The sequence below is a fragment of the Gekko japonicus genome, unplaced genomic scaffold (genome assembly GCF_001447785.1).
Source record: "Gekko japonicus isolate JY-2015 unplaced genomic scaffold, Gekko_japonicus_V1.1 scaffold298, whole genome shotgun sequence".
Taxonomy (NCBI): domain Eukaryota; kingdom Metazoa; phylum Chordata; class Lepidosauria; order Squamata; family Gekkonidae; genus Gekko; species Gekko japonicus.
Genome location: NW_015163615.1, coordinates 1,140,229 through 1,198,325, shown reverse-complemented (window position 1 = coordinate 1,198,325; position 58,097 = coordinate 1,140,229). Strand labels below are relative to the sequence as shown.

Below are 58,097 nucleotides of genomic sequence, written 5' to 3'. Positions count from 1 at the left end.
GTAGAGACATCACCCTGCCAACAAAAGTCCGCATGGTCAAAGCAGTGGTATTCCCAGTAGTCATGTATGGCTGCGAGAGTTGGACTATAAGGAAGGCCGAGCGCCGAAGAATAGATTCTTTTGAACTATGGTGCTGGAGAAGACTCTTGAGAGTCCCTTGGACTGCAAGAAGATCAAATCAGTCAATCCTAAAAGAAATCAACCCTGACTGTTCCCTGGAAGGCCAGATAATGAAACTGAAGCTCCAATACTTTGGCCACCAAATAAGAAGGGAGCACTCACTGGAGAAGACCCTGATGCCGGGAAAGATTGAAGGTCAAAGAAGACGGGGACGGCAAAGGATGAGGTGGTTAGACAGTGTCATAGATGCAACGAACATGAAATTGAGCCAACTTCAGAGGACGGCGGAAGACCGGAAGGCCTGGCGGGAGCTGGTCCATGGGGTCGCGAAGAGTCGGACTCGACTGTGCGACTGAACAACAAAATAGATAGGCCTAGCTTCCATAAACTTATCACGTCCTCTTTTAAACCCATTGAAACCAATGGCCATCACCACACTTGAAGCAGTGAATTCCCTAGATCAATCCTTTGAGTTAAAGTATTTCCATTTGTTTGTCCTGTCAGTCAATTTATTTAGGTGAATACTAGTGTTATAAGAACATTGCTGTATGAACTCTTAATGCCACTTACATGGGTGGAAGGTACAGGAAGAGAACGTATTAGTTCTAAACTAAAAATCCCCAAATGTTTTAGCCTTTCTTTATGGGGAAGGTGCTGTAATGCTTGATTTTTACTTTTTGCCCTGTTTCGAGCTCTCATGCCAGTTTTGTAAATGAAGTGATTAGAACTCTACATAGCAATCCTAATGTGGCTACACTATAGAGTTATATAAAGGCATTACGATACTAGTTGTTTCCATCCCTTTCCTAATAATTCCTAGAATGAAATTTGTCTTGCTGCCAGTGCAATACGGAGTTTGCATTTTGATAAGGATATTTGCTGTGACCTCAATTTCTCACTGGAGCACTGGTTTTCTGTATTCTACTTGGCTCTATAGCCCCTAGTTTAACTTTTGTAACAATTTCATATCTGCATTAAACATGTATAATGGCATTCACTATTTATTTCTTATAATTCTGCATTTCATGGCCACGTTTGACAGGACCACTGTCCTTAAACTTCTCACATGTGACCTGGGTTCAAATTCCTGAGAAGGCTTGGGTTCAAATTTCCTTTGAGGCCATAAAACACATTGGGTGAGCCCTGGCCAGTCATTCTCTCTCAGGCTAACTTAGCCAGGTTTGTGAGGAGAAAAAGATGCGATCACCCCATGTGTGTACTTCGGTTCCCTGATAGGGAATGAATTAATGGCAAAAGGTTCTCTGCAAGACTGCAGGAACTCAGAATGTGGTGGGGGTGAATTATGAATAGGCCAGGGTTTTTTTCTAACAATCCAGTTCAGAGAATTATGAAACCAAGCATGTTCAAAGGGATACACGGTTGGGGAGGATGAGAAATTGTACGATATCCTTTTTGGATGAGGTTCTGGTGCCATCTAGTGGTCTATCTAGAAAATAGCTGAACAATATTATTTCAGGAAGATTCAGGTGGTCTGAAGCAGCAGAATAAAATTTGAGTCCAGTAGCACCTTTAAGGCCAACAAAGTTTTATTCAAAGTATAAGCTTTCGTGTGCAAGCACACATCATCATCTCAGTTTCATGAGAATCAGTATTCATTACATAAACACATGAAACTGCCTTGTACTGAATCAGACCCTTGGTCCATCAAAGTCAGTGTTGTCTACTCAGACTGGCAGTGGTTCTCCAAGGTCTCAGGTAGAGGTCTTTCACATCACCTGCTGCCAGATCTTTTTTATTGGCGATACTGAGGATTGAACCCGGGACTTTCTGTATGCCAAGCAGATGCTCTACCACTGAGCCACAGCCCCTCCCATCAGGGAAAAACCTTTTCATTCCTTTACATGGTTTGCACCATGGGAGACACAAAACAAAAAACTGTACCATGTGAAGCAGATAATGAAAACCCCGACCTGGGCACTTTTTGATATCATAAAGTGGGCCTCTGTGTCTACCTGCAATCAGACTGCATATGGAAAGGTGGTAGTTGTTCATCCTTACCGGACCTGGGATCTACATCTAATGCTCACATTATAGCATGGGACCCACTGAACTACAAGCACATGATAGGAAAGAAAGTGCAGGACAGGAAAGTGGGAGCAGAGTCATGACCTCACCAGTGCTGAAACCAGAATTGTGGGCAGGAGACCAACATAAGAACATAAGAGACGCCAATGTTGGACCATCCAGTCCAACACTCTGTATCACACAGTGGCCAGAAATACCAGTGCCCTCAGGAGGGCCACCAGGGGGGCCAGGACATTAGAAGCCCTCCCACTGTTGCCCCCCCCCCAAGCACCAAGAAGACAGAGCATCACTTGCCCCAGACTGAGAGTTCCTATCTATACCTTGTGGCTAATAGCCACTGATGGCTGAGACCAAGAGTCAGGGACAAAAATATAAGCCAAGCATTATCAGGTGTATTGTACTGAGAAGGAGGGTAAGGTTACAGGCATGAAGGAATCCTCTCCACTGCTGAGTGCTCTTGCCTTCCTGTACTCCTCCTCCTCCCAGGAGGTGTGAAGTCCTTAATGTCTGCATCGATGCACCAGCACCAAAAAGCAGCAAATAAATATGACAGCTGTATAGGGACTTGCAGCTCATCACATGGGGCTCACCACTCGAGGGTCTCAGCCTAGGGGTTAAAGTCCATTGTTTTAGAATATGCCTGATGATTGGTGACTTCTGCAGCCTGAAGTACTTTGAACAAAGATTTCAATTTCCCTGGTAGATGAGAGACCCATAATTGGACTTCCATCATCTTTTAATTTTATTTAGAAGTAGCTGAGGGGAGAAAACTGGATTGGGGTCATGGTGTCGGGGGCAGAAAGGTTTGATCCACCCTCAGCCAGCACCAAGGCTCCAATCCAATTCACGGGCACACACAATGGCTTTTGAACAAATTTAAAGATGTCCAATCACAAATCTCATCTAGTTGTCCATGCAAGTCTTTGTTTTTCTATATAATTTCTTCGGCACTGTACCGTGCAGTAGTAGCCAACAGTGTTTTCTTCCCATTTCCTTCCTGACTCCATTCCTAACAATCATTCATATTTTTGCAAGCTACAAAGCTAGACAACTGTCATCCAGACTTCCATTCCTTTAATAATTTTGATTTCTCCTTTTCCTACATTGCCACAACTGTTCAACAAAACATATACAGAGCTGCTGATTTCCTAAAAATACATGATCCTGGAAGCTAAGGTGGCCATTCAGGACCAAGAAACGCTGTTGCAGCTTGTACTGTTTCTCTTATAGCAAGGGGAACAGGGAACAGTTTCCCTGGCAGGCAGCAGCGGTGCTAGAGAATTTTGCTTGCCAGAATTGGAATAACTGTACCAGTCTGTACTTGTGCCACCACTGAACCCCTTACTTCAAAGCCGGGAGTTGCAGGTGAGAAAATATTTTTTCAGAAAGATTCAGGTGGGATAGCCGTGTTGGTCTGAAGCAGCAGAACGAAGTTTGAGTCCAGTGGCACCTTTAAGACCAACAAAGTTTAATTCAAGACTGAGGAAGTGTGCATGCACATGAAAGCTCATACTGGACTCAAACTTTGTTCTGCTTCAGATCAATATGGCTACCCACCTGGCTCTATCTTCATGGAAAGCAAACCCTGTAGCTCAGGAGCCAGACCAGATGTGATATCAGATAAAGTGGCTGGCAAAACGTATGTCCTTCTGAAAGGTATACATCTATGTATTATGTTTTAATGTTTTCACATTTGATGCTCTACTTAATCCAAATAGTCAGCTGAAGTATACTGCCAATTGTAGCTTATTCTTTTGCCTTTCTAAAGAGCCATAGCATGGAGAACTTCAGTTTGATATGCCCATAGTTAGACACATGAGAATGAATGCAACACTATGTGATTGGCACTCAGTGTAACTGGATAATAGTATTACTGCAAAGAAACGTGTTTTAGTTTGGTGAGTTCAGCAACTGTTCGAAATGCATATTTTTATAAATGTCACACTATCATTTCACAATTGCTAAGATTTAATATTTTACTAAAATACTTTTAATGATCAGTATCACTGTAATCATCTTCTGAATCCTCAGGTTCAACTTCACATCTGTTTTTTGTTGCCATTTTCTGGTTGCTATATATTTGTAGTTTACTCACGGCAATGCACCTATGTCCATAGGACAAGCAAAAGCAGGTTCAGCATTGTCAGGAACACACACACTTGCATGATAACACCTACAAAACTGCAACTGGTACAGGTATTTCATGCATCCTACCGATGACAAGATTGCCACTTCTGTCAGGTACATTTGGCTGGCCTTCTCAAACAACTCTGTAGTGATTTCCCATGTCTTTGTTGACTATACGTGTCCTGGTAGTTTTTTTCACTTTTCTCAGAAGTTTCAAGGGCATTAACTCAAAAGTACTCACAGTGACATAGCCAGTGAAGGCATGTAGTCCAACCAAGGCAACACACACATTCTGTCCAAAGAGAACTTCTGAGTTTGCTTAGGTCAATAAATCTAATGTTCACTTACAAATCCAAGGCACAACATAAGTATATATGCATCTTTTGGAACACCAGTAGATTTTGTCCCACCCTTTGCTGCATGTATTGCATGCAGCAGCATCTGAGTGTCATCTTCTTGTGTAGACTGCAGCTCACACTTCCTTCCAAAGGTCTTTGGTGATCTCGAAACAGGCCTTCTCACTTGGTTGCATAAAGAATAATCTGCAATTGTGAAATATACTTTAGGTGACTACCTGGATAAGAAGTATGACTTTGGAACTTATGTCGTTGGTCCGGATTCACCCTACCGGAACCCATCTTGGAACTGGGAACATCAGAGCACCAGCACTTTGTTGTACTATTGTTATGTTTTTATCTTGTTTTAATTGTTTTAATTATGGCTTTTTCCTCAATTGTTAGCCGCCCTGAGCCTTAGGGCAGGGCGGGATATAAATTGAATTATAAATAAAAAATAAAAAAATCATCTGCAGTAAATGTTATAAAAATTGGGGGGAAATTCCCTTTTCCTTTGATTTATGCTTATATTATGTAAATGGTAATGATACAAGCATTGTTAGTTATTTGTTCAGTAACTTTTTAGCCTCTAATGGTGCTTTAAATTTGGGAATTGGTCCCTTGGTTCACAGGTTATAGCTCAAATTATAAAAAGTAGGGGAAATTGGTTTTAGTCACTTTGATGACATTAAAAAACTTCATACATAGACATGTACACCTTTCAAAAAACCAAAATTCTGCCCCTATACCTGATACCAATATGTCATTTTTTGGCTCTTGGCCCATGGACTAATGGTCTGCAGATGGACAGGCCCCTTTCACCACCTATGTTGAGTAGGTATGAAAGGTATTTGTAAATTTTGAATTACCCCTCCCATCACAAGAAGTCTTGATGAGGGACTGAGCATGCTCATGGGCCTCAAAACATTAATAGTAGCTAAAAGTTAAAAGCTAAGGAAGGTGAGCTAACTGGCCAATTCAAGCCCCTGAAAGTGCCCTGGAAGGCAAGACTAGGTAAGATTGTTGACAATCGTTTATTTCTCTGCATTTCTTCACAGGTCCTGAAGTTGTGATGTGTTAATATACCATTTTCTGTCTTATTTTTATTACTATTCGAATTGTAAAAACTAAAAGTCAGGAATTCCAGATCAAACCCTGAGGGTGTTGCAGCCTCATCATTCTCTTTAAAAAAAAAAAAAACTCAAGATGATGAAAACCGTTTAGTTTTCTGGATCTCTGTGTGTTTAGGGTGTGAATCCAATATCATTGGAACTGACATTCTTTTAGAGCTGCTAAAATTAAAGACCTTATTTGCTCTAGGCTGGTCCTGCATTGAGCTGTGGGTTGGACTAGATGGCCTGTATGGCCCCTTCCAACTCTATGATTCTATTATTCTTCTTGGGGGACCACCCTCTCCTGTATACATGAACTTGCTTAGATCATCTTCAGAGATCTGTCTTCATATGTCAATGTTATATCAAATACAGTAAATGTGTAGGGCTGTGGAGCCCCCTTGTACCTCACTGTTGAGTTGCTGGCATCAGGAAAACTGTATGAAAAGCAGCTGCTTATTTTTTTGTTTAAATCTATATAAGCCTTTTAGATCAGCTGGCTGAATCAGTTTCTGGTTTTGTACTACTTTTGTGTTACAGAAGTGTAAAGTAGAATAAGTATAAGTTTTGACACAAAATTTCGCCCCCCTATACAATTCAAATTTACAGTTTTACTGGTATCAACTGTAGTTGTTTGGCGCATTATATACCCCAGTAATATTGATCAAAATTAACATGCAGCTGACAGAGAAGTATCAAACACTGTTTTCAAAAGCCTCCCTTCAGACAATTATGCCATCTCTCACACACCTTGTATTTTTATAGACAATGAAACTAGTTAGAGGATAAGATAACAAGCTGTGATCCCTGATTTAAATGTCACCTCTGCCATAAACTCACCAATGGCTTCAGGCCAGGAGTAGCCAAACTGTGGCTCGAGAGCCACATGCGGCTCTTTCACAAATATTGTGTGGCTCCCAGCAGGCCAGCTGGGGAAGAGAAGGGGAGGCATACTTTTTCCTCCCTCCCTCCCAATTTGTTTCTTTGTTTCTCTCTCTCTCCCTCCAACTCTTTCATGCTTTCTTTCCACCTCTCTTTTTCTCTCTTAGACAAATAAATATAATTAGCAAACAAATAAGTATCATTGGACAGATAAATATCAATATCTGTTTTTACCCCTTTTGTTTTTATTTTTGGCAGTCTTATTTAATGTTAATTAAAAAAACAAATTTGCATATTTTAAAATAAAAACGTGCATGTAATATTTGTTCATGTTTTGCAGCTCTCAAACATCTGACATTTATTCTATGTGGCTCTTATGCTGAGCAAGTTTGGCCACCCCTGGCTTCAGGCAAACCACTCTGCAATAGTACTCTATTGAGAAGTAAAGTAGCAGGCTCATGTGGATAAAAAAGGTGCATAACAAGCCCATCAGACAAAGTATATATTCTCTGTCTACTTCGGCAGCTCCCCAGCTATGCAGAAAAATAAGACTCTGTACATTAAGGGGGAGAACCCCTCTAATAACCATTCTCTGCATTGTGTATGGTATGTCATATCTTATCCTTTTTTGCATTGTTTTTTAAAATTTTGTAATCATAGTCCTATTGCATTTTTATATTTTGCAATCCACCTTGAGTCTCAGCAAGAAAGGTGGGCTGAAGTAAATTAATAAAATGCTCCAGAACAGAGGGAATGGTGAAAGCAGCTAAATGAGGAAATACAGGCAGGGGTGGTCAGCCTGCTCAAGCCCTGGAGAGTTCAGAAAATCCTTGAGAAGGAAATATTAAGTGCTAGAAGATTTTCACATTATTGCCCCCTCCAGTGATTCCTTGTAAGACCGCATGTAATGATTCCTTGTTTTATATGTGTGTGTGTGTCTTTAAAAGTTTGGTTGCATGGCTGAGATATATTACAGTGGTTGAAGAGACAAGAGTGGTGTGATTGGTGATTGATAGGGAGGGGGAGGGGTTTTGGAAGTGGTTCTGAGTGGATGAATATGTATGTCTGTCAAGAGTGACAGTTACAGGTTTGACAGTTGATAAAGACAGTTGAGAAGTTAGTTAGTTCTGAGGTCTGTGAGAGAAGCAGGGATTTAAGTTCTGTGTATGAGAAAAGTGAGAAGCATTTCGGTGTGAAAGCAGTTAAGCTGTCTGTTGATGTTGTTCAGAGTTATAAGAAAGTCTGAGTGACAGACTGGAGTGAAAAAGTCTACTTCTATGTCCTGGAGTTAAAGTGTTGCAAAGTTACCTGAAAAATCCCTGTCAGGAAGGGAGCAGATCTTGTGTGAGACACCAAGCAATTGTTAAAAAGATTCACCTTACTGGTTACATTGTTCTACCTTTTATTTATGAATTATTTCAATAAATCTTCTTTTATTCAAGTATGCCAACTCTGAAATAAAAACTTCCTCAGTACTACATAGTTCCCCATAAGCCTTACACTCGACCTACCTACCCAGTGATAACAAAAGTAAAAGTATAATGGTTTGGAAAGCCTTACATTTCCTGGTGGCAGCCGGATATACCCTAGTAGAACAAAATAATGAACACTTTTAAAGGGAAACCAGACCTCCCCAGATAAGGGGTCGTCACACCGCAGCTTTGGGGGATAACAACATTGGCCTACAACAGAAGGAAAACATGTGAAGCTCTTTGAATACCAAAAGCACTATATACCCCATTGGTCCACAGTAGTGGAAGAAAGAGTATCTAGTATTCCGAACACTTTTGAGGTTAGGGACCTTCTTTCTTCATACTGAAACATGAAAGGTTCTGATTGTCTCCCAGAGTTATTAGTTCAGCTTTTGAAGTCATTGAAACCTGCCTTTGTGGCACAGTCCTATAAAATTAAATATCACAAAAAGTATTGGTTCAATAAAAAAATGTAGTACATTTTAAAAGATACAGCAAAAATTGTTAAAGATTATAGAAAGGATCGTGATCCAAGATTTCTTATAGTTCTATTTCAACTTAAATCCAGATGTAAGTCTGTAGTTTGAAATAAAAAGTGTGAACCAGTAAGGAAAGCTTGGAGTTCGCTTATTATGGCCACTGAAAGTAATAATCCAAAGGAATTTTGGCAGTTGGCGTCATCAGCACTTAGTTCCAGGAAAGTATTACCTTTCTGTATCTCTGCTCAAGTTTGGAACAGTATTTTACTAGGTTTTTTTGCCCCATCAGTTCCAAATGAGGTGCCTTTGACTACTTGTGATAATTTTGCTCCCTGGCCATCAGTTTAAAGTGAAGTAGTTGAGAGTTTAATTAGAAAAATGAAATCAGGCAAAGCACTGGGATGAGATATCATCCCCTCTGAACTTTTCTGTCAGCTTGTGACACTTGTGTCAGCATTTTCTGTTATAAATCAGATGGGCAAAATTCCTGAGACCTGGAAAACGGCAGTAATTGTCCCCATATATAAGAAAGAGAATAGAATGGTTCTATCAAATTATGAACTTATTAGCCTTTTATCTATGTTGGAGAAATTATATGCATCCTGGCTTTTGCAGAGACTTAAAGAATGGGTTTATGGAAATACAATAACTGAACGAGAGCAAGGTGGGTTTATGAATGAAAGGTCTACAACAGACTATTGTGTAGTTCTTTATTATTTAGCAAAGAAATATATATCTGTTCCTGAAGATCACTTGTAGGCCCTGGTCACACTGGGGGGAAAGGTGCGGCTGAAGTGCGGCTTTTTTGAGCCGTATCAAAAGAGAAGCGGCGGGGGGGTCAGACATCCCCATCAGATGGGCAAAACTCCTGAGACCTGGAAAACGGCAGTAATTGTCCACAGATTGATGAGCAAAGCAAGCCCACTGTGCATGTGTGCACTTGCGCAGTTTTGGCTGGGGGCCTCGCATGCTGCCGAAGACGGGCGCGCCAGCAATCACACTGCCGCCCCTGCTGCGGATTTTCAGGTAAGTAGTAGTGTTTTGTAGGTTTTGTTTTGATCCGCATCTTCGGCTGGAAGAGACAGATCGGGGATGGGTGCATGCCGCTTCCCAGATGTTGCGATGTGATCGCGCCTGCTTGATGCGCCCCCGATCCGTCCCTCTCGCGGATCAAAGCCTCCCGTGTGACTGGGGCCGTACAATGCTTTTATGGATTTGCAGGCAGCTTTTGACTCAGTTCCTGTAGTCGCCTGTGGTGTTGATTAGATATGGACCCTAGGCTGCTCTGGTTGCATCACCAACTATATGAAATCACCACAGCACAAGTGCAATGTAGTTGTGAAGGAGAACCCCTCTATCAAGTCTAAGTTATCTAACTTTTATATAAGTGATATTATGGTCTCTATAAATAAGGTAAATTCCCATGCTCTGATCCTGCCTGAATAGGCAATACCAATATTACTTTGCGCTGATGATGCAGTATTGTGTGCCAGGATGCTGTTAGGTTTGCACTGATTGATAAAGGCCTTTGTTGAATGCTATGGACAAGAAGGCAATTCTAGTCACCACACCTCAGAAAGGATATTATAACATTGGAAAAGTGCAGAAAAGGGCAACTAGAATGATAAAAGTGTTGAAACACTCTCCCTGTGAAGAAAGGTTAAGGCGCTTGGGGCTCTTTAGCTTGGAGAAACAACTGAGGGGTGACATGATAGAGGTTTACAAGATTATGCATGGGATAGAGCAGGTAGAGAAAGAAGTACTTTTCTCCCTTTCTCACAATACAAGAACTCGTGGGCACTCAATAAAATTGCTGAGCAGTCAAGTTAGAATGGATAAAAGGAAGTACTTCTTCACCCAAAGAGTGATTAACACATGGAATTCACTGTCAAAGGAGGTGGTGGCAGCTACAAGCATGGGTGTCTTCAAGAGGAAATTGGATAAACATATGGAGCAAAGTTCCATCTGTGGCTATTACCCACAAGGTATAGATAGGAACTCTCGGTCTGGGGCAAGTGATGCTCTGTATTCTTGATTTTGGAGGGAGCAACAGTGGGAGGGCTTCTAGTGTCCTGGCCCCACTGCTGGACCTCCTGATGGTACCTGGTACTTTTGGCCACTGTGTGACAGAGTGTTGGACTGGATGAGCCATTGCCCTGATCCAACATTGGCTTCTCTCATGTTCTTAAGGTCAACTATGATAAATCTAAAGTAATGGTCTTTTCTAGGACACAATCTCAAAATTACATCTGGAGAATAAGCATGTTAACAAGTTAATCAGCTTTTTTACTTAGGGGTCTACTTCCAGACAAATTTGCGATAGAACATCCATCTTAGGAATGTTTGAAAAAGGCCCTGATAACTTCCAAAGATATTACTGTTTTTAAATACTGATGACAGGCAATATCCTGCTGCAGTGACAGCATTTAATTCCAAGGAGGAAGAGGAAGAAGTGGAGGAGGGGGGAGGAGGAGGAGGTTGGATTTATACCCCACCCTTCACTAGCTGAAGGAGTCTGAGTGGCTTACAATCCCTTTCCCTCCCAATAACAGACACCCTGTGAGGTTGGTGGGACAGAGAGCTCTCTCAAGAACTGTCCTTGAGAGAACAGCTCTGAAAGAACTTATGACTGACCCAAGGTCACACCAGCAACTGTATGTGAAGGAGTGTGGAATCAAACTTGGTTCTCCCAGATTAAAGACCACGCTCCTAACCACTACACCAAACTGGCTCTTAACAGACCTTGTTCAAGCTGTAGCTGTCCAACTATCCTATGAGCTTTAAATACTAATAAATACTAATTCTGCAACCTGTATTTATCCATTAGATAAATGGAATTTTACATTGAAAGGTGGGGAGAAGATTATACCGCTTTAGGGTAGTTCCGGAAGTTCATAAAATGGACTTTTAAGTAGAGAATTGAGCTCCTACATATTTAACTGGGTACAATAAAGCAATGCTGACAGTCCTAACAAAGAGACTAGATTGTTTTTCTTGTCAGAAGGCAAGCTAAGCTTCCTTTCCGGATACTCTCAGCCAATAGGATAAAGCCAAAACCATCACTGTTTGAGGTAATCACATAATCATCGCTGGTCAAACGTTTTATAGTGTTTCCACAACCGTTTCGACTAAATACGGCAGCGAAGGAAACGAGTACGACTCTCCGCCTTTAAGTATGCTAGAGGTTACCGTCAGTCTTCCTTCTCCTCCCACTGCAGCTGTTGGTTCTTTTGACATACACACCTCACGCGACAAGAAAAGACCACAGGAGTGGGCGGATTCTTTCCTCTAGGCATCCCGTGACAAGTGTCTCCGTGTACCAGCCCATTCCGCCTAATACCGTCTTTTCTGGACCACTTCCCGAGTAACATCTTCCCTCATTCAGCGCAAGGGAGAGGCAAAAACCCCCTTGCAAAACCCTGTCTCACCGCGCCTTCTCTCCCCAGAACACACACACGAATACGTACGACTGTCCGCACGCATCTCTCGCTCTACCTCCCCACCCAACCGCCACACTGCCGGGAAAAGTTGCAGCCTGTTCGTAAATAGATTGCAGGCTTTTATAGCGCCCTTTCCCGGCAGCCTCCGCACCCCGCGCGCGGATTGGCTGCTGAGACGCGAGGGGCGTGAACGCGCACGTCGCGTTTTGTATGAGAGCGTGAACGCGCTTCCCCTCCCGCTCCGCCTCAGCGGTTTCCGTTCTTAGCCGCTGCTGGAGTTTGGGCCTGTAGAAGAATAAGGAAGCAGCGCCAGGGAGACGCGCAAAGAGTCCCTTTCAGGTAGTGGCTAGGAGGCGCGGCGGAGCTCCTTCGGAGCCCTTTCTCTACCCCGCGTGTAATTGAGGGGAGGGGGGGACGGGAGAAGGGAAGGGGAGTTGAATCTGGCCCTGCGTGGCCGCTCCCTGTGCGGCCTGCCCCACCCGCCTGCCAGTGGCCGCTGAGGGGAGCGGGAATCTTCGCTGCCCTTCCTGGTGAGGCGGTGAGAAAGAATAGGAAGTTTTCCGCTGTTCTGGAACGGGGGAGCCGGGTGGGAGTCGAGCTTTTCCTTCTTTCCTCGGCTTTATTGGCACTGCGGTGAGTGACGGGGGCGGACGGGGGGTTTATTTTCCTGCTTCTCTAACGTGAAAATGCCTCGGCCGCCGCCTTCACCCTCTGGGTGGAGTTCAGGAGCTGCTTCTATAAGGGGGAGGAGAGAGAGGTGGGTCTCCAGGTGGGCCTGGGCTTCAACGACATCCTTTTCCATGCTTGTTGTTTTGTTTAAAATACGGTTTCTTGCTTTTATTCGGGCGAGTAACGAGAGGTGTTTCCCCCTGTCTTTGAGCTCGTTCTGTTTTTCTCCTTCCTCCATCCACTGCTCATGTTAGCTGTTACAAAAAGAGAGTAGGAAAAAGTAAAGATTCCTGTGGAGAGGAATGCAAAACTTACTGATTTCACAATTGTATTTGTGTATCTTTGGTTCTTTCCCTTTTTTAATGTTTCATATAATTTGAATATGGCCTTTGGGTTTCTGTTAAAATATTGTTAAATAATAGCTATTTGTCCCTTGTCTAATTTCTAAATCTGCTACAGATGTAAGTTTTATTTTCAATTCTATAACTTTCTCTTATTTTTTTTTGTTTGGTTTATTAATGTGGAGACTCGTGTATTTTAAGAGGAAACCTGACCTGGAATTAGCATTCTCACGATAAAAGCTTATAGATGAGCTAAGCACTATAGGACTGGTGAAAGTCAGTTTTTACTGAAAGCTTACTGTAAGGTAAATTGCTAAAAAAAAAAAAAAAACACCCTCTTTCTAATGGATTATTTCTCTTCTTAGTGGCATAAAAGAGGTGTTAATCACATTCATACAAAAGATGTTTTGAGGCACCTTTTTGTTAAAGTTGGAGTTGCGGTGGCTCAGGTGGTTAAGACGCTGAACTGCAGGCTGTGGAAGGTCAGTAGTTCAGCAGTTCGAGACCCGGGTGCCGCATGATGGAGTGAGCTCCCATCTCTAGTTCCAGCTCCTGCCAACCTAGCAGTTCGAAAGCAAGAAATTCCAAGTAGATAAATAGGTACCACTTTGGTGGGAAGGTAACAGCGTTCCATGCGCCTTGGTGTTTAGTCATGCCGGCCACATGACCACGGAAACGTCTTCGGACAGTGCTGGCTCTTCGGCTTAGAAACGGAGATGAGCACCGCAACCCTAGAGTCGGATTTGACTGGCTTTTGAGCAAGGGAACCTTTACCTTTACCTTTGTTAAAGTATTTCCTGATGGTGGTGATCTACATTTATGTAGCCCAGCGTAAGGATGTAAAGTCCTTCATGGACTCTGTTTTGTTTAAACGGCCTTTTAAAAGTATGTTAGTGTCCCCAAATTGGGGCTGGAGCACAGTGGATGACTTGAGGCCACCAAGAATGATCTTGACTTGAGTTGTGAGGTCTTTAGTTGAAATTTGCCTGAAACTCCGAAATAAACTGTTTTTATGGAGAGCTAGTGTGAGGTAATGGAGATAGTTTTGTACAAGCCCGAGTTCAGCTCTACAGCTATCTAGGAAGCCTACTGTTACTGACCAGTTACTGTATCCTGGGCCAGTTATCCAGCCTAATTCACAGGGTGTTTGGATAAAACTGGGAGACAATGTCACAGAGGAATACAAATCTTGTAAGAAAATGTTGTTGACTCTGTTCTGTGACAGCTTTTAAGTATTGTATGGTATGTCTGCTAACAAGAAATCAATAACGTTTATGTTTTTTTTAAGGGAAAGAAGTCTAGACCCATGCTAAACTGGCTTTCTAGTGTGTCTGCCTGATTTAGTAGCTGTAGTATGTACAGGAGGCATTTAGGTCATGCCTGGATCATACTTGGAATAATAGTCTGGAAGAATATGTCTGTTCTTAAAATAGGGCTTAGGCCCTAAACCAGTATGGTAATGCTGACATGGGTGAATAAGCAAACTAATAGCAGAGACCTGAAGTACTGCTAGGTCAAGTGTCCTGCAGGAAGTAACAGGCAAATACTGGTCAGCACCCCCTTCCCAAGTAGCTCATTCAGTATAATGTCTGCTGAAATCAACAAGCTCATCTTGCTATCTACCCATCAAAACTACTGAAGGACTCAAATCATACTGTTGTGACTGAAATTGCTATGGCATTGTTTTGTGTTTGCTGCTGCATAGCCCTACCCTCCCATCCCAATCACAGGCAGAAAGAGAACATTTATATAACATGTTTCAAAGATAGGAAAGATTGTGAAGTTGCAGTTTAAAATCCATAATTTCAAGTGTGTGTTGCGGTGGTCACTTTTCATAAACTGGAATTTATGACCATTTATTATATGCAGTGATTCAAGTGGTTAAGACGCTGAACTGCAGGCTGTGGAAGGTCGGTAGTTCAGCAGTTCGGGACCAGAGTGTGCCGCATGACGGAGTGAGCTCCCGTCTCTAGTTCCAGCTCCTGCCAACCTAGCAGTTCGAAAGCAAGAAATTCCAAGTAGATAAATAGGTACCACTTTGGTGGGAAGGTAACAGCGTTCCGTGCGCCTTGGTGTTTAGTCATGCCGGCCACATGACCACGGAAACGTCTTCAGACAGCGCTGGCTCTTTGGCTTTGAAATGGAGATGAGCACCACAACCCTAGAGTCGGACTCGACTGGCTTTCGAGCAAGGGAACCTTTACCTTTATGATAAGTCAAATGACTTAGATACTATGTGAAAATCATCACTGGGTGTTTTACATGTAGTGTGGTATGTGTTGATTTTGAGTTAATAAGAATGCCAGCTATAGTTAATAAAACTTTTTAGTTCCTACCTAGTAGCAGCCTTTCTCAAGCATTCACATACTTTGATGCTGTTCTGTTTCTGTTAACAAACCATGGTAAACTCCCTCTGCCTCATTTCCAGGCTTTGGCACACTCTTACATTGAGTACTGCGGGCTTATTACTTGCCCTTTCCTGTTTTTCTAAAAAGTAGCCAATAAACCTTTCTAATGGCTTTGACCTGAAACATTTCCATGTAAGTTTCCAATTCCGTTTAGTGTTCAGTCTTGTTTAGATAAACCTATTTTGTCTTGCACTGTGTCCCTGTGATGTGCTAACTGTACTGTATTAGCATACTGTATCTTCCATTCCCTGCCTAGCATAATGTGTTGGGGGCGTGGTTCTCCCCTGAGCTTATTCTTCTTGTTTCTTCTTCTCCTGTTTTGGTGAGGTTTTTATTCCAAATTCTCCTGGCATTTAAATCAAAAGTGCTAGTTCAATAAAATATGTCACATGTAAACACTTCGAGATACATAGGTAAATTTTCAAACAGGGTTGAAAGTGAACTGGTATGTGCCAGTATGGTGTGCTGGTAAGAAAGTGACTGAAATGCTAGGTCCCATCTTCTGCTTGGAGCTCTCTCATCCCCCCCCCCCCATAGTGCCAGTAAAAAAATTGTGTTAGATTAGTTCTTAAATGGTGATTGATGTGTAAATCAGCATTTTATGTTTGTTTGTTTTTTCATCCCTGAGATCCATCTTTGAAACCAGTTGTATTTAGACAGTGCCTCATTGCAGAAAAGGTTTTCATCCCAGAGCTGAATGGAGAAAGTTGAACAGTTGCCATTTAAAGCATTTATTACACTTATTATTAGTGCAGCTTCTCTGTAAAGGAAAAAAAGTTACTTGATGGAATAGTGCTGAAAATGTAGAATGTGGAAGTAATGCAACCTGTGTTTTGCTATTTCCCAGTCTATTCACATAGGACTTGTTGCAGGTGATATTTCATGCACAGCTAGAGGAAAGGATGGCTCCAGCATTCTATCGGAGTGGGAAACTTCTTCATTGTTTGACAAACTACTTCTTGGTTTTATTGTTTGCAGAATAGATTCAGGTGGGTAGCCGTGTTGGTCTGAAGCAATAGAACAAAGTTTGAGTTCAGTGGCCCCTTTAAGACCAACAAAGTTAAATTCTGGGTATAAGCTTTCGTGTGTATGCACACGAAATATTATATCCAGAACTAAACTTTGTTCGTTTTAAAGGTGCCACTGTACTCAAACTTTGTTTTATTCTTTCTAAGTTAGACTTGAGATGTTTTGAGAGAGTGCGGAACAGATTCTGGTTGTGAAAGCATCACCTGAACACACACTTCTAATGAAGATGTCTTTTGAAAAGATCCAGTGGCAACTCTTGCCCATGTTTTGATGAAATTAGTAGAGTAATTCCTATTTTGCATTGATATGACTTATGTTGGTGTATGTGCTGTACAAGCACATGGGAAGACTGTTTATTGAGTACAGAATTCAGTCTTGAATTAATCTTTTTTTAAAAATTAAAAAAAATAGTTCTGTCAGTATTGTCTGCTCTACCAGCAGCTCTCCAGGGTCTTGGGTTGAGATCTTTCATGATGCCTGCTGCCATAGCCTTTTAAAATTGAATTCTGGGGACTGAACCTGGGACCTTCTACATTCAAAGGAGATGCTCTGCCACTGAGCCATGGTTCCGCCCTTTGTTATACCTAGCAGAATCCCCACAGCCAGCTCATAAACATGGGGGCTGGAACAAGAAGACAGAATTGCCCAACATTATCTCCCTTTTTTGTATAAGCAGAACTTTCTCTACTAGTCTTGAGTTTCAGTTGCATGGGCAGGAAGTGCTGAACTGATTCCCCTTTCTTGCTGTAGCCCCTGGCCCTCAACAATGGTTTTTGTGAAGGGTATGTTGCTGGGGGAAGGTACAAGAATAACTTCTGTTAACTTTGTTATGTATTGTGCAGATTTGCACATCAATATTGAACCCATTTCTCTTGGTGTAGTTTGAGTTATTATGCTATAGACTCTTGAAAGGCCAGGGGCCAAGGTATGCCCCTCTCAGCAATTAGGACTTTAACCTGGATGGCACTGTGATGCACCTTTTAACAGTGGTATTTCAGACCAGTAATCAGCATAGCGCACACACATCACTTTCTTACATAGCAGCTTATTTACATTCGGGGGGGGGGGGGACCCAGGCATAATTCTTGAGGAAGCTTCCTCCATTAAGGAAGCTTCCTCCAACTTCTCCAGTGGAAGAGCCACAGGTTGGAGGAAGGCTTCAAATTTCACTTAGAGAAATGGTAGGACCCATCTTAGTAGTTTCTGACACTTCTATTCCTTTAAATTATTTAGTGTCGTTACCTTTTTCATATTTTATTCCTGTTCCCTGAACAGTAAATCTTTCTGCAATGATTCTGAAAGGATCAGCATGTTGAGAGCACGTGTTGCCTCTCATACAGAAGAATGCTTTAATTTTCTTTTCTAAGATAGGAGATATCCCAGTGAATTAATATGTACCTCACTGACAGGAGTATGCTTGTCATTCTCATATCTGTACAAGTGAATACAGGAACTTGATTATCTCACTTTTATTCCAAGGAGCTCAAGATCTCATTTTTATTCCAGGGAGCTCAAGGCAGTTTACATGGTCCTCCCCGTTCCTCAACTTTATCCTCACAACAGTCCATTGAGATAGGTTAGAAGGTTAGCTTGCTATCTGTGTTGCATAGTCTAATAATAAAGGCTTAACTGTGTGCTTTTACTGAAATATCTACCTTTTATAATTCTGCACTGAATCCAGCAAAATCCAGAAATGAACATGCTTTACAATATATAATTAAGCAGGCCTCCACAAATCTTACTTGGGATGAGACCTTCTACTTAACATAAGATGTTCTCTGCCCTTTCGACAAGTTGAGAAACTCCTGTTCTCCATGCCACACAGATTTGGAGCTGGTGGAAGCCACAAAAGACTTTCACTGCTTCTGCCTGCTCCAGTATCCCATTGTAATACAAGAGCACCAACCCATATACACATTCCTGAGTCTTGTGGCATGCACAGAAGACTTGTACTCTGGGAGTAGACTGGTAAGCCAAACCAAAATGTGTGGGTTCTTGCAGTTCATTGGGAGTTCTTGCAGTTCATTGCCATAGGGAGCTTCTGATAAGATGATCAAGATTCAGAGGCACTGGAAGTGGGGCACTTGTAAGGATTTGATTAGGGTATAAAGAGACCTAATTTCTTCTTTCTTAATTTTATTCCCATGTATCGTGCTTTATTAGTGCTAGAAAAGTCTTATTCCTGATAAACTGGCATGTTCTGATGTGACTCCAAATGAAATGAAGAAACCCCTTGACTGGAGTTAATACAAGAGATTACCTTTGCTGCTTCTCATGAGGAAACAGATAGTGACAAAAATTTTGTATAGATGCAGTCTACTAAGCAAGCGAGATCATCCTTAGATGCAAGTGGTCAGATGCTCCCAGTATTCTTTAAAAACTACCATGTAGTCATACAGCCCTGTGGATTTGGGACCCTGTATAAAGGAGGCTTAATTCTTGCACCACTGTACAGTTTCACTTAACCTCCATCCAACACTGCTGATAACTCTGGAATGGTAAAAGCTGTATGCCTGTCCATTCTACCACATCAAGGCTGATGGTTTTTTTTGGGGGGGGGGGAGGCTTTGATAAATGAAACCATGTTGGGACCCAAGGATTAAATCTCCCCATTCTTGCTGGTGTCTTCCTAGTCCAAACTGAGGTCATACAAGTGCAATTTTTAACTGGGTCAAAAGTTAGGACCAGTTTTTAATTGTATTAAGCAGTTTTTGATTTCTGGTCAGGTGCACCATAAAATCAGCACCTTGTTATTCAGCCTTCTACTACATTTTCGATTATTTATCTTAGTATTACAGAGATCACTGTGAAAGCATGCTTGCAAAAATGTCCTTTGGTGCTTTTGCATATTTTTTGGTCTCAGTTTTATGGTCTCAAATAATATTTTCCCCATTACCAGAGTTGTGACATAGCACCAGGCATGAATGAGCTTTGAAGGAGGAGCTTCAGCCTCATGCATGTGATTCCTCCTTCTCTTCACTGGCTGCAAGTTAGTTCCTGGATTTTATCAAACCCCAGTATTCCATTACATTTGAACTGGGGCACCATGGCTTGCAAATCCTACATTCATGGAAATTGCAAACTATACTATGCTAGTTTAATTGTAACAGAAAATTATATTTTTCAGAAAACAGGAAGCAGCTAATTATCTAGCACTGCAGAAGGGGATGTTGGATAGAGTGAATCCATGTTCTTAGGTGTTTTCCTATGGCATTTGAACCCTGACACTGTAGTGATCTTCAGTGTTCATAACTGATGCACCTAGTGCCTGTTCATGAAGGAATTCACAAAGATTTAATAGTGAATTCAGAGTAAGACTTGCATTTTTGTGTATTTGCTAATTTTGCATTTGTCTGACTTCAAGCAGTGTTTGGAGTTCTCTTGGCACTGTCTTTTCTGTGTTGTCACTGAACATAAATGCTCTTTGTCCTACTGTTACATTCGGAAAGCAGGAGTTCATTGTTTTTATATAGCTAGTTCACAGAAAGACAGTCACAGTTCTATGTACACTTGGAGATGTGCCCAATTCAGGGAGTTCAGAATGAATTTTTCTTTGTCCCAAGATCTCAGAACTAGTAACTATTGTTGCTAAGCCCACAGTCAAAAATTGCATGCAGGGCATCAGACCACTTTTTGGTTTGTTTCTTGTTGTGTTTAAATGTGATTGTAATTGTACTGGTTCAAGCCCGTAATGTCTTGGAAACATGAGTTTGACACTTCTGAAAGACTTCTAGTTCACGAAGGGAAACATAAATATTCACATTGTGATTTGCAAATGATGTAGGACAAGTTAATCTGTTTATCTTGGAGTTACTCGCTTCTAGCCTGGGCTGTGGAAAGTATTCTGGGCTGTATTCTGCCCTGCAAGCCTACCATCACAGAATACATCCTGTCTGTAGGGGAAACTAATAGTGTGTATGTGTATACATGCACACCATTTCTTAGGTCAAGAGAAATGACAGCTGTAGCATGAGGTGGGACTTGGGAGTACACTTTACTGTATAGAAATGCTGCTCCCTCCCTTTCCTTCATCCGGCTTATTTATCTTCAGTGGCTAGGTTGGATTTACAGCCCCTAAAGCAGTAGGGCTACCTAGCCTGCTGCTTTCAGAACATTCTCTGTGATATACACATGCACCCTTGCTCTGGACAGGGCAAGAGTGGGCTATTGATTCTTTCCCCTGCATCAAAGCTGCTGTTTACCTCTTCCAGAGAATATAGAGGTGATTGTTAAAGAGTGGGCTTTTGATTCTTTCCCCTGCATCAAAGCTGCTGTTTACCTCTTCCAGAGAATATAGAGGTGATTGTATATCAGCCAGTTTGGGGTAGTGGTTAAGTGCGCGGACTCTAATCTGGGAGAACCGGGTTTGATTCCCCACTCTTCCACTTGCACCTGCTGGATGACCTTGGGCAAGCCATAGTTCTGACAAGAGCTGTCCTTGAAAAAGAGCAGTTTCTGTCAGAGCTCTCTCAGCCCCACCTACCTCAGAGGGTATCTGTTGTGGGGAGGGGAAGGGAAAGGAGTTTGTAAGCCACGCTGAGACTCCTTCGGGTAGTGAAGGGCAGGGTATAGATCCAATCTCTTCTCCTCCTCCTCCTCCTCCTGCTGGGCAACTTGCAATGGGGGGGGGAGTGTTTTGGGAAATGTGCAAAGGAAGCATTTCCTCATCCAAGCACTACAACCTGCTCTGGAATACTGTGATTTTTGGACAAGCTGCCATTTTCTGTATGGCTTTATCCACTGAGTCCCATTTTGTGATTGGAAGTTCCCAAGGCTCTAGAGCAGCCAAATCAATCATAAATTCTCATGACTATTAAAAGTGATGCTCTAACAGTGCAATCCTACATGGAGTTACTCCAGTCCCACTGCAGACCTCTGACTCCCCATCATGCTGTTCCCGAGGTTCCTTTATCTGCAAGCAGCAACATTGTTGGAGGAGGGAAGCAAGAAAGTAATGCATTGCTGATAGAAATTCATTCCATGAGTGGCTTAGATTTCACCAGAAATTTCCAGTGATTCCATTTGCTGTCCTGTTCGTTACAGACTGCTTATCTTTTGCTCTCCTTTTCCAGGTGCTATATTTTAATTCAGGGGTGTCAAATATATGGCTGAGGGTCTGGAACCAGCCCACCCAGGTCTGTTATCTGGCCTGCAAGCAAGGAAGAGGAGAGTGGAGGTGGCAAGAGCAGCAAAAAAAAAAACTATGTCAGGTTGGCTGGCTAGAGGGTCAGGCTGTGCACGTGTGGCCACCACAACCCTCCCAGTCAGTGTACATGCCTCCCCCTTCACTTCAGCAGCAGAAGCTGCTTCTCTCATCACTGTTGCTGCCACCTTCTTCTTCTTTCTCTCACTCTTTCTCTGTTAAGATGCTGAAGAAGTGGGCTTTTGGGAGGAGGGAAGGAAGAGGAGGGAGGGAGAAACTCATTATGGATGAAGGGGGCAGTGGGGAGCTGCTGATGGAAATTGACATTAGGGGAAGTGTAGGGGACTGTGTATAGGGGGTAGGGTATAAGGTAACAGCGTTCCGTGTGCCTTGGTGTTTAGTCATGCCGGCCTCATGACCACGGAAACGTCTTCAGACAGCGCTGGCTCTTCGGCTTTGAAACGGAGATGAGCATCGCAACCCTAGAGTCGGATTCGACTGGCTTTCGAACAAGGGAACCTTTACCTTTACCTATAAGGGACTGAAGGGGTTGAAGTGCATACAATGGGGTTTGTAGTGGGAACTGTGCTTTGAAAGCCATGGGAGGGGAGCACAAATATAGCTGTTGGGGTGAGGGAAAGTGGTGATTTCTTTTGTGGGGGGTGGCATGCAAGAGCAGGGGTATAGTTGGAGGCTAAGATAAAATAGGAGTCTTGAGCCAACTTAAAGACTTAATGAGATTTTGTTGCATCATTTTTATTTTCTAGGCATCTGTACCTTGCTTTCCCCCCCAAATATAACCCAAAACAATGTACAAGTATTGTTCTTCCTATTTGTGTTTTTCTTCTCACAACAATTGTGCAGGGTGCGTTAGGCTAAGAGAGTGACTGGCCAAAGTCACCCAGCAACTTCCGTGGCAGACTGGTACTTACGAACCTGGGTCTCCCAGTTGTTAGTCTCCATGCTCAAATCCTGGAACCATGGGGTGTATGTGTGTCTTTGTGGAAGGTCAGGTCTCCAAGTGGGACGGAAGTGCAGGGAACGGAGTGGTCTGTGGGAGCAGATTTGAAATTAGGAGGAGAGTGGATTGGTGTGGATGAGTCATACAGAGGTGGTGGGCAAAAGGGGCTGATTTAGGAGTTCTGGTCATTGACAGGTGGCTGGTGAATCTGTGGAGCGTTCAATGATTTTTGTGGAAGATTGAGCAAGTGTTGAGGGCGGTGGCTTCAGTTCCTTGGAGAGTTTATATTATATGTGTACGTTTTGGGGTGGAGCTCTAACTGGGGAAGAAATGCTGCCTCACACACAAAAAATGCTTCCACAGTTGCACAGAAAAAAGTTACTGATCTAGCATAGTGGGGAAGTACGTTTCCAAAGATGGACAAGGACCCCTGGGATTACTTGTGCGGGGCGGGGGGACAAGAAAAGTTTATCTAAGATGAAGGCGTACTCAAGGTGGATTACATATAATGAGTCAGTACAGTCAACGAAATGGGACATTCACACAGCTCCCCACCTACCAATGAAGGGATGCCACAAATCACAGGTAGGTGGGGGAGCAGTGTGATGCTGTACTGAAGGATAAGCTTTCTGAAGGCGGCATTAGCCAATTTTACCAGTTTTGGGGTTTGAATTACCCCAACGTAAGGCTTTTAGTACTAAAATTCTGTCTGTGTTTGGAACAATGCACATCTGTGAACAGCTCTTTTCTCTAAGGTCAATAAATCAAAAGTACATTCTCAGCTTAGATACACACAGAAACAGCATACTCAAGATTGCTACAGCACAGACGTTGACTCCAGATTTTGATGCAATAATTCAGAGTAAGAGGTGTCAGTTATGAACAACTGTTAAAGGAAATAGTGTAAGAGTGTTAATATTTTAAGCATATTTGTATTTTGAATAAAAAAATATCATTAATTGGGCTTGCCTGTGTTCTTTATGGAGTTTATGTCTCTGATACCTAGCATTACCTTTTATGGCACACATGGCCCAGCCTAACAAAGTAACATCCCAGCCCTCATAAGAAATGAGTTTGACACCTCTGTTTTAATTGTCTTCATGAATGATTATCAAACATTCTAACTAAACTAATGTGGTTTTCCATTACTCTTAAGTGTGCGTGTGTGTGTGAGCTTGTATACTGCATTGGTTAAATATGCACACGGTATTTGTTGTTAACCTACCTAATATTTCAGATCTAAAACGTAAAACCTAATATGCTGTGCTCTGAAGAAAATATGCTTAGGAAGGGCCATGATATCAGAAGCAAACCTGTAAAATTCCACAACTGCAGCAAATTGGTATTGGCTGCACAATTCAGTATCCAAGGGAATCGCTAGTTTTTAAATATATAGCTTATAAAGAATTTATTCAGAACATTATCAAATATTTAATTTGTTATGCAGGTGGCGAGAGCTATACTTGGTTTGAAATAACTTCTGTAAAGCAGGGTATGCACTTTCCAATTTAGGACAAGATAGAAGTCTTTTTCTTCAGACGTTTAAAATTTGATTTTTCCTCAGTCTTTTCTCTGACTACATATACTGTTTACTCAGACAGTAATTTGAAATATTTTTTACTATTTGCCATCATTCCTTTTCTCTTAACATCGCTAAACTATTTAATGTATTATAGTTCTGTGTCTTGTGTTGCTTTTTAAGCTTTCTTGGAATCAAGTTTCATTAAAGACTAAAATGCATCTGCTTTATGTGAAGCACATTTTATGATGTGGTCTCATTAGCAATACTTTCTCATAGCAGGGATTGCATTTATGTTCATGTGTCTGTTGGCTAGATCTTGATATTTTCCCCCCTGAATTTATTATCTAGCAAATAATCATTCAGACTTTCAGACTTCCTGAAAATTGATGCTTGGAGTTGCACAGTTGGCTGCCCCGAAGACGGAAAACTGGAAGACATCATCCTCAAATATAAATGTCAAGCACTAACTTGATTGCAAATCACCTTTCTATATTTTCTTTTGTTGTAATACTTGATTCTCTAAGCAAATTAAATTTTGCATTTATTTTTTTCATTACTGTGGGGTGGATACTACGAACAGTGATCAGGAAGTGATTGCAGGTCTTTCCCACGTTCTTCACCTTCCACAAGACTTCCTGAAAGTTGATTCTTGGAGTTGCACAGCTGGCTGCTCTGAAAAGGAAGAACTGGAAGACATCACCTCCATAGCCATGTTGTTCTTGACAATCTTAATGCGTCACTGAAAAGTCTCCTGGTAAAAGAGTGAAGAGCAGTACCACTGCCTGATTGTCATCACAACTCTTCTCCCCCCCCCCTTCACATTTTGATCATGGGACTCCCATGATCTCTAAGCCACTGCTTTTCAGAGGCCTAAAGATGGTCTCCAGAGACAGTGGGAGGTGTGAAAGATATACGATAATTGGATCCAGCCCCTGACAGCTTGAGACTTGATCTCAAGGAGCAGGAGCAAGGTACTTTAGTCCAACAGGGACGCCGCCCCAGCAGGATCACCTTAGCGATGCTGCTGGCCCAGCCTCTCTGATGACTTCCAACACACTCCCCCACTTAACCGGCGGTTGTCTGTCAGGTGCAACAGTGGTTGCAAGGTGCTTAAAGCCATGAGGGAGCCTGCCCCAGCAGTAACGCCTTAGTGATCCTGCCAGCCCTGCCTCCATAGTGGTTTCTAATACTCCTCCCCCTCCCCATCCTACACTGAGCAGGCAGCTGCCTGTCAGGTGTAGGAGGAGGTGGGATGCTTACAGCTGCCGGGGAGGTTTGCTCAGCAGGGTTGCCTTAACACAGCTGCTGGCCCAGCCTCCCCCGATGCCTTTGAATATAATCCCCCCCCCCCAACACCAGACAGGCCGGTGCCTGTCAGGTATAAGAGCAGGACCTTTCTACGAGCCATTTTGATGCGTGCCTCCCTCATGAACCTGAAGAAATGTCCACCACATCACCACTCCCTCACACCAACTCCCCCTCACACTTCTCACCTTTTACTGCCCCCAATAAAGCTCCTGGCAAACTTCGAGCCAGATACACCAACACTACAAGGAGGAGGCAACTTAGGAATGCAGCAAAGACATTTGCACCTAGTACTCCTGCAGTGCACTGAGCTGCACAGGCCAAGTACCAGCACGATCACCCTGAGGTGCTCAGAACAACACAGTCTCCATGTGAGCAAAACAATCCAGGAACACAAGTAGAGAGGCCATCACTTTCGTGGAAGGTGGCAGGAGTTGACTTAACAGACGACTGCTTCTTAAATGGACGGTTCTATGTGGCCTGCTCCAGAGTGAGCTCATCAAGCAGCCTGGTGATCCTAGCACCTGAGGGCAGAACCACCAATGTGGCCTAGAGAGAGGTCCTTCAGTAGAGGGGGGGGGAGTACGTATGTCTCACTTCATTTCTTACACTACATTTTTCTCCATTAGAATTCCTACAACAAATGTCACATTTCAGATTTCACATCATCAGTATTATAACTGGATTTACGGAACTTAAATACCGTAGCGAAGCACGGGTATCAGGCTAGTTTACAATAAACTGTGACTCTTGGAATCTTCAGAATGCTGCTGCTTTGGGATCTCGCTCATGCTCCAGGAGTGATTCCTAAGAACATCCATCCCTGCTGGATCAGACTAGTGTTCCATCTAGTCCATCTGGAGGGCAACTACTGGGCATAGTGGCCAAGCCGTTCCACTGTGTTGCCTCCTGGCACTTGTATCCAGGGGTTTGTTGCCTTTGAATGTGGAGGTTAACCTTGGATGGACCTTCTCCATAAATCTGTCTAATCCCTTTTAAAGTCATCAGTGCTTGTGGCCATCACTACATCCTCTGGCAGCGAATTCCACATCTTAATCACCCATTCGTATTTCCTGTTTTCCATCCTGTTACCTATTAACTTCATTAGATGCTCTTGAGTTCTGTTATTTTGGGAGAGGGAGAAAAAGTACTCTCTTCCACTCTCTCTTCCCTATACATAATTTTACAAACCTCTATCATGTCCTCTCTTAGCTTTTTTCTGAGCTGAAAAGTCCTAGTCTCTTTAGCCTTTCCTAATAGAAAAGTTACTCCAGCCATTTAATGACCTTGTTTTCCCTCTTTTGGTACTTTTTCCAGTGTTCTTTTTGAGATACAACCATAACTGTACATAGTCTTCCAAATGAGGCCACACCATATCATCAGTACACCTAATTCTCAACATAGCCATGAACGGACAAGACAGATCTTTCTACAGACCAAAGAAAAGTCCCAGGATTGTGGGGGGAAAATTGAAATCTAAATATATACACACACACAAATGGGAGGGTTAAACCCTAGAACAATAGAAGCAGAGCCTGTAGCTTTAAGAAACTTATGCTCTCAGTGGCCATTGCTAAGCTTGCCAGTCTTCCAGCCTAGGTTTCTGTCAGTAAAAGGTGGGTGAAGGAGCAGAGCCGTTTCCAGGGCTCTTTCAGCCTTTGATGGAGAACTCATGGGGCCAGACCTGGCAGCAACCATCAGACAGCTTGCTACCATCTGACTTGCATGACTCACCCAGGCCCAGCTGCGTGCTCTTGTTCAACAGCAGCCATCCCACGAAAGCCAGAGTGTAGTAGTTACTTTCTGATTAGGACCTGGAAGACCCGGATTTGAATCACCACACAGCTGTGGAAGCTCATAGGTTATCTTTGGGCTAGTTACACATTCTCACCTACCTCACAAGATTGTTGTGAGCATAAAATGGAGGAGAGGAGAATGATGTAAACTGCTTTAGGTCCTCATTGTGGAAAAAGATGGAGTTTAAATGAAGTAAATAACATAGTTAAAGATGGGGGGCAGATAATAGGTGAGTGAGTGGGTGGAAGAGAAGGAAGCAGAGAAAGGTGAGGATCTGGAGATTGCCAGCAGGAGGAAAAGAGAGAACAGTATGAGGAGCGGGATACAGGGAAATGTGAAGTGCCCCCACAAGTTCTTGCAGGTTTATCACCATACAGCTTGGGCTGCCAGCCTCCAGGTGAGGCCTGGAGATCTCTCAGAATTACAGCTGATCTCTAGATTACAGTGATTAGTTCCCCTGAAGAAAATGGCTTCTTTGGAGGGATGGACATTATGGCATTATATCCTGCTAAGGTCCTTCCCTTTCCAGGTTCCAGCCCTATATTTCCAGGATTTTCCAATCCTGAGTTGGCAACCCTACATGCAACTAGACCTGGCTGCTGGAATAGTTCAGAATTTACGCAGGGAGAGATTGCCAGATGCAGGGGAAGAGGGGAATCTGAAGGTGGAGGGAGAAGCAGATAAATTATTATAACTGGCAGATGGGAAGGAGAGAAGGAAGCAGGAAAAGGGAAGAAGCGATGGGAGCTTTGGGACAGAAACAATAGTGAGCACGAAGAATGAGATGCTCCCACAGAAACCCTTAAGGATCCCCCAAATGTACATTATATTATTGGCAGTTTCATTCTCTGTCCCTTTCCTAATGATCTCAAGCATGGAATTTGTGTTTTTCAGGCTGCCACACACTGTGAGTCAACCTTTTCACTGAGCTATCCTCTATGACACCACAGTCTCTCTCAGTTTCTGCAAATTTAGAACCCATCAGGACAGACATAAAGTTGGGATTCCTTGTGAATTCTTTCCTTCTTCCCCCACCACGAGTCTTTTCTCTGGCTGAGCATGTTCTTTGCTGTCCTGCCACAACCACATACAGATGCATCTCAACAACTTCTCTGAAGATTCTCTTTAGGGAGTAGTAATGGCTGAGCATCTTCTGGAAGCATAACACCACCTGGCTCTGAGGCTTCCCCTGCCCAGCAATTTAAACTGCGGGCCAGGAGAAGCTGGCCCCAGGATCTGCATGGGAAGGGGAGGTCTCTCCCCATCGCACACAGACCTGGCTGGGAGGCTTCTCCTGCCCCCATGGTTTAAACCGCAAGCTAGGAAAGGCTGGCCCCAGGTTCTCTGTGTGGCAGGGAGCTCCCACGGATCCTGGGCTGCCTCCTCTTTGCAATTTGGTTGAATAGGTAGTCAAGCAAGGCAGCCTGTTCCAATCTATGAAGATTTGCAGGTTAATTAAAACATGGCAAGCTTTAGTGTAAGGTTTTGTTGAAATCTCCTAATTTTCGTAAAATGTTAGTACAGGATTGCTTAATGCAACAAATTCAGAAAAATCATGGCTTGGCTAAAGCTATAAAAATCATCTAAAATTGGTGCTTAATCCCTTTATAGGCATAACATAAAATTGCATTAGGCTAATGTAAAACTTTCCATTTTGGTGCAGGGCTTAAAAAGACGGAATGATTGGTCTACCTTTTATCATTGCATGTGTTGTAGTTGAAAAGCTGACATAAGTCATCAAAATAGCAAGTTTTGTTCTGTTTTAAGTCTTTAATTTAGAATGCTAATATAGCATTTGGCAGCTGGCAGCAGCTTACCTCATACACTTAATTTAAGCACAGGAAGCAACTTTTAATTCTCACAGACTTCGGATTTTTGTATACCCCATTCAATTGGTAATAGAGAAGAGATTTTGCAAGTTAGCAGTGTATGCACATATTATTTGTGTTAATTTATAGTTTGGATACTTGGCCTTTTGTAGCATATAAAACCTGGTAGGAGGGGAGAAACCTCTTGACAAAACTGAAGGAAGATGGGAGAAATAAAATAGAGCCAATTAGTTTCAACATCACAGTAATCCAAGTCTATGCCCCAACCACTGATGCAGAAGAGGCTGAAGTGGACCGGTTCTATGAAGACCTACAACACCTAGAACTAACACCAAAAAATGATGTCCTCATCATCATAGGGGACTGGAATGCTAAAGTAGGAAGTCAAAAGGTAATAGTTTCAACATCACAGTAATCCAAGTCTATGCCCCAACCACTGATGCAGAAGAGGCTGAAGTGGACCGGTTCTATGAAGACCTACAACACCTAGAACTAACACCAAAAAATGATGTCCTCATCATCATAGGGGACTGGAATGCTAAAGTAGGAAGTCAAAAGGTAACCGGAATAACAGACAAGTTTGGCCTTGGAAAGCAAAATGAAGCAGGGCAAAGGTTAACAGAGTTTTGTCAAGAGAACACACTGGTCATAGCGAACACCCTTTTCCAACAACCTAAGAGACGACTCTACACATGGACATCACCAGATGGGCAACACCGAAATCAGATTGACTATATAATTTGCAGTCAAAGATGGAGAAGCTCTATCCAGTCAGTAAAAACAAGACCTGGAGCTGACTGTGGCTCAGATCATGAGCTACTCATTGCAAAATTCAGACTTAAACTGAAGAAAATCGGGAAAACCACGAGGCCATTCAGGTTTGACCTAGATCGCATCCCTGATGAATATACAGTAGAGGTGAAGAATAGATTCAAGGGTCTGGATTTGATAGATAGAGTGCCTGAAGAACTATGGACAGAGGTTCGTGACATCGTACAGGAGGCAGCAATCACCACCATACCAAAGAAAAAGAAATGCAAGAAAGCAAAATGGCTTTCTGATGAGGCTTTACAAATAGCAGAGGAAAGAAGGAAAGCGAAAGGCAAAGGCGAAAAGGAAAGATTTACCCAACTGAACGCAGATTTCCAGAGAACAGCAAGGAGAGATAAGGAGGCCTTCCTGAATGAACAGTGCAAAGTAATAGAAGAAAACAATAGAATGGGAAGGACTAGAGATCTCTTCAAGAAAATTGGAGAAATCAAGGGAGCGTTCCATGCAAAGCTGGCCATGATAAAGGACAAAAACGGTAGGGACCTAACAGAAGCAGAAGAGATTAGGAAAAGATGGCAAGAATACACAGAAGAACTATACAAGAAAGACCTCGATGTCCTTGACAACCACGACGGTATAATCACTGACCTCGAGCCAGACATCCTGGAATGTGAAGTTAAATGGGCCTTAGAAAGCATTACTAACAACAAAGCTAGTGGAGGTGATGGTATCCCAGCTGAGCTATTCAAAGTCTTAGAAGAGGATGCTGTTAAAGTTCTGCACTCCATTTGCCAGCAAATTTGGAAAACGCAACAGTGGCCACAGGATTGGAAAAGATCAGTATACATTCCAATCCCAAAGAAGGGCAATGCCAAGGAATGTTCAAACTATCGCACAATTGCACTCATATCACACGCTAGCAAGGTCATGCTCAAGATCCTACAAGCTAGGCTTCAACAGTACGTGGATAGAGAACTACCAGAAGTACAAGCTGGGTTTCGAAGAGGTAGAGGAACGAGAGATCATATTGCCAACATTCGCTGGATTATGGAGAAAGCAAGAGAGTACCAGAAAAATATCTACTTCTGCTTCATTGACTATGCTAAAGCCTTTGACTGTGTGGATCACAACAAACTATGGCAGGTCCTTAAAGAGATGGGAGTACCAGACCACCTCACATGTCTCTTGAGAAACCTGTATAAGGGCCAAGAAGCGACAGTTAGAACCGGATACGGAACAACTGATTGGTTCAGCATAGGAAGAAGACCCTGATGCTGGGAAAGATTGAAGGTCAAAGAAGACGGGGACAGCAAGGGATGAGATGGTTAGACAGTGTCATAGATGCAACAAACATGAAGTTGAGCAAACATCAGAGGATGGCGGAAGACCGGAAGGCCTGGCGGGATCTGGTCCATGAGGTCGCGAAGACTGTGCGACTGAACAACAACAACAAAAGTTTCATGCATTAATACTTCCAAATGTCACTTTCACAGATCTTCTTTTCTAATGCATTCATCATAGATTCTTAGGGAAATTATTTATGCAGAACAAAGTTTGCATCCAGTGGCACCTTTAAGACCAGCAAAGACGCAGAATAAGACTTTGCTGATCTTAAAGGTGCCAGTGGACTCTAGCTTTCCAACGGTGATTCTGTTTTGCTGAAATTTCATTTAGGCTAGTTGGAGAAGGAAATGGCAACCCGCTCCAGTATCTTTGCCAAGAAAACCCCATAGACAGTAACAAAAGGCTAAAACATATGATGCCAGAAGATGAGCCCCTCAGGTTGGAAGGTGTCCAATATGCTACTGGGGAAGAGCAGAGGGCAAATACAAGTAACCACAGAAAGAATGATGTGGCTGGGCCAAAGCCGAAAGGATGCTCAGCTGTGGCTGTGTCTGATGGTGAAAGGAAAATCCGATGCTGCAAAGAACAATACTGCATAGGAACCTGGAATGTAAGTTCTATGAATCAAGGTAAGTTGGATGTGTTCAAAAATGAGATGGCAAAACTGAACATCGACATCTTCAGAATCAGTTAACATCTTGGGAATCAGTGAACTAACGTGTTCAGGAATGGGTGAATTTAACTCAGAAGACCATTGTATCTACTACTATGGCCAAGAATCCCATAGAAAAAAATGGTGTGGACTTTATAGTCAACAAGTGAGTGAGAAAGGCAGTAATGGAATACAATCTCAAAAACAACAGAATGATCTTGATCTGAATCCAAGGCAAACAGTTTAACATCCAAGCCTATGCCCCAGCCACTGACACAAAGGAGGTTGACATGGACCAGTTCTGTGAAGACCCACAACACCTCCAGAACTAACACCAAAAAAGATGTCCTTATCATCATAGGGGGATTGGAATGCTAAAGTAGGAAGTCAAAAGGTAATCAGAATGGACAACTTTGGTCTTGGAGAACAAAATGAAGACGGACAAAGGCTAACAGATTTTTGTCAAGAGAACACACTGGTCATAGCAAACACCCTCTTCCAACAACCTAAGAGGCGACTCTACACATGAACATCACCAGATGGGCAACACCAAAATCAGATTGTTTATGTCATTTGCAGTCAAAGATGGAAAAGCTCTATACAGTCAGTAAAACCAAGACCTGGAGCTGACTGTGGCTCAGATCATGAGCTACTTATTGCAAAATTCAGGCTTAAACTGAAGAAAGTTGGGGAAACCACTAGGCCAGGTTTGACCTAGATCACATCCCTTATGAATATACAGCGGAGGTGAGGAATAGGTTTAAGGGACTAGACTCGATAGATAGAGTGCCTGAAGAACTATGGATGGAAGTTCGTGACATTGTACAGGACGCACCAATCAGCACCATCCCAAAGAAAAATAAATGCAAGAAAGCAAAGTGGCTGTCTGATGAAGCTTTACAAGTAGCTGAGGAAAAAAGGAAAGTGAAAGGCAAAGGTGAAAAGGAAAGATTTACCCAACTGAATGCAGATTTCCTGAGAACAGCAAGGAGAGATGCCTTCCTGAATTAACAATGCAAAGTAACAGAGGAAAACAACAGAATGGGAAGAGCTACAGATCTCTTCAAGAAAATTGGAGAAAACAAAGGAACGTTCTGTGCAAAGCTGGCCATGATAAAGGACAAAAATGGTAGGGACCTAACAGAAGCAGAAGAGATTAGGAAAAGATGGCAAGAATACACAGAAGAACTTGACAACCACGACGGTGTAATCACTGACCCTCGAGCCAGACATCCTGGAATGCAAAATGGAAAGCATTACTTACAACATTACTTAGAAAGCATTACTAACAACAAAGCTAGCGGAAGTGATGGTATCCCAGCCGAGCTATTCAAAGTCTTAAAAGATGATGCTGTTAAAGGGCTGCACTCAATATGCCAGTAAATTTGGAAAACACAACAGTGGCCACAGGATTGGAATAGGTCAGTTTACATTCCAATACCAAAGGGCAATGCCAAGGAATGTTCAGACTATCACACAATTGCACTCATTTCACACGCTAGCAAGGTCATGCTCAAGATCCTACAAGCTAGGGTTCAGCATTGGTTTAGCATAAGAAAAGGAGTACAACAAGGATGTATATTGTCACCCTGCTTATTTAATTTATATGCAGAGTGCATCATGCAAAATGCCAGCCTCGATGAATCACAAGCCGGAACTAAGATTGCTGGGGAAAAGATCAACAACCTCAGATATGCAGACGATACCACTCTGATGACAGAAGGTGAAGAGGACCTTAAGAGCCTCTTGCTCAGGGTAAACGAGGAGAGCGCAAAAGTTGGCTTGACACTCAACATCAAAAAACCTAAGATCACGGCATCCGGCCCCATCACTCCTTGGGAAATAGAAGGGGAAGTCCTGGAAGCAGTGACAGAATTCACATTCCTGGGATCCAAGATCACTGCAGATGGTGACTGCAGCCATGAAATTAAAAGACGCCTATTCCTTGGGAGGAAAGCGATGGCAAACCTAGACAGCATAATAAAAAGTAGAGACATCACCCTACCAACAAAAGTCTGTATGGTCAAAGCAATGGTATTCCCAGTAGTAATGTATGGCTGCGAGAGTTGGACCATAAGGAAGGCATAGCACTGAAAAATAGATGCTTTCGAATTATGGTGCTGGAGAAGACTCTTGAAAGTCCCTTGGGCTGGTCAATCCTAAAAGAAATGAACCCTGACTGTTCCCTGGAAGACCAGATACTGAAGCTGAAGCTCAAATATTTTGGCCACCAAATGAGAAGGGAGCACTCACTGGGAAAGACCCTGATGCTTGGAAAGATTGAAGGTCAAAGAAGAAGAGGACAGCAAAGAATGACAGCAATGAACATGAAATCAAGCAAACTCTGGAGGACAGCGGGAGACAGGAGGGCCTGGCATGATGTGGTCCATAGGATTGCAAAGAGTCGGACTCGACTGTGCAACTGAACAACAACAACACCATTATGGTGAAGATATTGGTTGTATCTGGAGGTCCCCTTCTGCTAAAAGAAGGATCTTCTATTGGAGGAAGGCTTCTTCTATTGGAGAAGGGAATCCTTCCTCTAATGATAATCTTGTCAAATAGAAGATTCTTTACTTAGCCAAAAGGAATAATTAGATCAACCCATTGCGCTGATGTTGGTTTTGGCCTTACATGAGCATGGGGACCTGCAAGGATCTCATAGGGGACAGGAAATTCACACACACACACCACTACCCTGCTATCACCTGCCATTGCCATGTCGTTTTTGTACTCGCAGTCCTCACGCTGCGACATTCTGTCCACCCCCTGTCAATCCTTATTTTTGTTTAAATGTATGGTTATAATGCTGATCATGATGTCACAATATCTGTAAGCAATTTTTTTCTTTGTCTTGCATAAGTGCTAACTTAGTTGTTCGCTTTTGTGGGGGTTATCTTAAAACTTTTACAGGGACTTTTCAAATATTTCTGCAAACGGAAGTTTCCCTCAATTTGTAAAACCCCTCCCTATCATATGGATTTTTTAATCTGCCCTCTGGGGCCATTTATATAATTAGATAAACAAGTAGCCAACAGAATTGCCTTTTAATTTTCAAGCTACTTCAACTATTTTCTGTTTAAATTCTGACTATTGTAAGCTCCTTTGTGGGTTATTACTGAATGGTATAAAATATGAACACCTTCCTTTCTAGATATTTATTCAGACTAGTTCTATGCTGCCTTGTCAGAGACCTTCTCAAGGCAGCTTACAATTAAAAACCACAGTATAAAACATAAATAGACGTAAAGAGCATAAATTAGACATAAATAGCATTAAAATCCCTGGGTAAAAATATGTGTTGCCTAAAACAAAGTAAAGTAGATGCCAGGTGAGCCTCAAGGGAAGATGAATTCCAAAGGCCAAGGTGCCACCACAGTCACCATCTGCCTCACCTCTGAAGGGCAGGGGCATGGAGAGCAGAGCTTGAGAGGCAAGTCTTGATGGATGGCCTAGGTAGTATGGGTGGAGATGGTCTTTCAAGTACACTGGCCTAAAGCCATGGAGGGCTGGAAACAGATGGGTAGTCAGTGCACTTCTTTCAGCAAAGGTGTAATATGTTCTCAGTAACCAACCCATGACAGAACCCTGGCTGCCACACTTTGGATCAATTGAAGTTTCCAAACCATAGAGCGCATTAAAGTACTCTAACTTAGTTGTGATCAGAGCAGGGATTGCTGTGGCCAGATCATGCTTTTTGGAGGAGACCTCAGCCTGCAACCATAGACCAGGACCTAGTACAAGGGTGTCAATCATGCAGCCCGTGGGTCTGACGCAATATGAAATTCTGTTAACTTTTTTGGTGATACCATGATAAATGAACCCCGTGGTTCTGTCTGGTCTCATCCTATGAATCAGTATGACTGTTAATTGTATTAACTATATCAAGTAATTTAAGGGAACTTATCTTAAAGTAATCATGACTGGATTTGTCCTTTGGGCAACAGCTGGATTCTAGGGAGCTTTCTGTGTGTACCTCTGCCCTGTAAAGATCTTCAGATCAAATTAGATATCAAGAGTAAGGAAATATTTTAAAATATGTTTATACCTTGCATATTATTGTCATGGACAGAAGGAAATATTTCTAACAAATGGAAGCAGATCACTCCTTACATGTAGACAGATTTATTGCTGCATAATTGTGTTCAAAAGTGTTATCATGTACAGTGAACCAGTGCATTATGAATAGGAATATAAAGTGCAATGTGAGTGTTACATTATACCTTCTCATGTCATGGCTCCTTATTTGTCTGGGTCGGACCTTGCAACATTGATCCATGCAATGGTCACCTTCAGGTCGGACTACTGCAATTCACTCTATATAGGACTACCCTTGAAAATGCTTCAGAGGCTGTAGGTAGTCCAGAATGCAGCTGCCAGGTTGCTGACCGGAACATCATGGTCAGCTCTGATTATTCCAGTTCTGTGGCAGCTGCACTAGCTACCAATTAAGTCTCCAGATCCAATTCAAGGCATTGGTGTTAACCTTCAAAGCCCTTAACGATCTGGGACCCTCATACCCATGGGACTGCCTCTTTCGCTACAACCCCCCACAGACACTCCCTTTGGTTATCATCTAGGGACCTCTTGCAAGTGCCTTGCCCCAGGATGGCTCGGTTAGCTGTCACCAGGGGAAGGGCCATCTCAGTTCTGTCCCCTACCCAGTGGAATGCACTCTCAGATGACACCTGAGCCCTGCAGACTTGTTAAGTTTCCACAGGGCATGCAGGGCCAAATTGTTTCGGTTGGCATTTGGAGGGTAATCCACATTTGGGTTGTTTTTATTAGTGGTATGTTGCTATCCACATATTTTAATAGTTTAATATTTTAATGTTAATATTTTCTATTCTTTGTGTGTTGTTTTTACCTTATGATATGGTTTTGATATTGTCAGTCACTGCAAGACTTTCTGGATGAGCAGCAACTAAAAAATCTAATAAATAAATGAGTACCTGACAGGCTATCAGGGCCTGGAGCTTTACTAGATTTAATACTTGTAATGGGGTGGAGCCTTGGGAGGGTGAACTTTGAGGAGGGAAGTGACCTCAGCATGGTATAATGCCATACAGTCCACTCTCCAAGGCTGCCATTTTCTGTACCACACTGGCTTTCATAGGGTGGTTGCTGTTCAACAGTAGCAAGCAGCCAGGCCTAGTTTGAGTCATGGAACTTGGGTGGTATCAAGTCACCCAGAGGCTGCTTCCAGACCTAGGGTTGCCAGTCAGCAGGTGGGATCTGGAGATCTCCTGGAATTACAACTGAACTCCAGATGAGAGATCTGTCCTCCTGGAGAAAATAACTGCTTTGGAGGGTGGATTGTATGGCATTATATTCAGCTGAGGCCTCTCCCCTCCCAGACCCTGCCCTCTTCAGACTCCTCCACAAAATCTCCAAGAATTTCCCTAGTCGGGCGGCATCAAAGTAGGCCTGGAAGAGGGCCCTCTTCCCCTCCCCTGGCCTTTTACTGACAGAACCAAGGCTTGAATGCTGCAGTTGGCTACCAACAGCCACTGAGGAAATCTGTTTTTGAAAGCTACAAGCTATCCTTTTATTATTTTTTGGTTTCTAAACTCCCTGGGGTTTTCCCAGATTTTTCTGCAAACCTTGGGGCCGTTCTCAGGTTTGTAGAAAGATCTGTCTTGCCAGTTCACAGTTCCAGTCACCAGATTTAAGTACGCAAAGATTTGGCTGACTTTGCTATTAGAATATAAAGATAGATTGGTATAGATGTTCCAGCTAGCAAGTAGAAGCAGGAGTGATGGTATTTGGAGGTATTTGGGCAAGTAATATGTAAAAAAAAAAGGAATGGCTGAGATTGGAAGGCAAGGTATTCTACCACTGCTGCTACGGGTATCTGTTAGGCCAAAAGTTTGGCCCTCTGTTTTGAACTTGACTCTTCTGACTTGGAAGTAATGGTACTACAAGGAGGGCAGTGTTAAATTGTTTAATGTTCTTTCCCTCACCTTCCACTATTCAGGTGGGTAGCCATGTTGGACTGAAGGAGCAGAACAAAGTTCAAGTGGGCACCTTTAAGACCGACAAAGTTTTATTCAAGGCATAAGCCTTCATGTGCACAAAACGCAATGCATGAAAGCTTATACCTCCAATAAAACTTTGTTGGTCTTAAAGGTGCCACTAGACTCGAACTTTGTTCTGCTTCCAGTATTCAGTGAGCCTCATTGTCACGGTGTAGCAGAGATTCTTGTGCTAATCAGATTGTTTCTCTTTTGCAGTTATGGCAGCCATTCGGAAAAAACTGGTTATAGTGGGTGATGGTGCCTGTGGCAAGACTTGTCTTCTCATTGTATTTAGTAAAGACCAGTTTCCTGAAGTTTATGTCCCCACAGTATTTGAAAACTATGTAGCAGATATTGAAGTTGATTCGAAGCAGGTGAGTGAACTTGTCATCACAACACTTTTTTCTATTGTATGTGAAAGTTAGCATGTGAAAATAAAAGATTGCCTGTTTTTAATTTCTGAAGTTCGATTGTATTTCTTATCCCAGAAGCTTTAGTTATCCAAGTCTGCAGTCCTGAATATACAAAGAAAATGTTTCCCCTGAAACCAGTAGAACTGACATGAGGAAATGTTACAAACTGGATGATTACATTTGATCTTTAAGCTTATATTGTTGCTTACCCAGAGAGAGCCACAAAGAGAGTTCTGCTTATGGAATAGGAGTTTCTTGCTTCTCCTGCCCAGTTAAAGCCTCCTTTGCCTCCTAAAAAGCAGATTCTGAGGGTCAGGGGGGATCTTAGGAAACAGCATGTCATTGTGAATGGTTGCACGTAAGTGCGTGTGTAAACAGTAGTACCTTCTACTTGTGGAAGTGGGGTTTTGATTCCAGCTCTGTATAAACAGCACTCTCACTAAATTGAAGCTCTGGAAAACTGAATGTTAGCACTGTCTACCCTTATCATTTGGATGAAATCATATAAAATTAAAGAGAACAAGGTACTTATTCTGTTGTGAGGGTCTAGATTGTATTTTGCTAAAGTCAGTGCTAAGATTTTTTAACAGCGTAGTATGAGTAATCATCAGAGAGTGCTTCTGCATTTTGTTGCTTCACATTGGTAGATATGTGCTTGTAAACTATATTTGGGAGTAGAATAACGTTCTAAAAGTCTTTTGCCAGGTTCAGGAGATAGAAATTGTTAGATTATTTCATAACTGAATTTATTCCATCTGTTTCTGACAGAAGTAGCTTAGAGCTTTCCTTTGCCCTTTCAGAACACACTTGCCAATCAGACTTCTACATGAACGCTGCTTTTTAACCAAGTTCTGCCTTCTGCTACCTGAAGTCTATAGAAGTAATAAAACAAAGTTTGAATTTATTTCGCTTTTGATTGACAGATTAGTGTATTATAGAATCATCTAAAAGGGATAGGAGTTCCTGTTCAGCATGGGGTTAGAAACAGGTGACCCCTATCCAGACAGTACCCAGCATCAACTGATCTTTTAGACAGCATTTCCATTGTGAGTCGCCCTGAGCCCGTTCGCGGGGAGGGATATAAATCCAATAAATAAATAAATAAATAAATAGAATAGATGTACTGTGAACAACCTAGCTTAAAATGTTAGCAGCAGGGAGCAGTTACTTCATCAGCATAGCTTGGGAAACTTTCAGAAGCTGCATCTTGTATCTCTGTAGTTCAGTGAATTTTTAATACTAAATAAGTATCTTAAAGCTACAGGTGACCATTTTCCCCAATATAAACCAGTATGTGGAACTGATGCAGAAATGGAGAAATTAATAGTCTGGAAAGAGCCCTAGACTCTCTCTCTCCTCTTGCCCATCTGAGTGTTCCTCTCTCTAATTGTGTCCAGTATTTGTGTCGAGTTTGCTGTAGTGGCAATTTAGCAACATCTATACTAATTTTTAAGTCAAGAGTTGTTTGTATGCAGGTAAAGATATAAATACAAAATATGAATTTTTGAATATTTTAATGTATTTGCTGATTTCCTTTCCTAAATTTATTCCTCCTGTCAGTGAAGTACTAAACAAATAGGTTCTAAGTTTTTTTCAGGAGACAAAAAAAAAATGAGTTCTTTAAACCCTTGAAAGAAGATATTCTAAGGGCTTGCTTCCTCTACTGAAAAGGCCCTGCTCCATCCCACAGCTGTTCTTGCCATTGTAAAAGATGGCATAACAAAGCAGGACTTTTTCTAAAATAATTTATAAGTGAGGAAGACTTATGGGGAGAAGAACACATTTCAGACCAAGATCTTTCAGAACATCTTGACCAAATTTGTGTGTGCTCAGCACAGCTTTATTCAGATGTCTTATTGCCTTTGCCCTTCCTGCAGGTGGAGTTGGCCTTATGGGATACAGCAGGACAAGAAGACTATGATCGACTTAGGCCTCTTTCATACCCAGACACTGATGTTATACTTATGTGTTTTTCAATTGATAGCCCCGATAGTTTAGGTAAGTAGAACTAACTTAAATCTTTATTGTGTTCCCTGTTGTGTTGTCCACCAAACCTTACAAGAAACTACAACTTCACAAGACATGCTTTTGCAGTGGAAATACTAGTTCCCTGTTGGGACAGAACACAGTGCTTATTTAAAAAATAGGAATTTTCATTTTTGAAGTGCACTGCCTCTAGCAAACGGTGTGTACCCTACTGGGAATATCCACATAGCCATACTAAACCCTCTGTCATGGGGCCAGCCTGTTCCTGAACATAAGAGACGCCAATGTTGGATCAGGCCAAAGGCCCATCCAGTCCAACACTCTGTGTCACACAGTGGCCCGAAATACCAGGTGCCATCAGGAGGTCCACCAGTGGGGCCAGGACATTAGAAGCCCTCCCACTGTTGACCCCCTCCAAGCACCAAGAAGACAGAGCATCACTTGCCCCCGAGTCCCTATCTATACCTTGTGGCTAATAGCCACTGATGGACCTTTGCTCCATATGCTTATCTAATTCCCTTTTGAAGCCGTCCATGCTTGTAACCGCCACCACTTCCTGTGGCAGTAAATTCCATGTGTTAATCCCTCTTTGGGTGAAGAAGTACTTCCTTTTATCCATTCTAATGATGATGATTATGAAGATAATAAGGTCTACACTGTGGGAGACAATTCAGCATTTTTAGACCTGGAACTAAGAATAATTGTGCATTTGTAAGCACGTAGAATATGTGTTTTATCCTGCTCTTAAAGGTGTCATTATGTGATGGTGAGGGATATGGAGAAAGGGGAAATTGTTCCTCTGCTCAAAACCAGATAACTTTTCTTGGTATTAACTGTTGGTATGTTAATTTTCAGATGCAAATTTCTAGATCCTGTTCCAGAATATGTTATTATGGGTATTTGAAAAGTGTTTGTTGACCATTTGACCATGATTTGATTTTATTGTACTTCAGAGAACATTCCAGAGAAGTGGACTCCAGAGGTAAAGCATTTTTGCCCCAACGTACCCATCATCCTGGTAGGCAATAAGAAGGATTTGAGAAATGATGAACACACAAGACGGGAACTGGCCAAAATGAAGCAGGCAAGTCTTATTACTTCATGTCCATTGAATAATCTTCATTCTTCTGATAAGAAAATACCTATGCAGGATTTGTATAAGAACCATGAAAGGTAAAATTGCACAGTACTTTAGCATCTGCCTTATTAAGCGTGTGGATTTTTGTTTGCCACACTCATGATGGCCAGATCATGAATGGGTGCTTCTTAATTCATTTGTCTCTGACAGCCATTTATTTCTGGAGCATTCCTTGCTGACCTTTATTAGAAACTAAATTTATTGTCATATAAGGATTTAGCAGCTTTTAGGAGGGAGTCTTCTGATGGAACTTGCTCACCAAGAACATTAACATAGTTCTCACTCATTCATTCATAGAACAATGGTCCATTTAATGTATCCACATTTGTATCTGCAAGACTTCAGATATTAATTGCTGAGAAATTGACATATTTTTAAAATGAGAAATGGACGTGTCTTTACAGTAGTAAACAGATTCTTTCAGGTTTGTGCTGTATGTAGAACTGTCTTTCAGTTCTTTTAATAGATGGCACATTCTACTAGTAGTTCAATATCTGCACTAGTTCTTCTTTCCATGCTGGTTATGATCTTTTAGGCCCAGCCTTCCTGAGAGGTTTCAAAACCACCTCGAGTGCTCTTTGTCCGTCTACACTGTACATGTGGCATAATGACACGTAATGACCATGTGTACAGAGACTTGCTTAGAGCTGCACTGTTTTAGGATTCTTCAGAATCTCGATTCCACAGAAGACTGTATTTGGAATTAAAACCTGAAATTCTGTCGGTTTGGAATCATGGGGAGTAGAATCGTTTATGGTAGAATTTTAACCTTTGTTAGCTGTATCTTAACTCTGAGCTTTATGGGTGGAATAACTACAAATAGGATAAAGAGACTTCTAACTCAGTGGTCTTGCTCGAGTCAGAAAGACTGGAGGGCTAGTAATGTTTCCCAGGATACAGAGCTTGTAATTCATGGTGAGTTTATAGTAGCTCTTGACTGCTCATCTTCACAAACTGCAGTATGCTAGGAAAAAGAATAAATGTCTTTCCATTAAAATGATTGCTTTGCTCTAGAAATTCAAAGCATTCCAACAATTGCAGCAGTTTTGTAATATTTTAAAATGCAAAAATACAAAGATTAAAATATTCTAACATAATTACCTTTTCCTATATATTTCCAGATTCTTTTAAAGCAAGGTGTGTGCAGATGCTTGTCTAGTCTAAGTAGACAGTGTTTCAAAATGTTCTACAATAGTGTGTAAACGTGTGACACTGAAAGTTTTTGAAGTCTGTACTCAAGATCACATCCTGTCTGCTGAGATTATTGCTTATGAATATATTCTGTTCTATACTATATACCCTTCTCTGGCTATTATTGTGAACTTTTAAAGTTAGAAATAGCATTTTGCCCTTCCCAAACTATCCTTCAGTGCTGTGTTTTCAAATACATTGCTGTAACCTAACTAATGAAACAGTGGCTTAAAACATCAGGGTAGTAAAAGCCTGTGCAGTGAAATTCTTGTAATCTGTGTTGAAACATATAGTTGAATTTTATCCATAATACAGGACTTTGAAGAGAGAATCTCTCTGCAGCTGCATCTTGTCAGGAAATAGGTAGAGAATGCAAAAGAACGTTGGGCTGACTGCCTTAATTAGAAACAGGAAATAGATTTAACAGCTTTCTGTTATTTTGACGACTCACTTAGAACAATGACACTGACAAGGCGGCAATGCAAATGTTTTTAAGGGCTGACTGTTTATCCCTACTCTGTTTCTCATGCCCTTCCTTCCTCATCTTCCCTTGCCACCACACCCGATCTGTCATAGCATGTTTCCTCATTGTGGAAAACTTGATGCTGTTTGGCTCCTGCTGCCCCCACCTCACAATCTTAGAACCCTTGGGGATTTTTTCCCCTTTGGTGAGAGAAGGCTGATTTCTTCCCCTTCTCCCCAGTAATGGAAAACTGGGTAAGCAGTGTACTGTGGTATAGCAATCGCCACTCTTACCTGGCTTAAAAGTAACTTCATATGTTAACTACAGTGGTACAGCTGCTGCCAAAGAAGAGGCTTCCCTTGTGGATTGGTATTATCAAGTAGAGCTTCTGTAATCAGCCCCACATCATTCTAGGGCTTGCTGTGGAAAGGAGTAGTTGATGAATAGTGTGCTTAAATGGAATTACAGCATCATAAAACGTTGAAGTTTTGGAATTGTAATAGTCATAGGGAATAGTAAACCAATTCCATTTGGCCTCCAGTCTGGATTCTCTGACTACATTCACATATTGTTGAAAAGGCAAGCATGATATTTCCTAAGTGGAAATAGGATTTTCTAGCTGCTTCAGTCGCCTCTGAAGTTAACTATCCATATGTACCTGGAAAATATAGATCATGGCTTTACAGTCTTCCAGGTGGATCGTACAGACTGGGCAGACATTACTGACTATACATGGAAACCTGCAGGGCTTGCTTATCCTGAGGAAGCTTGGTAGGCAACATGTTCATTTATCTAACACATTATAATGTGGAGAAGTTAGACTTTTCCCACTACATGTGACTGAGTTTAACTTCCATCTTTGGACTTACAGAATCCATTAAAATAGTTAATGTAAATCACCAACGTTAACACTTCTGTAGCAACTGCACAGTAGCATCAGCAGTAAACTCCATAAGTGTGGCAGCAACTAGCTCCCCCTGTTGTTCCAATGTTTTACGTTATTCTTCCACAAAAAAGGATGTTATTATTTTCTCTTCAATGTGATAATGGGAAAGACAATGTTGGTTTAAGATTCAAACCGTTGATGGCAGTTGTTGTTCTCACACTCCTATCAAGCCTACTGGCTGTGCACTATTGTTAAGTGTTCACCCTTCAATTATAGGAGGGGACCAGTGTTCCCTCTAAGCTGTGGGGTCTTGTGAGCAAAAATTCTACTTTGTGAGCTACTGGCATTAAAGTTGTGAGCAAGCAATATGGCTACTGCATAAATTAGCTTGCTCTGGAGCCATCCTTCCTGAGCGGAGACAAAAAAATGTGTGAGTCGGAGGCTGAAAATCTGTGAGCTAGCTCACACTAACTCAGCTTAGAGGGAACACTGGAGGGGACTCCCTTGGCTGGGACCATTCCATTCAAATGTGTAGCAGAATAAGCAGTTTGTATCTGAACAGAGAAGATATAAAAAGAAATTAACCTGTTTGATTTCCTGTTCAGCTGTGTTGATTAGTTATTCTTGTGTTTGTACAGGAACCAGTCAAACCTGAAGAGGGCAGGGATATGGCAAACCGCATTGGTGCTTTTGGATACATGGAGTGCAGTGCAAAGACCAAAGACGGTGTGAGGGAAGTTTTTGAAATGGCCACTAGAGCTGCTTTACAAGCCCGGCGTGGCAAGAAAAAATCTGGGTGCCTTCTCTTGTAAAGCACAGCCAGGGGAAGACAGCTGAAGCAGCGCCCTACACTCAATACATTTTTGAAGTGCTGTTTATTAATCTTAGTGTATTATTACCAGCCTTTTTTCATTTATCTATAATTTACTTAAGAGATTTAAAAATCGAGTCTTGCTACCAGTATTTAGAAGCCAACCATGATTTTTTTATAATGGTCTGCATCAAGTACATCTGTGCACACAAGGGTTAACTTCAACATTCCTTTAACAAATCTTTCTCTGCATTTGCAGGATATGCCAGGCGCTAATTCAAGACAATTCTCTAACTTCTTGCTTTTTTAGAAATGGGAAAAAAGCTGGTAACACTGAGAATTGGGCTGTAACTGCTCCATAACTAACATGTTCTAGCCTATTCAGGTACAACAGACATGGCTGCAGATGAGGCCCTGAGTAACTTCAGTGTTTTCACATAGAGGGAAGTTTGATTTTCTTTCTGCCCCCTGCTCCAAGGCTCTGACGTATAAAATGATAGTTGAAAAATGTGATCACTCTGAAATGACCAAAGTCCCATCCAGCTATGGAAAGTGACAGTTCTGTGGTTCCATGTTAGTTACCTTATAGTTACTGTGTAATTAGTGCCACTTAAATGTATGTTACCAAAAATAAATCTATATACCCCAGCCTAGATGTAGTATTTTTTGTATAATTGGATTTCCTAATACTGTTGCTTGTAACTTCTGCGTAAGGTGTTCTGGGTTTTTTAAGAGTGTATTTACAAATAAAATCAAATGGAGAGTGATGCCCCCTCTCCTCCCATTTGTAATTGTCCAACGCATTTGTATTACTTAACCATGCCCAGAAAGCTCATCTTATACCTCTTCCAGGAGCAAGGGAAAAGCAGCCGTTACCTTGACTGTAAGGGGATGTCTCAGAAGCTTTAAGTTAACCCCTGCTGGATCCAGCTCCAGTCTGAAAATGCAAGCTCTTGCTTACCATCTGCTGGCCAAATTCCCATCCTGTGAACTTCTTGCTGTTCTGCAGCAAACTAAATTCTCTTCTGTATTTCCTGTTTCCAACAACTAATAGAATAAAGGCAGTTTTCTAAGTTCCCTGTATTCTGGTGTTTGTGTTCCTCACTGTGCAGGATTCTGAGACGATAAACCTGCTCTGGGGCTTGAGAATAGTACAGTCCATTTCAGTATATCTGTCCACAGCAGAGTTCCAGTGGTGATAACCGCAGAGTGAAAAAGCCCAGCTATTAAATGTAGAAAGGCAAGTCGCTGACTGTGTCTAATGGCTGACCTTTTGGCTAAAAGGAAAGGTTCAATGCTCACAGCATAACACTTTCCCTCCTTGGCAAGATGTCTAGCAAACAAATGTAAAAGATCTATGTTTATAGTGCCAAACAAATTTGCCTATACTAGAAAGAATAACCACAGCAGAGTTTTAAGAAAGCAGGCACATGTAACAGAGTCATGGTTGTGACACATGTATTTATCACTTTGCTACTGAGTATCAAGCTCACACATACGAACCAAGTATATTGCATTAATATACCTATAGTTAGAAATATTAGGCTTACATTTTAGGAAGTGGATATTATGAGTTGAATGGATGGGGGGGTGTCTGCTGGCATAACTCAGAGCCATTTGCAGGTCTCGATACAAGGTGTAGTGTCAGCCAGTCTTATTGGGCATTCCAGTCTAAAAGAACAAGGTTGCCAATGACCAGCCTATACTTAATAGGATTTTTGTTAACACATTGGGCTAAAGTGCAGCTTCTCTTTTTTATTATTATTCTGTGGTATAATGACTCAGTCTCTCCATAATGACACATTTCACCTTGCTTCCCCGTTTTATGTTCTGTGTAAACCTAAGCTGTCAGTTACACAGCCACTTTCTTGTACATGAAGAAATTTAGTTGTTAGTGGTCTACAAGGCAAGTAGATAATCATGGCAGTGTTCTTTCAGGCTTGCAACATCCCAAGTGCTGCCTCTTAGCTATTCTACAAACAAAGTGGGGAAAGGGCTAGTCCAACTGGTTGAGCAACTTTTTGCCCCATTTTATAATGCTATATGCATCTATGTGGTGCTGCTTGCATCATCTTACCTATCCTCCGTGAAAGTTGAATGAGAGGTCTGTTTGTAGGATAAACAGTTGGCAGGGACAGATGTCCAGTTGAATCAGTTAATTCCTTTTTTTTTTCTTTTCTTTTTTTTGAATGAAGCTTAATACATAATGGGGAAAGGGTGCACACTTAGGCCCCACGGAAATCACTACCCAACTTGTTAATGACCAGTTCAGGAACTGTGAATGCTGCCGTAGACTGCCCTATCCATCTCCTGATTAACCTCTAAATAATTACTGCTTACTGAAGTATTGCCAATCTAGCTGGTGTGAAAATGCTGAACATGAATTAGTAAATGTACCTAAAACTCTGCATATTTCAGCATCTCATGATCTTTAGATAGTACAATACTTGTTAGCAAGTGAAATGCTGTCCAAGTGTCTTGAATGGTATAGAAGATGATCATGTTGGATACAGCCTTTAGATTGAAGCACTAAAGAGAAAAGAGGAACACTCTGAAAACCAAAGGACAGTTATCGAGCTACGTAAAAGTATTGCTCTTGGAGTATTATGCTATATAAGTTAGAAAAAGTAGTATATGTTTATTGGTGCTCGGGTTTTGAACTGCTGAGCTACCGACCTTCTGGTCTGCAGCTCAGTGTCTTAACCTCTGAGCTAAACTAATTAGGAGTGGCCAAAGGCAGTAGCTCTGCCCCATGCTGTGTGTCTCACAGCCACCAAGGCAGCTAGCATTTTAAAACATGTCTTAAAAACCATTAAAATGGAATGGGATGGAAATTGAATAAAATGAAACAAAATCAAGTTAAAATACACATACAGGACAATAAAATGCATATAGAAACAATTTAAACACATGAGAGGAAGGAGGCAGCACTGAAGGAATGCCACACAAAACAAGTCTTCACCTGCTAGTGGAAGACCGCAACAGAAGGGGACATGTGAGTCTGGGGTGACGGTTCCAAAGTTTCAGTGCTGTGACTGAGACAGCCCTCTCCCAGGTTGCAACCTGCCTAATCTCAGAAGGTGGGGTGGCCAAACCAAGGCTTTGGAAGATGACTATAGAGACCAGATAGGTTCATAAGGGAGTAGGTAGCCCTTCATATCTCCCCCTACCACACAGGGAACAGAGAGATGGTTTTGAAACATTTCACACACTGCTTTCAACACTTCATAACCCCTTGAACCTCCTGTTTTTTCCTATATCTGCACAAAGGTAAAAGGTAAAGGTTCCCTTGCTCGAAAGCCAGTCGAATCCGACTCTAGGGTTGCGGTGCTCATCTCCGTTTCAAAGCCGAAGAGCCAGCGCTGTCCGAAGACGTTTCCGTGGTCATGTGGCCGGCATGACTAAACACCAAGGTGCACGGAACGCTGTTACCTTCCCACCGAAGTGGTACCTATTTATCTACTTGCAATTTCTTGCTTTCGAACTGCTAGGTTGGCAGGAGCTGGAACTAGAGACAGGAGCTCACCCTGTCTTGCGGCACCCGGGTCTTGAACCACTGAACTACTGCACAAAAGGCCTGTCTAATTAGAACCCACTCATTGCACCTGAAGAAGTGGGCCCCAGTCCATGACGTTATGCTAGAATAATTATTGTCAGTCTTTAGGGAGCCACTAGACTCCTTATATATTTTTCCTGCCAGTAAAAAAAGGCTAAATATGTTTTATAGAAAGCATTACTTTTTTGGTGGTTAAGAATGAATGTAAATTGTTCCTCTGAGATTTCTGATCCTACACTTAAGAACTGCTGATAAACTATCACACTACTACAGTACTCAGCACCTTAATGGCCTGCATTGAGATTCACCTAATAGAATTTACCATTATGGAGCCATCTCTATATAACCCTCCCCCACTATTTCCTCTTTCCCTTCCCTGGCAACCCCCATAGTCTCTCCCTGTTCTTGCTTTCCTTCCTCCTTCCCACCCCCCAGCCAACGTACCTTTATCTGCTCCTGTGTGTTCAGCTTTCCCTTCTTTCTTAGCCCTGGCAGCTGCTCCCTGGGTAGCCTGGCCATTATACCCATTGGAAAATTTCCTGGTGGGTCAATGGCCTGGCCCGATTGAGATGTGCATGAATGTACCCAGCAGAGTTGGGCATGGCATGCCAATGGATGTACCCAGGCCTGGCAGAGACACAAGAAGTGCAGAGCTGGCTGGTTCTCCCACCTTCTCTCCCTCCTTTGTGAGGGTAGGCACAGAAAAGGAGCCCTTGGTTCAGGGCCATTTTTTCCTCCCAGTCTGCCCTTGTGATTGGCACTATAAACCAAGCTCAGGGCCAAGCCCTGTTTATGATGGTCTCCAGCCCTGGGCTGGTCCCAGTTGCAAATGGGTCACCTTTGCTGGGCTGGGCCAGGCCAGACCCAGTAGTGTAGGGGACACTGCTAATACTGGGCTGGGTGTAGGGGTTTCGGCCACTGAGCTGCATCCAGTGGCACGGTGGCTGCTGCCACAGGACCTGTTTCTTTCTCTCCTTCCCAGCCACCAGCCAACCTACCTTTATCTGCTCCCATGATTTCCTCTTTACCTACACCTGATAGCCATTTCCTGGTGAAAGCCTAGCTGGGCTGTGCAGTGGCTAGCATTGTGCCAGTCCTGGCTGGGCTGCGTAGTGGACATAGTTGGGCCAGGCCAAGTTGCGTAGACAGTGAGTTTCCATTTATCAGTTTCGGGCATGTCCCTTGTGAGTTAGGACTAGAGATATGAAGACCCGAGGCAGGGGGAACTGGAAAAAAAACACAGGGAAAACTGTGTTTTTTAAATGGAAGAATTGGAAATGTCAGAGAATACTCAGAAAACGTCTAAGAAATATTTTCTTTCAGGATGAGTGAAATGCTTTTAAGAACAAGGTGGGCATGCTGTAGACATATACAGCTCTTAAATCCAAGATGCATTTCTGCAGTTAGAAGGATACCGAATCTTCATGAGGTGAGCATTCAGGGCTTTCATTGTTTCTCTACAGTTGTATGCAGAGGTCATTTCGGGGGGGATCGCGGGGGATCGCAGTTCCCCCAGGTGAAGTACGGGGGCGGGGCACATGATGAAGCCCCGCCTGCTGCTTCCGGCCGCCCCACATCCGGCCCTCATTCAGCCAGGAGGAGGCAGGAGAAGAGGGAGGGTAAGTTGCTTCCTCCCTGCCTCTTCCCACCCCTGCCTGCCTGGGGCCAGGGAGGGCCTTCGCGGGGCTTCCTTGCATTCCCGCCGGCCTTGCAGGTCCACCGCCGGGCCCCTCATGGGGCTCGGCAGTGGAGCTGCAAGGCCGGTGCCGGCGGCCGGGACCGTTGGGAGCGGGGTGTGTGGCCTTATGACACACTTCCGGTGATGTCAGGGGGTGTGGCTTATGCTAATGAGTTCCCCTAGCTCTTTTTCTACGAAATGACCCCTGGTTGTATGCCTTCTGCTGTCCTTTTGACCTGATGTGGATAACTTTTTCACCTCTCCTCCAAACCACCGGGACACATTTACCCACAGATTGGGTAAAAAGTAGCTTATTGCCCTACCTTGCAAGAGGGAGAAAAAAAGATCAGAAGGAAGCGGGCGGAAACTATCAAAACCTCAGAAGAAAACTGAAAGTTTTACTGAGAACTTAGCAAAAATTTTAAATGTGCTAAGATTGCTAGGGTGCATCAACTTGCAGTTTTCTCTCAGGTATTGGGCATATTTGCAATTTTGCTTCCACAGAATGATGGCATTTATAATGTTTAAATTCCATTAAGTATTGTTAAGTATTGCAATTGTATATGCCTGCAGATTTCTCACTATTACAACTGATCTCCAGACAACAGAGATCAGTTCCCCTGGAGAAAGTGGCTGCTTTGGAGGGGGGGCTCTGTCCAGTGTGCCCTGCTGAGGTCCCTCCCCTCCCCAAACCCCACCTTCCTCAGGCTCCACCCCCAAAGTTCCATGTATTTCCCAATCTAGAGCTGGCAATCCTATAATATGCATTTTATGTTGTTAAAGCAGTAAAATTAGTTTAGGTTTGGTAGGATAGGAAGTATTGCATATATTTCAAGTTTCCCTTCTTTTTTTTTCTCTGTAGTTTCAAAATTTCCAGAATTTTTACATTTTTACAAAATGTAGTTGGGACATAATGGAGGAAGAGTGGGACATTTTCCAGACTGGTTTCAGCCTTTCAGTCCTGTAATGTATCCAGTCCAGACAAGTCCAGACAAGTCCAGAGACAAACGCAGAGCTTCGCTCCAAGAGACAATGGACTATGCAGATCCTAGCCCACTCCAATCAGGGGGCTAGGTTCCCGGCCGAGAGCCTATGGGACTCTCGGCCACTGTAAATAACCTATAGGGAAGTGGGGGGGTGTTTTGGGTGGCGGTTTCTCGGGGGATATAAGCCGGCCTGCGAGCCAGCCAAAGTCGTCTTGTTTCTGATTGTATAAAGTACGCTTTGCTGAAATCACTCTCCGTCTGCGTACTTTTCAAGTCCACTCCTGTTCCATTCTCCCTTGCTTTGGTTTACAGATACAACAGATTAGAAGACTTGACAATATTGATGTGGTTGTCTAGCAACATCCAACAGCCACTGAAAAGTTCCATAGGCATTCTTGTCTTAAAGCTTTGGACATCGTTATTTTGGGGCATTTTAATCCCCCAATGTTCTCTCTCTCTCTCTGGTTGTAGAGAAATCCCACCACCACAAACAACTGTATCTAGCTCCATTTTGTGGCTCTATCCATCATATCCTCTGTGATGTGGTTCAGAAATTGATATATTGATTGATAAGGCATTTTGTTTTGAAGAAAAACAGGACAAAATCTGTAGATGGGATAAGCAAGCCAAAGGAATAGAAAGCAGGGGAGTACAAAACTACAGGTTATAAACTAGAACATGCCTAAAATATCAGTGAAAAAGAGCTTTTCCCACTCATAATGCTCTATATGTGAAAGCCACATGGACTGAAAATCATTAAGCTCCTACCACTTTCAGGACTACAAGCCTAACTAGACTTAAGAGTTGGATTCAGATCAATGTTTCTCTCTCCCTAATAAATGTTTTGTGTTTAGCAGTACATACACACACACACACACACACACACACATATTGCCACAGCAGCCATGGTACCTATTAGTATATAGAGTGTGTGTCTTGGTTCTTCAGAAGCTCCTGGAATTGCACAAGCAGTGGAGACAACAGTAAAATGTGGGGATACAGGGGCGTGCCCTTCAATGGTTCACCTCTTTTCTCCAAGGTCGGGGACAAAGGGTGGCACTAGGGGAACAGCAGTCCCAAAGGCACCCGCTTGAATGCAGTGTGCCCCAGGGGGCTGTGCTTTCCCCAATGCGCCCCCTTGCCCAGATTGCTTGGAGGTATGGGCTAGGGTGTCATCAATATGCAAATGACACCCAGCTCTACCTGATGTTGGGTGGCCAGTCGGACTCAAGTCCAGAAGATCTTAACCAGGCGTTACAGGCCATGGCTGGTTGGCTTAGACTGAGTCGGCTGAAACTAAACCCAGCGAAGACGGAGGTCCTGTGCCTGAGTTGGGGTGGTCTGGGGGTGGGGCTTCCTCTCCCGGCCTGTTTTTAATGTTTTATGTGGCACATGTTGCCCTTATTTGTATGCCGCCCTGAGCCCGTTCGCGGGGAGGGCGGGATATAAGTGTAACAATAAATTTTAAAAATAAATAAATAAATAAAACAAAAGGTGCTTCATTAGTACAGTCTTTTCATTGTCTGAAGTTTCACTACATCATCTCGGCTTTGGAAAGAGAAGACAAACATTTCCAGCATGAAGTTTCTCACCCATCTAGGAAAAGCTTCACACAGTTGCACCAGTGTTACCACCTTCCCACTTACTCTTGCACAACAATTTCACAAAAGTCTTGGCTGAGAGCATTTTTATGCCTGAAATATTCAGATCTGAGGAAGTAGTTTTAAAAAATACCTTCCTCAAACTAACGGACAACATATGCAACTTTCTAGAAAAAATAAGTACCAAGGAAATTTATTTGTAAAACAAACAAGATTATGGGATATGCAGTCTGAGCTCCGATATACAAGGTACGTTATGGGAACTGTTTTGTATGGCTTTGATTTTTTTTAAAAACATCCAGTATTCATGTAGATACAACATTTACCTTTTAAAAACAGGTTTAAGAAATTGCACTAAGATACTTAACCAATGGAGATATAAATTGTCCCTCAGCAAAGACAGAATATTTTAATGATTTCTTAAGAGAGAGAGGTGCATTTTTAGCACAGCATTTACATGGGTCAGATCAAAGTCCTTTTACTTTCAGTGGGGGCCAAACAGATGCCTCCAGGAAGTACAGAAACAGAGCACAAAGCCCCGCCCCACCCTCCACCATTGTTCCTGCACTGGGCACTGAGGCTTTATTTAGCTATATTGCAGGCCCTCTCAGAGATCCAGACAGGCTGAGGTCACTTATTACTACTACTACAACTACTGTTCTTCTTCTTGTTGTTAAACTTATATCCCACCCTAAATATGTTGTGGGCTCAGGGTGGCTCACAACATATAGATAACAACATATAAATCACATATAAGTAGCAATAAAACTGATAATATAAAAACAAGCAGTCAAAATACCATGGCACTAAAAGAAGGCACTTAAACAGAAGATGGTAAGGTACCCTGGTTTGCAGGTAAGAAGCAGATAGCTGGAAGGCACTGAGCTGGTACCATGGGCAGGGAAGGCCTAGATGGTTAAGCACCCACCGCCTAAACCAAAGGCCTGGTGGAACAGCTCCGTCTTACAGGCCATGCAGCCTTATACTTCCAGCTTTTGAGGCCCCAGCCATAACTTTTAAAAAATGCTGACACTGTAACGAGCAACGTTCCCTCTAAGCCATTGAGTTCTGTGAGCAAAAATTCTACTTTGTGAGCTACTGGCATTAAAGTTGTGAGCAGGTGATTTGGCTACTGTGCAAATTAGTCCCCTCCAGAGCCATCCTTCCTGAGCTAAGACACAAACGTGTGAGCCAGAGGCTAAAAAAACTGAGCTAGCTCACACTAACTCAGCTTAGAGGGAACACTGGTAACGAGGCAACAAAAAAGAGTGAAACATAAGTTGTGAAACCTACCAAATGCCAATAAATTAACAAATTTCTAAATCTGAGGCCTCTTATCAGCTTGAAGCCCAAGCTAAATGCCCCTCCCCCATTGTCCTTGAACTACTGTGATAAGTAGCAGCCGATAAACTCATCTTCCATTATTTTGTCTGATCTTTATTTAAAGCTATCTAAGGCAGTGATTGTCACCACAGCGAGTGGTAGTGAGTTTCATAAGAAAAGTACAGCAACTCAGTCTCCCTAAGCAGGGCTTGTCTGGGACTTCAACACAATACCTTTCACATCAGTGAATTATACAACAGACCTCCTTAGCAGCAAGGGCAGCCGCAGCCAAAGAAGAAAGCCACTGTTAGTGCTGGGATGTAAAGAACACCTCAGGTGGAAATAGGAGTTGTGAGTGCCTCAGCTTACTTTGTTACCAATATCAGGAATAAGACAAAATAGCTGAGATGCTTTGTCCTCTTTGACATATTCATATACCCCATGAGTAGAAGCTGATATAACAAGCAACTCCCCAAGCTTGCAGGAGGAACTTCATTCTTTTTTTCAGCCATAAGAGAAAGACATGCCAAATATGGTTACAACAGCACAGTGAGGAACTGACATGTTGAAACCTCTTCTCTTTTCCACATAGCAGCCTTCCCTATCCACAGCAGCATGCACAAGATTACGCCTCTTTATACTCTGCATTTGTGAATCACTAACAGGATTAAGTCCACATCACCCGTAAACATACATCAAGGAAAACTGCAAAAACACCCCAGGCGCTCCAAATGCTACTCAGCCCATATTATCAAAGGCATCCTTTTAAATGTTATTATTAATGATTGTATTGCAGTTTTATAGCTGTAGAAACACTAGTCATAAATAAAACCATCTTATACAGTATTTGATATCAATGTTATTAATATGAGTATCTTCCCAGGCTTTCTGCCTCAACCTACTCCACTGAGAGTCACCTAACCTTTCAGGGAGGGGGGCACTGATTATAATAGCAATATTTTGTAATTATAGTGAGCCATTTTTGAAGGAGACTTTGCCAGCCTAATTTATTAGATGGGGAATAACTGAATACATAATAGGGATGAAGATGGGGGGGCAGATAAAAGAAAGGTTTGTTGGTGAGTGGGGAGATGGAAGCAGGGAAAGCAGAGAGGTGACAAGAGAAAGGGAAGTAGTATGAGAAAAGGGATACAGGGGAAAGTGACCCCCAAAATTCTTTGCAAGTTCCCTGCTTGTACATAATTGTACTTATCAAAGGTTCTCCAATATGGTGCAATCCTTCAAAAGTCATATTTTGGAAAGGCTTCACCAACCAGACTAACATACTTGAAATGTGGCTAATGGCAACAACATATGAAAGGCTGAAATCTGACAGCACCATCTTAAACACAGTTGGGATTGCACTGTAAATTCCATCTAAATGTTGCTCCATCCCAAGAAAAACTGAAAAACAATCATCTGACGCTTGTACAATCTCAGACATTCCACCCCAGTGAATTATGAAACCTTTCAAATTTAATTCAATGTTCAAACAATGTAAACATTTGTAAGGGGAAGGGGGTAGCTCAGAACCTCTAATGAGAAAACCAGCTGGTTTACTGCGGATAAAAATCTCCATGTTAATCTGCCTTAGCGAAAACAAACAGGAGTCGAGTCGGGACACTTTAAAGGCAAGGCAATCGTCTTTTTACTGCAGCAGTCATTTTCATACACTAAAAGAACTGGGCCCTAATTTACGAAATTGTTGCTGAAGTAACATTTTGTTGGTTCTTAAGATAACACTAGACGCATGGTTTTTTTTAGCAGACAATGAAGTGATTCGATTAAGTTAATGGAATAAGATAATACTGCCTATCCACTAAATAAGAATTAAATCCACTAAATGAGAATTAAAATTAATTCACTTCAAAATTATTCTATAGCGATCAAAGGTAAAAGGTAAAGGTTCCCTTGCTCGAAAGCCAGTCGAATCCGACTCTAGGGTTACTAAGCCGAAGAGCCAGCGCTGTCCGAAAACGTTTCCGTGGTCATGTGGCCGGCATGACTAAACACCAAGGCACACGGAACGCTGTTACCTTCCCACTGAAGTCTTTTATTTATCTACTTGCAATTTCTTGCTTTCGAACGGCTAGGTTGGCAGGAGATAGCGATCAAAAGAGCCCTCTAAATTACCGTCTATTTTGCATGTTTACAAGCAACAAGATGTCGTTAGAACACGTGTTGCGATTCCTCCATCCCCCCAAACCGGAGGAAGGCAGTGGGGCAGAGGCGTTATCTCGATGCTCTTTCTGGAAAGGGCGCTGGGGGGTGGGTGGAGGTGAGGGCGGAGTTTGCTCGGAGTCATGAAAAGCGGTTGAGTAGCGTTGCCTGCGCACTTGCTTTTCGTCTGAGAGAATGGCTGTGTCGTCGCTGTCTGGACTAGGGGGCGTGATGGTGCGGCCGCTAGGCGCTGCGGAGCCCGTAGATTTGGGCTCGTTTCTGGGGCGGGTGGTACTGGTTTCCAATGTGGCCTCGCTTTGAGGCACCACGAGCCGGGACTTCACCCAGTTCCACGAGCTGCAGCGGCGCTTTGGGCCCCGCGGGTTTACGGTGCTCGCCTTCCCATGCAACCAGTTCGGCCACCAGGTACTGTAACCGCAGGCGAGGCAGCGCGGTGGGAGTTCTGCGTGTTTAGCTGGGGCGGTGCTGCCCGGGAAAATCTCCTTTGTGGTCTTGGAGAAAGTCGGTTCCAAGTAAACTTGCAGCTACCCCTTAATCTGTTGAACAGGAAGGGATTTTTGTAGATTTAGGATTAGAAGGACTGTGGCTATTTGGGGGGGGGGGCGGAGAGGATGCCCTTTGTGTATGCACAGAAGTATTATCTAATCATAATATTAATAACAGCAGATGTGAGCCGTTTATTTTAAAAGCAGAGAGCCTGTTGCGTACCTGAGCACAATTTAAGCAATTTGCACATTTCATATCCTTGACTAGAGTAAGATGAGCCGTCCGTCCACGTTCTGGAATTTGAAACGCGACTTGTTCCTTCAGGGGGGGCTCCTATGCCGTTTTAAAACGGTTATAGATGGAGAATGATTACTCTCCAGCAAAAATATTCCAGTAGTGTTCTTCCATTTGGTGCCTGTTCAGTGCCGGGTTTTTTCGCCTTTCTCATGTGCCTTCCTCATCTTTCTTCTAGTTCCTCTTTCTCTGTCTTCTTTAGCCCCAGTTCAGGGCAGTAGCCAGGATTTTTTACTTCAGGGGGTGTTTAAATAATTCGGGGGGGAGGTCACTGTGTCAGGAGCAACAAGAGAGTAAAAGTTTTTAAAAAGTGATAGGAGAGAGATAAGGCTGGAGTAGGGAGCAGATGTGCTCTGTGACATGCCTCACCCGCAGCCAGCCAGAAGTACACTGCCAGCAGGCAGGGCAGGACAAAAGCTTGGCTCAGCCTCAGCATGGCCATGGTGGATGTGAAAAATAAAATAAACCGGCTGGATGGGAAGTCAGGAGGCCTGGGTGGTAAGTAGCTATGGGCCTGCCCCCCAGCTTTCCTACCCCTCCTTTGTCTCCTTCCTTTCTTGCGTTCCCTCTCTTGTCTTTTGCCCCCACCCTCTGCCACTTCTCAAGATAGCTTTGAAGTATGCTAAAAGGCAATGGAAGGATGGTGAGATTGTCGTGCTGGGAAATGGTGGGAGGGGAGGAGGAGATAATTTCAGCTCGCAGCTAGATTCCATTTCTCAAGGTTAAGGACATGAGTTTTCTCTAAGCTACTTGGTCACACGGCTGCATCACTAGCAGGAAGGGAAGCCAGGGACCTCTGCTACAGGAAGTGAAAGTGACTGGGAGAAGAGAAATGGGGAAGGAAGAGGATGGAGGATTCTTTAGCCACAGGAACCAACCCCACCCTCCTAGCACTTGCTGCAGCTACAGCCCTCCCCACTAAGATCTATTGTACACAGGCTTTTGGAGTCCACAGTATTGGACATCCCTATCAGACTCCCTGATTTTGCAAAGACATGTAGATGGTAACGAAAGACACCCTCCACAATTTATTTCAGTTGGATAAATATTAGTAAACTTGGGTAATTGTACCATTATCTTTAGAGTTTTCTTGGACCCCCTCTGAAAATGGAAATCTTCCATTTTTACTCTTGAACTTTTAATTTAACTGAAACTTATTTTCAAAAATGCTTTTGTGCGGGGAAACATCCCCCGAAGCCTGAGTATATTTAAATCTCCCATCCCCCCAGAGAAATGGAAATACCATCATGGAAGCTATTTTGTGTCAGTGACCAGATTCTTTCTCAAGTTCCAAAAGTACCTA

General features: G+C 42.7%; 2 protein-coding genes across 2 annotated transcripts in view; both read left to right on the top strand.

Annotated features, from left to right (window-relative positions):
• Window positions 1–12,231: 12,231 nt before the first annotated feature.
• On the top strand, window positions 12,232–45,337 carry RHOA (ras homolog family member A). The gene is made up of 5 exons (XM_015407414.1): window positions 12,232–12,352; window positions 38,018–38,175; window positions 40,092–40,212; window positions 41,154–41,284; window positions 44,517–45,337. The coding sequence occupies exons 2-5, from the start codon at window positions 38,020–38,022 to the stop codon at window positions 44,688–44,690; spliced, it is 582 nt and encodes a 193-aa protein (XP_015262900.1). The 5' UTR covers window positions 12,232–12,352; window positions 38,018–38,019; the 3' UTR covers window positions 44,691–45,337.
• Window positions 45,338–56,157: 10,820 nt separating this feature from the next.
• The window catches only part of GPX1 (glutathione peroxidase 1), a 5,122-nt gene continuing 3,182 nt past the window's right edge, over window positions 56,158–58,097 (top strand). Inside the window, exon 1 of the mRNA XM_015407380.1 lies at window positions 56,158–56,419. Coding sequence (XP_015262866.1) covers window positions 56,189–56,419 — 231 coding nt within the window. The 5' untranslated portion in view covers window positions 56,158–56,188. The remainder of the gene's footprint in view (window positions 56,420–58,097) is intronic.

Excerpts from the sequence above, each read along its gene's own strand:
- RHOA (XM_015407414.1), top strand. The coding sequence starts at position 38,020 with ATGGCAGCCATTCGGAAAAAACTGGTTATAGTGGGTGATGGTGCCTGT. Across the intron at positions 38,176-40,091 it reads TTGAAGTTGATTCGAAGCAG|GTGGAGTTGGCCTTATGGGA; the intron begins GTGAGTGAACTT and ends CCCTTCCTGCAG. Across the intron at positions 40,213-41,153 it reads TGATAGCCCCGATAGTTTAG|AGAACATTCCAGAGAAGTGG; the intron begins GTAAGTAGAACT and ends ATTGTACTTCAG.